We start from the raw sequence: 71,543 nt of genomic DNA, 5'->3' as shown, positions 1-71,543 counted from the left end.
CATCATTTAGTTTCCTGTTTGAAAGTTTCCTGATGGGTGAGAATGGACATCCATTTTCTGGAAGGGTAAGCAGGTCTCCTTGAGACATTGAGGCCTCATGCTGTGACTCCTCCCAAAGCTCACTCTTTGCATATAATCGTTCGTTTTTGTATCCTTCTTTGTGATTTAAGCTTTTATAGCAGTTATGTTGTTTCCCTGGATTCTCTGTGACCATTAAAATGAACTAACAATAGAGAGCTCTGGGAGAATGGTAGGTGTAAGAAATAGAGGACAAGTGGGAGAAGCAGGGTATATTTAACCTCTGCCTTGTAGGAACCAGCATGAGCCTCTTGGTGATTCTCACGGTCAGGGTTGTCATTGCAGTTGGTGTTCCGGAAGTTTTCCCTATCTGCAAGGTCATAAGGAGACTTGCAGATGGGTTTCTTGGAATCTTTACTCTTTGGTTCCCCCTCTTAGAACTCAGTCATTGTGTCGTGAGAAGCCAACACCTCACGGACAGGCTTTTAGTAGGTGCTCTGGTCAATAGACCCAACTGAACGCCGAGGTATGTGAATGCACCATCTTGGATGCTCCAGTCCAATTGAGGCGCTGCTGACCCCAGATTATGGAGGAGACATCAGGAGGAGCAGAGAGCTGCCCAGTCAACTTGTAGATTTGTAAGAAATAATAAATTGTCGTCCCGTTTCACTGAGTTTGGGGTGGTTTCTTACACAGAAATAGGTTATTGAAATGCTTGGTATTTTGTATTTTTTGGTGCTATTGTTTTTTTTATTGTGAATAGGAACTTTTTCTACAATATTTTACAACTGGCATTGCTGAAACATAGAAAAGTTGTTTCCATATTTCTTTACTAACTGGAAAACTCAGTGAGTTATTTAACTATATTTAATCATTTTAACATTATCCTTTTGGTTTTTCTAGTTAATCACTTTTCTGAAACATATACTTCTGTTCCTTCCTTTCCAATATTATGTCTTGTTATATTTTGAATTTCTTGATGGAAACGTGAAATTTCCAAATAATGACAAACGGTAACGACTGTATCCAGAATCTTTGTCTCCTTCATGGCATTTATGGAAAAACCTCCAGTGTTTCACATAAATATTCTTTTTCATATTTAGGAAGTATTTTTCAATGCCTGATTTAGTAAGAGTTTGAATTTTAAAATCAAAAAGGATGTTAAATTTTATGAAACTGTTTTCTAGAATTTATTGAGATGATTTAGAAATCAAAATAGAGAAAGCAGGACATCAAATTGTGCTTGTACTGTTTTGGCTATCCATGGCAGTGTAACCATCCACCCCCAAAACTTAGTGCATGGAAACAGCAGCCTTTTTTTTTTTTCTTTTTTTCTGATTCTGTGGATCAGAAATACAATCAGGGTTCAGCAGGGACAGTTTCTCTGCTCCGCCTGGCATCAGTTGAGTCTACTCATATGGCTGCTGTGTAGGGCTAGAAGGTCCAAGATTGGCTCATTCACATGCTAGAGCCTTGTTGGTACTAGCTATAGGCTGGGGCCCTTGGCTCTACTCCATGTAGATCTCTCTCCATTGATTGTGGTCTCTCTCTTTCTAGGAGGATATCCTGGACTTATTCATCTGTCAGCTGAACATTCTGTCAGTCAAAGCAAGTCACAAGTTCAGCCCAGATTCAATGGAAAGGGACATAGACTCCATCTACGTGGTTTTTTTTTTAATGTGGTAGTTAAAAAATGTGTGCACATTCTTTGATACTCCTCCCATTGAGATAATGGAGTCTCTGTCTCCACCTTTTGAGTCTAGGTAGCTTCAACACATAAATTATTGGCAAAGGGATGCAATGTGATTTCTGATGCTAGATCATAATTAGACCATCCTAATTAGCTCTCGGTCCTGAGGAAGCATTCTGAGAGAAAGTGGTGTTCCAAAAGTGCCAGGTAGAATCTGCATAGCCTTTTATGATTTAGTCTTGGAAGTCACATAGAGTTACTTCTGCTCTGACCAATAGAATGGCTCTCTCTACCTGCTTCTCTCAGAACACACTCTCTTCAGATGTTTCCTGTCAATTTGCACCCTGTCAGAACAGGCTACCGTGCTGTGAGACATCCAGGCTCATGGAGAGGTCACGTGCAAGTCCTTTAGTTGACAAATTGAGCTGAGCCCAGCCTTTGAGTCCTCCCAGGTCAGGCTCCAGATATGTGAGTGAAGAAGTCTCCAGATAATTTCAGCCCACAGCTGTTTGAGTCATCCCAGCCATTTGAGTCTTCCTTACTGAGGCGCCACAAGTCGTGGGCAGAGACAGGCACTGTCCAAATTCTCCACCCACAGAATGTATGAGTATCATTCAGTGGTTGTTTACACCAGTGAGTTTGGGGTGGAATGTTATGCAGCACAGATGACCAGAATAGGGTTTGGTACCTGGATGTGGGTGCTGCGATTAACAAAAACCTAAAACATGTGGCAGTGAGTTGGGGACTGAGTAGCAGGCAGAACATGATGGGCCTTGAGGAGGATGCCAGTCAGAAACTGAGGAAAAGCAAAGCATGTAATTGGAAGCTGGAGGAAAAGGGACCCCTGTTGTATAGTGTTAGGAAATGTACCAAAACTTTCACATCTGTAGTAAAATGGAGAACAGGAAATGTACCTAATAAACTAATGAATCTAAGAAAATTTCCAGACAGAGTGTTGAAGGTGCCGTGAGGCTGAAAAAGCCAGGGAAGAATCAGAAAGGCTTCCACAGCAAAATGCTGATGACCATGCCCTCCCCTGTAAATTTGGCCGTACCGACCACTGAGCTGGGTTGGGACCCAAATACCCAGACTGGCTGAGCCAATTAAAGTCAGTACGATGCCTGCTTGCTCACTGGGCTCAAAAATGGGGCACCCAAACAAAAGAACTTAAATAAGGTATATAAAGTCAAACAAAAACCTGAGGAAGGCCCCTCCACCTTCCTCGAATAAATTTTCATGGTTTTCAGACAATTTACTGATCTAGATCCTGAGGTGCCTGAAAACACTCTTATGGTAAATATGAGTGTGGAGAGCAGGCTAGCTGAAAGCAAATGAGGAAGTAAACAACATGTGAAGAAAGGAGATAAAAAAAAGATGATGTAACCTAGAGGAGAAAAACAACTTTATCAACAGAAGAACCGGGACCAACTAAGTCACAAAAAAAAAAAAAAAAGTCACAAGCAAGGACTGATCGGTATCAACCAAACAGGCTCAAAGAGCTCCAGCTAAGTTGTGAACAAGTATTTATCAACACCAACCAAAAGGGCTCAGAGAATCCCAACGTGTATAAGAGACATTGAGACTCAACTTTGCTCGGAGCATATCAGAGCCACCCTCTTGTGGACAGCGGAGAGATGGTGTGAGACCCCTCACCTGCTAGAGGACTCCCTGTGCAAGAGGTTGATCCACCGAGGTCCCAGTGCCAGGTGAGTTTGGAAGTAAGGGTGGTTGGCCTTTGAGCCATCCCAGTCTCCAACCAGTCTGAAGGGAAGTCGATCCCTCCACGACCCTAGCTTGATGAAAGTCTTGCTGAGGCAGAGGCCTGAAATAGTGCTCCTGAGCCCAATGAGACAATGTGGTCAAGAGTCACAAAGGTGTCTGGACTTTCGACTTCGGAGTTTGTTTGCCAGTAAGCTTGCTTGCTCTCTTTCTCTCTCTTAACCTGTTGGTGGCTGAGGCCTCTGGCGACCGGGATAGCCAAAAACCTGTGTGCTTAATAATTAATAAAGACATTATAGAAAGACACAAATTGTTTGGAGTAGTCAATAGCGACCCCCTCCTCACGACAAGGACATTCATAGGACAAAGTGCCCCCAACACAAAAAAAGAAATTACAGAAAGTAGAAGGCAGGGTGGGAGTGGGAATTTCACAGTTGGTAGAAATACTCTTCAAAGTCTATTCTAACCAAGAACAAGTGCAGGACAGAAAGGAGAACCAGTGTTCCAAACAACAAGTAGCTATGCTTCCAGCAGCCTTCCAGGTGACAGGAGGTCTCTGCTCCTGGATGCTGGGGAAGATACGCCCATGGTCTGGAACCTGGCCTAAGCTAGGAAAGAAACCAATGCATGTGGTGTAAACAAGAAGGGCATTGGAAGAGAATGTCCTAAGAGACAGAGAGCCCTGAAGGAACCTGAAAATGTTATGATACAACAAGGGGAAGAGCTGGACTGAGGACGGGGGGGGGGGGGGGGGGGCCAAAAGCATTCCAGTTTTCCCCAATGAGTCCCCAGTTAAAATAAAGGTCGGGGGAGAAATGGTTGACTTTTATTGGACACAGGAGTTACCCATTCTGTTATTAACCATATGAAGGGACTCTTAACAAAGAAATCAATATGGGCAGTGGGAGGAAAGTTTACCAGGAATTTTATTCAACCCATGGAGTGTTCGGTCGGTGACTCCACATTGGTACGACTCTGGCTAAAGACTTGTAAAACGGAGTTCTGCTTCAATATGTCAATGACTTGCCCATAGCAAGCAAGTCTAAAGAAGAATCAGATTTAAACCCTATCACTACGCTTAACTTTCTGGCCCAGGTTGTGTACAAAGTATTCAGAACTAAGGCCCAGATTTCCAAAGCCAAATGAACCTTCCCGGGTTTCCGGCTCTCTCAGGGAAAAAGAGAATTACTCCCAGAAAGAAAAGAAGCTATTTGTGCAATCTCTCCTCCCTGGTCCCTAAGGCTACTCCAAGGATTCCTAGGAGTGGCAGGTTTTGCAGAGTCTGAATTTCCAGCGTTGGACTAACAGCGAAACCTTTATACAAAGCAAATGAAGAAAAAGATTCAGATGCTTTTATTTGGACTATGAACAACAAAAAGCCTTCCAGACAATTAAAGAAAAGCTCATATCGGGCCCCGGCCCTGGGGCTCCCCATTCTAGCAAAACCCTTTGAACTCTTTGTGCAAGAGAGTCAAGGAATAACCACAGGCATCCTAACCAAAAACTGGGGGACTGGTGACTACATGCGGCCTGGAGACCACAATCAAGTGGAAAGTGTGAAAAAAAAATGAAGCAGAGGCTTAAAAGACTCATAGCAAAGGTAGGCCAAGAAGCAAAATTAACATGGATACAGGCTCTCCCTGTAGCCTTGCTTGGGGCTAGGGCGGCTCTCAGAAGCTGTCTTAAGTTAAGCCCTTTTGAAGCTAGTCCATGGAAAGGCCCCTCCTGAAAATTCATGGGCTGACAAATGGTGACCACTTAATTGTATTAGGTGAAAATACTGTAGAAGAGTATTTGCGTTCTTTGTCTGCTGTCCTTTTTTCTCTCCACAGATACACCTTTGACAGACAAGAACAGTCTCCTGAGGTGACAGTCCACCCATTTCAACCTGGAGATTGAGCCCTGCTGCGTGCCTGGAAAGATGAGCCTCTCCAGCCCAAGTGGAAAGGACCCTTCAAAGTGCTTCTCATCACCCATACTGCAGTCGAACTGAAAGGAGTCAAGCCTTGGATTCACCACACCCGTTGAAAGACTGAGCCAGCTCCAGACCTTGATTCACCAACAACAGCCTTGAAGGACAACTGGAACTATGAGCCCTTACAGGACCTAAAATTTATGTTCAAAAGGCTATTAAGTCTTTTTCATTTTTATCTTTGTTCCTACCCCTAGCCTAAGCCTGGCATGATCCATTGCCCAATTTAGCAGGTGCTCTCTACAACCAAGGGAATACGGCTTATCACCATAGCCCCAAAGAGAAGGTGGGTGTGGATAGTGAGTGCAGGCAGCAGCTGATCAGCCACTATCAAGCAAGACCTGCTCTTCCTGTCCACTGTCAGCAAATCTTTAATTGAGCATGTGGCTCAATTAGCAGTTACTATGCACTGTTTTTTTTTTTTTTTACTGGGATGCCATTCCCAAAGGAAACATGCCCCCTCCTGTCTGCTGTCCTCAAAGACCCCAAGCTCTGTGCGTGTCTCAGTTTCTAACTTACACCTGTCAAATCCAGTTTAGTAGCCTCAGAAGCGTCCTAAATTAACTTAAGCCTTATTAAGTCCTAATTGAATATTAAAATCTCCACCCAGGGTGGGACTTAACTGCCATTCTCTGTACACGCTAAAGAAAAAAAATGCAATTTGTTTTCCTGTGCCTGTGTGCCATGATATCTTATGTAGTCCATGATGTTTGTATGTTCTTCCTTGTGGGGGCCAGTGAAAGGTTCTGCCTCCATGTTCAGGGAGCTAGATTTGAGGTCTACACCTCCTTGCTCCTTCCTGCACGCTTGCAATAAATGCTCTTATTCCCTCTTCACCTCGGGTAACACTATGAAGGGGAAATTAGCCTAGGCATGTGGGTTTAGTGGCTTATTGACATCACAGGCACAGACGGACAAGCCTGGAGGGCAGAAATCACTATAAGCCAGATTTCTGTGGATGCAGAACTTCCTGAGTAAGTGAACAAGGAATAGACAGACTCTGTTAAGCCCCATGTCTACCAGTCACTGGACTGGGTATTGCCACCTTCCCTTTTGCCATAAATTAAAAGGCAAATCCACAGGGGAAAATGGTTCCAGACAGCCTGGCATAGGTTATAATCTTTTTATGAAAGTGTTTGTAAAATTTGATGGGAAAAAAACCCAGTGGAAAAATGTGAAAAACAGAATGTAAACAAAATTCACAAAAGGGACAATGTAAGTAGAGACCAAACATGTTTGAGTAGATGTAAAAAGGTCAAATAAACTGTCATGCTCTATCAAAACCTAATCTGTCAGTCTTCCAGAACCTTTGAATTTTTTATTATTTTTCACTTACTCTTTTACATACCACATACTTTTTGTGCTTCTCCTAAATGAAATAATGATTTATCCATAAAGTTATTATAGATTATACTTTACAACACTGGAACATTACTTACAGTCGTTCTAAATTGGATCTATCACCACATCCAACTCTAAGAGAACAATTATTATAGTTATTCAGAACAGTATTATTATAGTTAATCAGAATAGTCTGACTCCATGGACTTACTGTGTTGGCTACTTAGTCATGGTGTCCCTAGGAGTGAAACAGATCTGAAATCTACTAAATATTTACTTGATCTGTACAAGCAGAAAAATTCTAGGTCAAGTGAATGGCAGTCTAACTCGAATTGCCAGCATAGAGAGTCACGGCACCTCCATCAAATCCCAGACTTGAGCCAGGTGACAACTCACAGCCCTTTGAATGAAGGGGAGGGCTGGTCTCCTTGAGGAAGGACCCCACTACACTGCCAAAAACTTATACTATTAATCTTTCTCCTCACCTTCCCCAAAGGGGTCCTATGGCCTTTTACACGAGTGACTGTTCACTGGGGGAAAGGAAATAATCAGCTTTTTCATAGTTTACTAGATACTGGCTCTGAACTGACATTAATTCCAGGAGACCCAAAACATCACTGCAGCCCACCTGTCAGAGTGAAGGCATATAGAGGTCAGGTTATTAATGGAGTCTTAGCTCAGATTTGGCTCACAGTGGGTACAGGGGGTCCCCAAACTCATCCTGTAGTGATTTACCTAGTTCCAGAATGCGTAAGTGGAATAGATGAGCTCAGCAACAGGCAGAGCCCCTATATTGGATATCTGACAAGAGGAGTAAGGGCTATTATGGTAGGAAAAGCCAAGTGGAAGTCATTACAATTGCCCCTACCTAGGAAAATAGTAAACTAAAAGCAATACCTCTTTCCTGGAGGGATTGCACAGATGCACCACATCTCTATTCAACTCACCTATTTGGCCTGTGCAAAAAACGGATCTTGGAGAATGACAGTGGATTACTGGAAACTTAATCAGGTGGTGACTCCAATTGCAGCTGATGTTCCAGATGTGGTTTCACTACTTGAGCAAATTAATACATCTCCTGGTACCTGGTATGTAGCTATTAATCCAGCTAATGCCTTTTTCTCCTTACCTGTTTCTAAGGACCGCCAGAAGCGGTTTGCCTTCAGCTAAGCAAGACCAGCAATATACCTTCACTGTCCTACCTCAGAGGTATATCAACTCTCCAGTCATATGTCATAATTTAGTCCACATGGACCTTTGTTACCTTTCCTTTCCACAAGACATCACACTAGTCCATTACATTCATGGCATTACGCTGACTGGACCTAGTAAGGAAGAAATGTCAATGAATCAGGCTTACTGGTAAAACATTTGTGTGCTAGAGGGTACAAAATTAATCGGACAGAAATTCAGGTGCTTTCCACCTCAGTGAAACTTCTAGGGGTCCGGTGGCATGAGGCATGTCAAGATACTCCTTTAAAGTAAAGGATAAGTTATTGCATCTGGCCCCTCTCACAACTAAAAAGGAGACACAATGCCTGGTGGGCCTCTTTGGATTATGGAGGCAACATATTCCTCACTTGCATGTGCTACTCTGGCCTATTTATCAAGTGACTGGAAAAGCTGCTAGTTTTGAGTGGGGCCCAGAACAAGAAAAGGCTCTGCAACAGGTTCAGGCTGCCAAGGAAGTTGCTCTACCACTTGGGCCACATGATTTGGTTGATCCAATGGTGCTTGAAGTGTCAGTGACACAGAGAGATGCTGTTTGGCGTCTTTGGCAGGTCCCTACTGGTGAATCATAGAGCAGACCCTTAGAATTTTGGAGCAAAGCCCTCCAATCCTCTACAGATACAGTTGAGGAACAACTTTTGGCTTGTTATTGGGCCTTAGGAGAGACTAAACACTTAAATATGGGCCACCAAGTCACCATGCGGCCTGAGATACCCACAATGACCCTTAGAGTCATAAAGTCAGATTGTGCAACAGCACTCCATCATTAAATAGAAGTGGTATATATGAGGTTGGGCCCGAGCAGGACCTGAAGGCACAAATAAGTTGCATAAGGAAGTGGCCCAAATGCCCATGGTCTCTACTCCTCTCACATTTACCTTCTACCTCCCAGTCTTCACCCATGGCCTCATGGGGAGTTCCATAAGATCAGTTGACTGAAAAAGACAAAATCTGTGCCTGGTTTATGGATGGTTCTGCGTGATATACAGGCATCACCCAAAAATGGACAGCGGCAGCATTACAGCCCCTTTCTGGGATCTCCCTGAAAGACAGCGGTGAAAAGAGATCCTCCAAATGGGCAGAACTTCGAGCAGTGCACCTGGCTGTTCACTTCACTGGGAAGGAGAAATGGCCAGATGTGTGATTGTATACTGACTCATGGGCTGTGGCCAATGGTTTGGCTAGATGGTCAGGGACTTGGAAGAAACACGATTGAAAAACTGGAGGAAAGGAGGTATGGGGAAGAGGTATGTGGATAGACTTCTCTTAATGGGCCAAAGAAGTGAAAGCTCACCAAAGGGTAATCTCAGCAGAGGATTTTAACAATCGAATGGATAGAATGACATGTTCTGTGGAAACCAGTCATCCTCTTTCCCCATCTACCCCCATCATCGCCCAATAGGCTCATGCACAAAGTGGCTATGGTGGCATGGATGGAGATTATACATGAGCTCAACAATATGGACTTCCACTCACCACGGCTGACTTGGCTACAGCCAACACTGAGTGCCCAATCTGCCAGCAGCAGAAGGTAACACTGAGTTCCCAATACGGCATCATTCCTTGAGGTGACCAGCCAGCAAGCTGGTAGCAGGTTGATTACATTAGATTATTTCCATCATGGAAAGGGAGTGCTTTGTTCTTACTGGGATAGACACTTACTCTGGATGTGGATTTGCCTTCCCCGCACGCAATGGTTCTGCTAAACTACCATCCGTGGACTTACAGAATGCCTTATCCACCATCATGATATCCCACACAGCATTGCCTCAGATCAAGGGACTCACTTCAGAGCAAATGAAGTACGGCAATGGGCCCATCCTCATGGAACTCCCCACCATGCATCGGTCAGTTTGTCATATTGTGGTGGCTTGCCTGTTGCTGTGATGCTGGAAGGTATGCCACCAGTATTTCAAATACCAGCATGGTACCCACAGTGGATACGTTTCAGCGGAACTTCCAGACTAGGACAGTGGAACATTGTCTGGTATAGTGCCTGAAGATGAGCCCCTCAGATGGAAGGCACTCAAAATAACAGTGGGGAAGAGCTGTCTCCTCAAAGAAGGTTGATCTTAATGAAGTGGATAGAGTAAAACTTTCAGGACCTTCTGTTGCTGAGGTGGCATGACTCAAAATGAGAAGAAACAGCTGCAAACATCAATTAACAATTGGAACATGGAATGTAGGAAATATGAATCTAGGAAAGTTGGAAGTCGTCAGAAATGAAATAGGCTGCATCAAGATCAATATTCTAGGCATTAGTGAGCTGAAATGGGCTGATAATTGCCATTTTGAATTAGAGAATCATGTGGACTACTATGCCGGGAATGACAAATTGAAGAGGAATGGCATTGCATTCACTGTCAAAAAGAACATTTCAAGATCTATCCTGAAGTACAATGCTGTTGGTGCAAGGGTAGTATCCACACACCTACAAGAAGATCAGTTATTATGACCATTATTCAAATTTATGCACCAACCACTAATGCCAAAGGTGAGGAAATTGAAGATTTTTACCAACTGTTACAGTCTGAAATTGATCAAAAACACAATCAAGACGCATTGATAATTACTAGTGATTGGAATGCAAAAGTTAGAAACAAAGAAGGATCAGTAGTTGGAAAATATCGCCTTGGTGACAGAAATGATGGTGGAGACGGCATGATAGAATTTTGCAAGATCACTGTCTTCTTCATTGAAAACACCTTTTCTCAACAACATAAATGATGACCATACACATGGACCTCGCTGGATGGAATACACAGGAATCAAATCAACTATATCTGTGGAAAAAGACAATGGAAAAGCTCAATATCATCAGTCAGAAAAAGGCCAGGGGCTGGCTGTGGAACAGACCATCAATTTCTCATACAAAAGTTCAAGTTGAAGCTGAAAAAAATTAGAACAAGTCCATGAGAGCCAAAATATGACCTTGAGTATATCTCAACTGAATTTAGAGACAATCTCAAGAATAGATTTGACGCACTGAACACTAATGACCAAAAACAAGACAAGTTATGGAATGACATCATACATGAAGAAAGCAAAAGGTCATTAAAAAGACAGGACAGAAAGAAAAGACCAAAATGGATGTCAAAAGAGACTCTGAAACTTACTCTTGAATGTACAGGAGCTAAAGGGAAAGGAAGAAATGATGAAGTAAACAGCTGAACAGAAGATTTCAAAGGGTGGCTCAAGAAGACAAACTAAAGTATTACAATGAAATGTGCAAAGACCTGGAGTTAGAAAACCAAAAGGGAAGAATACACACTGCATTTATCAAGCTGAAAGAACTGAAGAAAAAATTCAAGCCTCAAGTTACAACACTGAAGGATTCTACAGGGAAAATATTGAACAACACAGTAGGCATCAAAAGAAGATGAAAGAAAAACAGAGTCATTGAACCAAAAAGAACTGGTCGACGTTCAACCACTTCAGGAGATAGCATATGATCAAGAGCCAATAGTACTAAAGGAAAAAGTCCAAGCTGCACTGAAGGATAGAAAATGATACTGGTAAAGAGTGAGCTCCTTGGATCAAGTAGACACATGAGACCATATCTAGAGAAGAGATGAGCGGGCAGAGGGGAACAGAAGCTGGCCGAATGGACCCGAAAACGGTCTGGAAGGAAGGAGTGTGCTGTCTCAATAGAGGGAGAGCAACTAGGAGTACATAGCAAGGTTTATATAAGTTTTTGTATGAAAGACTGACCTGGTTTGTAAACTCTCACTTAAAGCACAATCAAAATTAAAAAAAAAAAAAATTAATAAAAATTTAAAAAAAACAAGGATGGTGAAGCTTCATCTCATGTACTTTGGACGTGTTATCCGTAGAGACCTGTCCCTGGAGAAGGACATCATGCTTGGTGGAGGGTCTGTGAAGAAAGAGGAAGACCTTCAACAAGATAGTTTGACACAGTGGCTGCAACAATGGGCTCAAGCATCACAACAATTGTAAGAGTGGTGCAGGACCAGGCAGTGTTTCATTCTGTTACACATAGTTTGTTGTTGTCACAAATTACATATACATACATTGTTTGACCAGTAACAAAAACTTTAATTATTTTTAAGCATTTGATCCATTTTGAATTGATTTTTGCTTGTGATATAAGGATATCGTGTTTTCCCAGCACCATTTGTGGAAAAGACTGCCGTTTCTCCATTGAACAGTCTTGGCAGCCATGTTGAAAATCAACTGACTATATGGGGCGTTGCATAGGGTCGCTATGAGTCGGAAACGACTCCATAGCACTATATATGTGAGGTTTTCTATTTGGGCTCTTTATTCTATTCCTCTGGTCTATATCCCCATTTTGAAGAAGTTTTTGCTGGATATAGAATTCTTGGTTGACAATTCTTTCCTTTCAGCACTTTAAATATGTCATTCCACTGCTTTCTGGCCTCCATGGTTTCTGAGGAGAAACCGGCACCTAATCTTGAGAATCTCTTGTATGTAATGATTTGCTTCTCTCTTGCTGCTTTCAAGATTCTTTATCTTTGGTTTTTGAGAGTTTGAGTATATGTGGATCTCTTTGGGTTTATCCTACTTGGAATTCGTTGAGCTTCTTCTGTGTAGATTCCTATCTTTTGTCAAATTTGGAAAGTTTTTGGCCATTATTTCTTCAAATATTCTTTTTGCCCCTCTCTCTTCTCTTTCTGGGACTCCCATAATGCATGTTTGCCCACTTGATAGTGTCCCACAAGTCCCTTAGACTCTGTTCACTTTTCATTTTTTGTTCTTCTTATTCCTCAGATCTGAAAATTTTCAATTGTCCTATCTTAAAGTTTGGGAATCCTTGGGTGGTGCAATGGTTAAAGTTCTCAACTGCTAACCCAAAGATTGGGGGCTTGAGTCCACTCTGAGGTGCCTCAGAAGAAAGGTCTGTTGATCTACTTCTGAAATATCAGCCATTAAAAACCATGTGGAGTACAAGTCTACACTGATACACATGAAGTCATCATAATTCAGAATCAACTCAATGGCAACTAGTATCTTCAAATTCACTGATTATTTCTTCTGCCTGCTCAAATCTGCTATTGAACTCTTCCAGTGAATTTTTTGCTTCAGTTATGGTATATTTCAGCTCCAATATTTCTGTTTTGTGTCTTTTTTTTTTAATAGTACAATTTTATTCTTCTAAATGACTATAGAAGTTGACATCTGTTCCTTTGATTTTATGACATACTTATGCTAAATCTATGATTTATCTTACACTGAGTTCTTAAGTCAGGGCCCTGGTGGCACAGTGATTAAGAACTACGGTGTGCTACGGCTGCTAACCAAAAGGTCAGCAATTCAAATCCACCAGCTGCTCCTTGGAAATCCCATGGAGCAGTTCTACCCTGTCCTATAGGGTCCCTATGAGTTGAAATCAACTTGATGGCAGTGAGTTACAGGTTACGGGAGTTCTTAGTCATGAACAACTCCCCATCTTTAAATTTTTTTATTGTGGTAAAACATATATTTCTGCCAATTCAACAATTTTTATCTGTGAAATTCAATGACATTTTATGTTCACCATGTTATGTAACCTTCACCACTATTCTTTTCCAAATTATTCCACTACCATTAACAGAAACTCACTGGCCCCTGAGCAATGATTCTCCCTTTCCCCTTACTTCCCACCCCTGCTGTTGTTGTTAGGTGCCACCAAGTTGGTTCCAACTCATAGCAACCCCATGTAAAACACAACAGGTCACTGCCTGGTCCTGCGCCATCCTCACAATGGCTGCTATGTTTGAGCCCACTGTTGTAGCCACTGTGCCAATCCCTCTCACTGAGAGCCTTTTTCTTTTTCATTGACCCTCTACTTTACCAAGCATGATGTCCTTCTCTGGGAACTGGTCCCTCCTGATAACACGTTCAAAGTATGTGAGACGAAGTCTCACTATCCTTGCTTCTAAGGACCATTCTGGCTGTACTTCTTCCAAGTCAGGTTTGTTCATTCTTCTGGTGGCCTATGTATATTCAATATTCTTCGCCAACACCATAATTCTTCTTGGGTCTTCCTTATTCATTGTCCAGCTTTTGCATGCATATGAGACAACTGAAAATACCATGGCTTGGGTCAGGCACACCTTAGTCCTCAAAGTGACATCTTTGCTTTTTAACATTTTTAAAAAGTCATTTGCAGCATATTTGCCTGATACATCATTTCATTTCTTGATTGCTACTTCCATGGGTGTTGATTGTGAATCCAAGTAAAATGAGCCTTTACATGAACAGATATATGCACACCCATGCTCACTGCAGCACTGTTTACAATAGCAAAAAGATGGGAGCAACCAAGGTGCCCATCAATGGATGAATGAATACACCTCGCTATATACTCCTAGTTGCTCTCCCTCAAATGACAGCACATTCCTTCCCTCCACACTCTCTTTTTGTGTCCATTCGGCCAGCTTCTGACCCCCTCTGCACTCTCAGCCAGATGGGAGCTGCCCACATAGTCTCATGTGTCTACTTGATCCAAGAAGCTCACTCTTCACCAGTATCATTTCTATCCGATAGTCCAGTCCAATCCCTGTCTGAAGAGTTGGCTTTGGGAATGGCTCCTGTCTTGGGCTAACAGAAGGTCTGGGGAACATGAGTCTGGGGTCTTTCTAGTCTCAGTCAGACCTTTAAGTCTGGTCTTTTTACGAGAATTTCAGGTCTGCATCCCACTACTCTACTGCTCCCTCAGGGGTTCTCTGTTGTGTTCCCTGTCAGGGCAGTCGTCTGTTGAAGGTGGGCACCTCTAGTTCTTCTGGTCTCAGGCTGATGTAGTCTCTGGTTTCTGTGGCCCTATCTGCCTCTTGGGCTCATAATTACCTTGTGTCTTTGGTGGTCTTCATTCCCCTTTGCTCCAGGTGGGTTGAGACCCACTGATGCATCTTAGATGGCTGCTTGCTAGTGTTTAAGACCCCAAACGCCACTCTCCAAAGTGGAATGTAGAATGTTTTCTTAATAGATTTTATTATGCCAATCGACTTACATATCCCCTGAAACCATGGTCCCCAAACCCCCATCCTGCTATGCTGGCCTTCAAAGCATTCAGTTTAATCAGGAAACTTCTTTGCTTTTGGTTTAGTCCAGTTGTGCTGACCTCTCCTGTATCGTGTGTTGTCTTTCCCGACACCTAAAATAGTTATCTACTACTTAATTAGTGAAAACCCCTTTCTCTCCCTCCCTCCCCACTCTCATAACCATCAAAGAATATTTTCTTCTCTGTTTAAACTATTTTTTTCTTATAATAATGGTCTCATACAATATTTGTCCTTTTGCAACTAATTTCACTCAGCATAATGCCTTCCAGATTCCTCCATGTTATGAAGTGTTTCACAGATTCATCGTTGTCCTTTATCGATGCATAGTATTCCATTCTGTGAATATACCATAATTTATCCATTCATCCATTGATGGGCACCTTGGTTGCTTCCATCTTTTTGCTATTGTAAACAGTGCTGCAATGAACATGCGTGTGCATATACCTGTTCGTGTAAAGGCTCTTATTTCTCTAGGATGTATTCCAAAGAGTGGGATTGCTGGATAGTATGGTAGTTCTATTTCTAGCTTTTTAAGGAAGCACCAAATAGATTTCCAAAGTGGCTGTAGCATTTTGCATTGCCACCAGCAGTGTATAAGTATTCCGGTCTCTCCACAACCTCTCCAACATTTATTATTTTGTATTTTTTGGATTAATGCCAGCCTTGTTGGAGTAAGATGGAATCTCATTGTAGTTTTGATTTGCATTTCTCTAATGGCTAATGATTGCGAGCATTTCCTCATGTATCTGTTAGCTACCTGAATGTCTTCCTTAGTGAAGTGTCTGTCCGTATCTTTTACCCATTTTTTAATAGGGTTATTTGTCTTTTTGTAGTTGAGTTTTGGCAGTAGCCTGTAGATTTTAGAGATGAGATGCTGATCGGAAATGTCATAGCTAAAAACTTTTTCCCAGTCTGTAAGCGATCTTATTACTCTTTTGGTGAAGTCTTTGGATGAGCATAGGTGTTTGATTTTTAGGAGCTCCCAGTTATCTACTTTTTCTTCTGCATTGTTAGTAATGTTTCGTATACTGTTTATCCAATGTATTAGGCCTCCTAGCATTGTCCCTATTTTTTCTTCCATAATCTTCATCATTTTAGATTTTATATTTAGCTCTTTGATTCATTTTGAGTTTGTTTTTGTGCATGGTGTGAGGTATGGGTCTGGTTTTTTTTTTTTTTTTGCAGATGGATATTCAGTTATGCCAGCACCATTTGTTAAAGAGGCTATCTTTTCCCCATTTAACTGACTTTGGGCCTTTGTCAAATATCAGCTGCTCATATGCGGATGAATTTATGTCTGGATTCTCAATTCTGTTCCATTGGTCTATGTATCTGTTGTACCAGTACCAGGCTGTTTTGACTACTGTGGCAGTATAATAGGTTCTAAACTTAGGTCGAGAGAGGCCTCCCACTTTGTTCTTCTTTTTCAGTATGTATTTTGCATATCTTTACTCTCACTGAAATTGATGATTCTTTCAAGTACTTATCAAGTTATTCTTCCTCTTTTGTGTGCTATTCATGTCCTTCTCATTTAACTACCGCAATCTTAAAATTTTCTTACTTTTGTATGAATTTTTTACATAGGATTATTCACCATTTGCTATCATTTTTGTTGCAAAAATTTCCTCGAGTGTTTTCTTTTTATTTGTTTGGGTTGGCTGCCATCAAACTGTTTTGCAACCAAATGAGTTGGTCTTTACCTTTGTGATATCTTCCAATGGTTTGAGGCTTAGAAAGTCTTCCATCATCTGTAATAGCCAGTTTTTCTGCTTTGCATTTCTCTCGTTTCCTTCAGTTTGTATTTACTTAGCACCTATTGAGTACCAGACCCTGTTCTAGGTGCTGGGAATACAGCTGTGAAGCAGATAAAGTTTACTACCCTCAGGAAACAGAGGATCTCCTCAGAAGCAAGTTCACCCATACTATGGAACCTGCCCGCTTCTCAGGATATCAGAATTTCCTGTACACCATGGCTACAGACGCCGCCTCCTCTTCCCTCCTCTGGAATTTTCCAATGGGTGAACTACTCACCTGATATATGGTGTATTTTGAGATAGTACCTTTAGCTCAGAGATGATTGAGGAGTGTGTTTCCTAACCCCTTGTCCTGGCCAGCCCCGACCCTTATTCCAGGACGTCTTCTCTTCACTCATTCCCACTCTCTCCACCCATTAGCTCCATTTTCCCACATGTGAAGGTGCTATCCTCCAGGCTTTCAGCCTGTAATCTTACCTGTCCTCCTCATCTCAGAGACTAGGCTCTCCTGGGCAGTCTTCCTGTCCTCAGCTCCTTTCACACCTGAGTCCCTGGAGACTGGCTTCTGTCATTCGGAGAAAAGGGCTCCTGAAAAACCACCGAAGTTCTCGTTATTGCAGATCCTGGGTTCTCACCTCCTCTCCATTCTGGATCTGCCCTCACACCTGGCTCTCACCGAGCCTTTGAGATCACCCCCTCCTCTGTCCCCTCTGTGGGTTCCTGATCTCTTGGTGCCCATGGAACACCAAGGTGCCTTGTGCTTCTGCTCTCAGCCGATTCTTATTTTCCTCACACTTCTTCTGGCTCCACATGTCATGCCCAGCTGTGGTGCATGATACGCACCTCCAGCCTGACCCTCCAGAGGGGCCCTCATTTGGATGTCCGCAGGCCCCTCACCTTGCCAACGTGAGCTTCATCTTGCCCACACCAAGCCACTCCTGCTCCAGCCTCCCTGTGGTAGGGTGGCTCCACAGTCCCACACCATCCCTCTTGTGCTCACCTCTCACCCATCACTCACCCATACTATGGAACCTGCCCGCTTCCCAGGTTTCCAGCCAGCACCACTCTGTCTTCACTCCCTGCCACCTGAGGCCACAGCCTCTCTGTTGCTTCTCATCCTCCTTTCTCCAGCTCTCCAGGCCAGCCTCTATGGCCCAGGTTGGTATCTGAAATGCAAATCAAACCTTCTCCCTGCCCTGGCTAAAGGCTGCCCTGAGGATCAAGTCCAGCCTCTAAAAGCTGGGTCTGGTCTCCAACTTTTCCTTCAGACTGAGACAATTCTGGTGACCTTCTAACCACCCGCTTTACTGGATCTCACCTCCATGCTTTTACTCACCTCACCCGCCTTCCAGGAATGCTCCCCAAAAATCATCTTTTACACAGCTCAAAGGTCACCTCCTCCAGAAAGCCTTCCAGAATTTTCTCCCTCTGCAGCCCAACCTGCTCCCACTAGGCACCTCTGCTCTCAAGACCCGTCCCCTCTCCCTGCCCTTGTCTGGACCCTGGGTGGCTCTCTCGGCTCAATAAGGTCGACTCTCCTGGGACATCATTCCTTTCATTTATTTTCTCCTTCTACATTCCTCTTCACTTTTACTTATTACTACAAACCATCCCTCCCCCCACAGCTCTCTCCACCCTTCCCAGCCCCTTTCACAACCGCAGTGTAGGACACCTGAACCCCATCTATCAGGAAGTTCTGTGGTGGCTTTTTCCTCCGGACACAGCGATTACAGATGCGCGTGGGAGGATCGGCTCTTCTTGGACCAGAGGCTGACAAAAATGAGTGCCAAGCAGTCCCTAGTGGACGGCTGGAGCCAGGCCTTAAATTTGGGATCGCATTTACTGCAGAATCTCAGTAAACAAGAAAACAAAGACCTGTTCACGCGTGTTTCTCCTGCCTTAGCTCCCAGGGCCGGGCCTTGCCTTATGGACCTCTTTTCCCCAACACCCAGCAGAGGGCGCGCGACAACGCCCGGTCAGGAAAGGCCTGAACGAATGAATGAGTGAGGGCGGGAAGGTCGGAGTGAGGGGATGCTTGAGTGAGAGAAGAGATTTACAAGGCGTGACCCTCGCCACAGGCATTGGTTCATTTCTTCACTTATTCATTCGTTCAGCCCCGCCAGGTACCAGGAGCTGTGCCAAGGTGTGGGATGCATCGCGGACCCCGGCGATCAAGCGCCCTTTTCCACAGAGGGATCCAGCAGAGCCGCATGCGCGGGAGGGGACGATGCTCGAACAGCTTCTCCAGGGGGAGATCCGGTTCCGCGCCCCTGCGCCCCCGCCCCCCGCGCCTGAGTCGCTTCGCCCCCGGCCTCCGCCCGCGCGCTCCATAGCGCCTGCGCGGGAGGACCACGTGACGCGCGAGGCCCCGCCCCGCCCCGCCTCCCGCGAGTGCGGCCTCGGCTTGCGGCGGCTCCAGGTGAGCTGCTAGGCACGGATCGGGCGGGCCAGCGGGCCGGGAGGCGGGAAGCGCGGGCTGCGGGCGGTCGGGCAAGCGAGCACCGGCCCCAGGCCAGCGACGCCGGCGGCCTGGGAGCGCGGGAGTGGGCGCGGCTCGAGGCGCGGGGGCGGCGGCCTGAGGTGAGCCCGCGGCCTGACGTGGCGGGGGCGCGGCCGGCTGGACCTCCCGGAGCAGTCGGGGCCGGAGTCGCCGCCCGGTGGAGGGATAGGTTCCCGGTTCTCCGCGCCTGCGGGGGCCGGGGCCGGCCTTGTCGCCTGCGGCGTTCCCAAGCTTGGCCTTCCCGGCCGCGACCCTCCGCCCTGCACGGCCGGGCCTGCAACAGGAGGGCGGCTCAGGTCTGCCGCCACCGCATGACCTTGGCGAGCCTCAGTTTCCTCAGCCGCGCGCCCAGGCCGCCATCAGGGGCGTCGCCGGGGACAGAGTGCGTTCCGGGCGCGGGGGTCCCGAAACTGCAGTCGTGGACCCCAGCCGCGCCAGCTCGCCCCCTTTCATGAGAGAAGTTGGGGGTCGCGCTGTGTGTGTAAAACCTCCGGGTTCCGAAATCCTGGGCGGACCGAACAGACCTGGGCCGGAGCAGCGGGGACTGGCTGCAGGGTCGGCGCTTCTACCTGTTCCAACTATGCTCTCCGCGGAATTCCTTCCAGAACTCTCCCCAGCTCAGGGAAATAAGACCCACTCCCTCCTCCCCTCTTCTAGAGCTGCCCCCTTTCTCTTTGTTTTGGCCCTTGCTTCATGCTACCAAAAGTCCTGGTTTTGGGGGGGCACTACGGAGGACTTGGTGTCTACTCAGTAAATGGTTGCTGAGTTGGAAATTCTTAAATGCTTTTGACTCGGTCGTCCATTAATTCATCAAAATTCGTTTTACGTTCTCCAGTTCGTACCTGCTTGGGACATAAAATTTACTTCCTGTACACCCTAAAGCTTTGAGCAGCTCAGAATGGAGGGGCCTTGCTTGTGATGTTTGGAATCTGGGAGATTATGGGGCTGGATTAACCTAGGGAAGGGCTTCAAGACAGAGTTGTTGTTGAGTGCCTTTGAGTGGATTTCAACTCATGGCGAACCCATGTGACGGAGAAGAACTGCCCCATCGGGTTTTTTAGGCTGTGGTCTTTGCTGAAGCAGATACACCGGTCTACTTCAAAGCATTTGGGTGGGTTTCAATCGCTTACCTTTCGAGCGCTTAACCATTGTGTCACCAGTGCTCCTTCAGGATAGAGTACCACCACCACCCATTGTAGTTGAGTGGATTCTGACAGAGTAGAACTGCCCCATAGGGTTTCCAAGGCCGTAAATCTTTGTGGAAGCACACTGCCACATCTTTCTCCTGAAGAGCAGCTGGTGGGTTCGAACTGCCAACATTTCAGTTAGTAGCCAAGCACTTAACCCCAGCACCACGAGGGCTCCTCAGGATAGAGTAACCCCCTGTAAAATGAATCGGGAGACCAGGGTGCCACTCAGTAAGTGAGCTCCTAAGAGCATTCTTTATTCCAGGATACCAGGCAACACAGAGGACTCACAAAGCTGTGCTCCATTCGCCTTATTATTTTTAAATACTGTCTTTTACAGAAAGGTAGTTACACTCTGAAATGCTGGGGTTTTTGTTTCTTTTTCATCTGTTAGATCAACAGTGATTAAAAAGAAACACTATTGGTGAGCTAGACAGTAGGGAATCAGGTTCTTATACTTTGCTGGTGGGAGAATAAATAGGTCCAACCTCTTAGAGGGTAGGTTGGCAGTATCCATTAAAATTCAAGATCACCGTTTTTCCATAATGACCCAGGAGTTCTGTATCTAGGAAATTTACTTGGATAACTGCTGCATGTATGATACTGCACTTGTAGTATCCAACAGTTGGAGGAAACCCAGATGTACCTTTTGTACTTTTTGAATTTGAATCGTGAATGTAATCATATTCAAAAATACGTTTCAAGAATTTCATTATGAAATATTTCAAACTGACAGAAAAGTATAGAGATTAACCTACCACCTCACGCTATCACATCCTAATTTTTTTTTTCTTTTTAATGGTGGTGAAAATACAAACCAAGACATTGGCCAGTGCATCACCCTCCACATTCACAATTCAGTGACATTGATTACATTCCTCATATTGTGCCAATATCACTCTCCTTTTCCCAAATACTTCACCACCATTACCGAGAATTCAGTGCCCCCCCAAACAAAAACTTCCTCCTCGCCCCTCCCACGAATAACTTCTGGTTTCTGTACATTACTTCGTATAAGTGAGATCATACAGTGTTTGTCCTTTCGTAACTGAATTATTGCACTCTGTAGTGGTAGTTGCCTCTGGGACAGGATGTGGCTGGGACATGTGTTGAAGGGAAACTTAAGTTTCATAGTGTACTTTTCTGTACCGCATTATTAGCATAATGTTCTCAAGATGTATCCATGTTGTAACACGCATCAGAACATCATTTCTTTTTAGGGCTGCATAATATTCCATTGTATGTACATTCTATATTTTGTTTATCCGTTCATCCGTTGATGAACATTTTGGTTGATACTACATTTTGGCTGTTGGGAAACATGCTGCAGTGGACATTGGTGTACAGATTTCTGTTTATGTTCCTGCCTTTACTTCTTCAGGGTATATACCTAGAACGAGGATTGCTGGGTAATATGCTAGTTCTAGGTTCAACTTTCTGAGGAACTGCCAAACTGTTTTCCACAATGGCTGCATCAGCATACCTTCCTACCAGTAATGGACGAAGGTTCCATTTTCTCCACAACCTTTCCAACACCTGTTTTCTGTTTTTCTTTTTATTATTGCCATTTTAATGAGGGTGAAATGATATCTCATTGCAGTTTGATTTGCATCTCCCTTGACTGCTAACCAGAAGGTTAGCAGTTGGAACCCACCAGCTGCTCCACGAGAGAAAGTTGTGGGAGCCTGCTTCCATAAAGATTTATAGCCTTGGAAACCCTATGGGGCAGTTCTACTCTGCCATATAGCTATGAGTCGGGATTGACTACACAGCAGTCAGTGAGTAATGGCTAATGAAGGAGGCCTGGGGTGCAGTGGTTAAGTGCTTGGCTGCTATTTAGAAGGTGAGAGATTCGAACCTACCAGCCACTGCACAGAATGAAGATGTGGTAGTCTGCTTCTGTAAAGGTTACAGCCTTGGAAACCCTATGGAGCAGTTCTGCTCTGTCCTATAGGGTCGCTCTTAAGTTGGAATTGACTCCGATGGCAACAGGTTTTTTTGTTTTATTTTGATTTTTAATGGCTAATGCTATTGAACATCTTGTTTATGCTTGCTGGCCCTTTGAATATTCTCACTGGTAAACTGTCTATTCAAATCCTTTGCCCGTTTTTTGATTGGGTTGTTTGTGTTTCTGTTGTTAAGTAGCGCAAGTTTTATATACATTTTGGATTTTAGGCCCTTATCTGATATATGGGTCCCAAAAATTTTCTGCCGCTCCACTTTGTTGATAAGATCCTTTGATGTACAAAAAGTACTTAATTTTTATGAGGTCCCACTTACGTATTTTGTTTTTTGTTGATCAAACTTTTGTTGTCATATCTGATAATTTTTAATTAAATACTAGATCTCACAGCCTTGCCCCTCCATTTTCTTCTAAGAATTTTATGATTTTAGTTTTCACATTAAGGTCATTGATCCATTTAGAACTGATTTTTGTGAATGGTGCGAGGCATGTGGAAATCCATTTTTTTTCTTTTTTTTTAAGAAATAAAACATTACTTTCTCCTTCCTGGAGGTAATCATGTTTCTAAATTTGTCATTTATCATTCCTATAAATGTCTTTATATATTTTATACCATGATGCCTCTCTATAAACAATATATAGTATTGTTTTGCGTGTTTTCAAACTTTCTGTAAACGAAATTGTACTAATTCTGCAATTTGCCATTTACTGTCTGCATGGCTTTGAGATTTTTCCATGGTTGATGGCTTTAGCCTGAGCTCTGGTTTGCTCGTTTTAATTGTTGTGTAGTGTTGACACCAATTCCCCGAGGATGGACTTTTGGGGGCAAGGTTGTAATCGGTGGTCTTGAATTTGAGTATGTTGCACTCTGTGCTGTGCCCCTTCAGAGCAGGGAATGGCTTCATTTTTCTTCACACTCCCCTCGGCACCTAGCTTAGTTCCTTAAATTGTACTTGATAAGTATGCTTTGCCTGCCCAAGGAAGTGGTCTGCCTGCTTTACTGACCTTGTTCTTGGAGTCGGTTTGTGGAGTCAACCCCATCCATCCCTTCCCAAGCGGGCAAAAGGGCTGCTGTGCTCACAGTGGATGGGGATCCGGCCTAGGGGGCTGTTACAGCAGTCTGTCCTCAGGCAGGAAAAAGAGGTCCTCTCAACTCCTTGGTAATGATAAGGCATCCAAGGCTAAGCACCTGGTATCATGTGATGCCACTGGTCACGGGGCTGAGAGATGTGTGTGAGATACAGCTCTAGCCATCAAGGGACCAGATGCTGGTGGTAGTAAGGCTGCTTGGAATGGAGAAACATGATAGAGGGAGAAGTGATTGGGCTGGACCATGACCAGTATGGGGCTATAAGAGACAGAAAAAGAGGCCGAAGGTGTTGAGAGGATGACCACGATGACCAAACCTGTTGCTGTCGAGCCAATTGCAACTTGTGGCGGCCACATGTGTTACTAAGTAGAACCGCTCCGTAGGGTTTCTTGGCTGTAATTTCTGTGGAAGCATATTGCCAGGCTTTTCTTCCATGGTGCTGCTGGGTGGGTTCAAACCACCAACCTTTAAGTTAGTAGCCCCATGCAAACAATTTGTCCTGCCCAGGTACCTGAGAGGATGACAGGCGTCTGTTGGGGTTTAAGGACTAGTGACAATAGGGGGACAAGTGAATAAGGCTTGAAGGAGAATTGAGCCAGATCAGAGAGCCCCAAGTGTGAGAAGTGGGGAGACAGTGCCTGAAAAGTCAGATGGCACGATCAGAGGGGCACTTTAGGACCCAATATAGCCTAGGCTGACGGACCAGGGAAGGATGAGGTAGGGAACTCAGCTGGTGTCTGAACGAGGGTGGTGGTCACTGAGTGGAATAAGGGGATGGCTGTCCCAGACAGGGAAGAGGAGAAGGAATCAGAACTGGACGATCTGATCGGATACAAGGGTTAGAAAGGAAAAGGGATCATTGAGGCCTTGAGGATTCCAACATGGAAGACGGTGGTTATACCAGTAACAAAAATAGGACAGTCAGGAGGACTGCCGTCTGGATCAGGTGTTGAGCTGGAGGTGCCATTGGGAATGCAGGGTGTGGAGCAGGGTGTGTTGGGTGAAGGGAGGAGGCCAGAGAGAGAGTTGCCTTAGGAGAGTTACACGGCAAGAGAGAATCCCGAGTGAAGGAGGTGGTCAGCAGTGATATGCCTCAGCTCCGGCCTGCTCAGGGACCTTGGTGAGAAAGCCCAAGGCAGTCCAGGGTGAGGAGGAAGGAACGGGTGGATGGGCACAGGTTCCAAGTCCAGGAGGAGAGGCAAAAGAGTGTGCCAGACTGGAGGGGGCAGGTACAGAGGACAGGTGGGGAAAATCAAGCATGTTTGGTGGGATGCAGTGGTGGCGCAGCGTTGAAGAGCTCAGCTGCTAACGAAAAGGTCAGCATTTCGAATCCGCTAGCCGCTCCTTGGAAGCCCTATGGGGCGGTTCTGCTCTGTCCAGTAAGTAAGGTTGCTGTGAGTCGGAATCAACTCAATGGAAACTTTTTTTTGTGTGTGTGGGATGGAGAGGGGGCCCAGGGTGGAATTAAAGAGTGTCCAGGGGAGGTAGGAGGGGGGCCCCTGAGAGTGGAGGGAGGCCTCTTCTTTCTGGCATGGTTTACATTAGAATCTTTTTTTTTTTCTTCTTTTAAAGACATAGTAGAAAATTAGCAAAGAAACAAGTTTTGAGGTTGGGGGAGGGAGGTAACATAGGTAGAGAAGTGGATGTTCACCGCCTTGTAGGAGACCGCCCCTCGGTTCCCCATCTTCAGACTGGCTGTTCTACCAGTGCCTCACAGTGCACAGGCCTACGGTCCACACACCCGCAGTCCACATGCCCACAGTTCTCATGCCCACAGTCCACACACCCGCAGTTCTCATTCCTGCAGTCCGCACGCCCGTAGTCCACACACCTGCAGTTCTCATTCCCGCAGTCCCCACACCTGCAGTTTTCGTGCCCACAGTCCATACACCCTCAGTTCTCGTGCCTGCAGTCCACACACCCGCAGTTCTCATGCCCGCAGTCCACACACCTGCCGTTCTCATTCCTGCAGTCCATACACCCACAGTCCACACACCCACAGTCCACACACCTGCAGCTCTCAGTCCCACAGTCCGCATGCCCGTAGTCCACACACCTGCAGTTCTCATTCCCGCAGTCCCCACACCCGCAGTTTTCATGCCCGCAGTCCACACACCCGCAGTTCTCATGCCCACAGTTCACACGCCCGCGGTCCACACACCCGCAGGTTTCATGCCCGTAGTCCACACACCCGCAGTTTCATGCCCGTACTCCACACACCTGCAGTTCTCATTCCCGCAGTCCCCACACCCGTAGTTTTCATGCCCACAGTCCACACACCCGCAGTTCTCATGCCCACAGTCCACACACCCGCGGTCCACACACCCGCAGTTTTCATGCCTGCGGTCCACACACCTGCAGTTTTCATGCCTGTTGTCCACACACCTGCACTTTTCATGCCTGTAGTCCACACATCCGCAGTTTCGTTGCCCGTAGTCCACACACCCGCAGACTGCAGTCGCTCCTTGGCTGGAATCCGAGGCAAAGTATGCTTGCAATAGATCCGTTTACTGATTAGGTTTTTGAGGCTCCTATTCAAATCATTCTTTATATTCTTTGAACATACTGATTTAATTATTAGGAGATAACAATTTATGAAGGCAGAGATTCAGTGGTAGAATTCTCTCCTTTCATACAAAAGACCTGGGCTCCATTCCTGGCCAAAGGACCTCATTCGCAGGCACCACCCGTCTGTCAGTGGAGGCTTGCGTGACGCTATGATGCTGAACAGGTTTCAGCGGAGCTGCTAGGCTAAAACAGACTAGGAAGAAAGGCCTGGCAATCAGCCAGTGAAAACCCTATGGATCACAATGGTTTGATCTGCAACTGATTATGGGGTTGGCACAGGACCAGGCAGTGTTTTGTTTTGTTGCACTGTGTCTCCATCAGTCGGGGCTGACTTGACAGCAGCTAACAGCAACCTAGAATTTAAAACACAATACAGTTGATCTCAACTGCACCAGGTCTAGTCAGAGTTACTGGGTTTGCCTCTCAGAATCTTGGTAAAGGAAGGCAGGTCTTGGCCGCCAGCCCCACCCCACTCTTCCATGCAGTGTTAGAAGCCTTTCCTGAGTCTCCGGACCTCTACTCAGGCCTTGTCATTTTATGTATCCATTCTGGGTGAGAACTCCCAATTTTGTTTATTCTTAGTGGGAGGGAGGACGAGCTCTTGAGAACCTGGTGCATGCTGGTGTTGATGTTCGTCTTACTAGTTTTACAGAACCCCAGCAGGATGGGGGCTTTTACCTCCCTCTTTACAGCTGAGGAACCAAAGGGCATGTGGTAAGTCTAGAGGGGCTGGCACTCTGACCCACATCTATCTCTCAACTTCTTCTATCTTACAGTAATCCTGAGGAAGATAAAATGGGAGAAAGAATCTGGGAAATAAAGGGACACAGGTCATCAGGAAGTCTAAGTTTTGACCAGAAGTGGGAGTGGAGAGGGCATTAGGTTACTTGAGACCATGAGGAATGCACAGGTGAGCTGGAGGTGCTCCCTCCAGGAGCGAGGTGAGCCGCAGGTCCGTGCATGGAATGATGCTTGCCTCCCCGCTCATCCCTGTGCCCTCTGTTTTGCCAGCTGACAGCCGCGGTGGTGAGGTCTTGTGTGGCTGCCAGGATGGCGGAGGACCAGGAGTTCACCCAGCTCTGCAAGTTGCCTCCACAGCCCTCACACCCGCACTGCGTCAGCAACACCTACCGGAGTGCGCAGCACTCCCAGGCCCTGCTGCGTGGGCTGCTGGCCCTCCGAGACAGCGGGATCCTCTTCGACGTCGTCCTGGTGGTGGAGGGGAAACACATTGAGGCCCACCGCATCCTGCTGGCTGCGTCCTGCGATTACTTCAGGTGAGTTGTACCTACACTCTTGTTATTCTTTTTGTTTTAAAATTTTTATTTTATTGTGGTAAAATGTGTGTAACATACAATTTGCTGTTTTAACATGCACAGCCTGTTTTTATAAGTAAGATAACACAGCCCCACTGGGTAGATGTACTCGCTCACAGGGACTGGGCCTCCCTGAGTCACTTGTCCTGCCTCCCACTCACCCCAGAGCTCCTCCCACTGCTTGTTGTGATGACTCAGTGAGCAAGCCACAGAGACAGAAGGGGTCGGAGGGTTGCTTGTTTCTCTTCAGCTGTCCTGTCTTTCGGGCATGTTCTCCCATTTTTTTTTCTAGATGATGGCTTTACTTGTAATACTGCATTTTATAAAATGAATTATCTGCTGTAAGTACAATATCTTGGTATAAAACAGATTTCTTTATACTTTATTCTGTCTTCCAGCCCCCTCACCCTCAAACATTTTATTTTGAAAAAATTCAGACCCGTGGAAAAGTTGAGAAAATAATTGAGCGTACACCTGTATACGATTGTTAACATTTTGTCATGTTTGCTTTCTCTGTTTATATACATATCCATTTCTTTTAAAGACAACTGACACTTTATCCCTAAGTCTTTCAGCGTGTCCCTCTCCGCGTCCATGTTCTTGTAATGCTGCTGGCAGGTCCACACGAGCCCTGGTCACTTCTCAGGGCCTCTGGTATCCTGTGGTACGGAAACCTGAGGCATGGGTGGTTATCACTATAGACACACTGTCCACACAGCTGTGCAAGTTTTAGAGCCCCGGTGTGTCATCATTACCCCTGTTCCCTGGCCGTCTACCCTCTGGATCCTGCTGTCTCTCCCTCAGGTCTTATTTAGACACTGACTCTCCCAGTGGGGCCCCTGTCCCCCAGGCTTCTCTTGGGCTCCTGCATGTCCCCATCCCAGCATCTGGCACACTGGGAGGAACTGGTGGCTTTTCTGTCTTACGTACTGGGTTGGAGTTCTCATGTAGATACTAAAAAAATGCCTATGGCTTAAATGAATACGTTTATGTTTACAAAAAGCAAGTCAGTGCGCCGTTATCACTGTTGTCTGCACTGCTTGGCACCCCAAAAGGGTGAGTGCCACCGTCGAATTTTACACAGGTGGGAATGTGACTCAGAGAGGGAGAGCCACCCAAGGCCACTGGCAGTGGGAGCGACTCGTGACTTCAGGGCCCGAGGTGTTTCCCTTCCACATCCAATTCTGTTGAATCTTTTTGTCTTCAAGGCTAGGTTATGGTTCTCTTTTTTTTTTTTTTTTTTTAGTAGCTATTGGGAATAGCACTGCAGTGAATGTTGGTTTACATGTGTCTGTTTGCATTGCTGCTTTCAAGTCTCGTGGATATATACGTAAGAGTGGAACTGCTGAGTTATATGGTAGTTCTATGTTCAGCTTTTTAAGGAACCACTAAAGTCTTTTCCACAGCAGGTGTACCATTTTGCATTCCCACCAGCAGTGGGGTGAGGGTTTCAGTTTCTCACGTCCTCACCAACATATGTTATTTTCCTTTTTTTTTTTTTTTGATCTTAGCTATCCTGGTTGAGGTGAAGTGGTATCTCATTGTGGTTTTGATTTGTATCTCCCTAAGGTGCAAACAAGCAGCCCAGGCAGCACAAATGATTGAACACTCAACTGCTAACTAAAAGGTTGGCAACTCAAACCCACGCAGGAGCTCTGTGGAAGAAAGATTTGGTGATCTGTTTTCGTAAAGATTGCAGCCAGGAATACCCTACGGGGGGCAGTTCTGTTCTTCACATGGGTTTGCTATGAGTTGGCATTAACTAGATGGCACCTAACAACAACAAAAAGTACAAACGGTTACTGTGCTCAGAAGCACAGTTCTACTGTGACACACATGGGGTTGCCATGAGTCTGAATCAACTTAACGGCAGCTGATTTTCATGGCTAATGATGTGTTGAGCATCTTTTCAGTATGCTTGTTGGCCACTTGTATATCTTCTTCGGTGAAGTGTCTGTTCACATCCTTTGCGTATTTTTTGATTGGGTTGTTTGTGTTTTTGTTTTTAAGTTATAGGAGTTCATCTTTGTATATTCTAGATGTTAAACCCTTATCCAATATATGCTTCCAAAAAAGTTTCTCCCAGTCTGGAGGTAGTTTCTTCACTTATTTTAATAACTATTAAGCAAAATATTTCCCTATAATTTAAGTGCTTCTTGTCTCCAGTGATGGCTTGTTGCAGATATGTCCAGGGGCTGTGGCAGTGGCATCTCTGCAGTTCAGTCGAGGTCTTTAATCTTGAAGGTACTGTTTTAGTTACCTAGTGCTGCTATAACAGAAATACCCCAAGTGGATGGCTTCAACAAGCAGAAGTGTATTGTCTCACAGTCTAGTAGGCTAGAAGTCCAAATTGAGGGCGCCAGCTCCAAGGGAAGGCTTTCTTTCTCTGTTGGCTCTGGAGGAAGATCCATGTCATCAGCCTTCCCCCTGGACTCGGAACTACTCAGCACAGGAACCCTAGGTTGAAAGGACGCGCTCACTCCTGGCTCTCTGCTTGCTTCTCTCTTTTATATCTCAAAAGAAATTGATTTAAGACAAGCCAATCTTGTGGATTGAGTCCTACCTCATTAACATAACGGTAGCTGATCGTGCCTTGTTAACATCATAGAGGTATGATTCATGGTGCATAGGAAGATCACATCAGATGACAAAATAGCGGACACATATAATGCTGGGAATCATGGCCTAGCCAAGCTGACACATTTTTTTTGGAAAACAGTTAAATCCATAACCGGTACCAAGTGGTACAGTGTGTAGTAGAATGCTGGGAGCCACCTGCCAAGGGAGACTCAGGGTGGGAGTGTTCCTGGGCCTAGCACTGGGCCCGTCCAGCAAAGTCTGAGGCCTGTCTGGGGCAGGCTGGCAGGGGTTTTGGAGGCCAGCAGGACTCCCTTGGCTCGCCTTCTCCCCTTTAACCTCTCTGCTGACTTTAGGCCAGAGCTCATTCCCCCACGCAGGCCATGACTGAGGGGGCAGTCATGGGCGCCTCCTTTCCTCAGTAATTTAAATCTTCTGTGGCTTTCCATGTCCTTCAGGAACGTTTTCCTACCTCTTTTCCACAGCCCCCTCACGTGGGCCTCTCATGGGAGGTGTTCCCCTTTCAGACATGGCCACTGCCTGGCTCACTCCCCTGGTCACCACACTGCTTTCTCTTCCATTGAGAAGGGGGGCAGGGAGTGTGACATTATCGGGAGAACCCAGATTCATCTCAAATATATAAGAAATAAATGATTCCCAAGCTTCAGCATGTTCATTTTTTATTATTTATTCTTGTTATTTGATTCAGTTTAAAATGATGGACCATTTTTTCCCAGTAAGACTGGTGAAAATGTGAGAGGTTTGTAATAACCTGATGCGGGCAAGAGCAAAGAGAATGCATTTCAAACAGTCTTTTTGGTGGGTGGGTTGGCGGTACCAAAATGTAAAAGGTCCGTGGTTAGGTCCTGTGGAATGATGCACCAGGCACTGGGAGGCCTGGGTGCAGGGATGGCCTTTGCTTCACAGTCTGTACCTAGCAACAGGGGAGGGCGTGGCCCTTCCATTCTGAGGGGTTAGTGCAGCGGTTTAAAAAAACTAGGTAGGCCCGTGCACACTAGTAGAGAGATGGACACCATGCATTACAGAGTGAAAAAGGACAATGTGTAACGTGGTCCTACTTGAAAGGTCTGGAAGGACTCAGACTGAACTCCAAGCGAAGGGGGAACGAAACTAAAGACTGTCACTTCTCCTTGCAGGATTATTTGAGTCGCTTTATAAAGAATAGGAATTACTTCGCAAATTTAAGAAAAGTTTTAAATTGCATGTGGTGCTCTTTGCAGCTGGTGGGGCTGTCCCAGCATATGTGACACAGGTTGAGAAGTGCTGCCCCAGGCTTTGGGTGCACTGGTCCTGGTGCCAGGGTCTCCAGGAGTTGCCTTTCTCAGTCTGGTCTTCTGCTATTTGCCACTGTGTCTTCTTTATGGCAGTCCCACAGCCAAATCTACTATTGTACAAACAAGCTCTCAGCTTTCTTGCCTCTGTGCTTTTGCTGTTCTTCTCTCAGCCTGTGCTGCCCTTCTCTACCTTGCCTACCATGCAGAATTGTATCTTCCTTCAAGGCCCATCTGTAGTCCTCCTGCTCTGAGGACCCTTCCCGTATTGTTCCTCACCTTCCCAGACAGAAGGAGCTCTTCACTTGTCCATGTAGAAAGCTGCTAACTCCTAGTGAGCAGGAAGTGGTGTCGTCTTCACCTGGGTAACCCCCTGCGTAGGAAGTTTCCTTTGCTCTTCGTGTACACTCAGTGTGTGGTCAAGGAATTGAATGGTCAGATACTATCTTAGATCTTAATCTTTTGACTTTTGTTGGTAACTTTCCACACGCTTCTTTTGGCTTCTGCGACCCTACCCCCGCCCCCCCCCCCCCCGCAAAAAAAACAGTGGCCGTGAAGTTGACTCCACGTCTGCCCCTGTGTGTGTCAGAGTCGAGCTGTGCTCCACAGGGTTTTCAATGGCTGATTTTTTGGACATAGATCACCAAGCCTTTCTTCCGAGGCACCTCTGGGTGAATTCAAACCACCAACCTTTCAGTTAGTAGTCAAGCGTGTTAGCTGTTTGCACCACCAAGAAACTCCTATAGTCTCCAACTTTTCCTTGCATATTTTCTGTGGCTGGTTCCTCCTGGTTGGAAGTATTAAGTGTCAGAGGAATCTAAGCCTCTATCCTATATGTAAATAACCCCCCTGAGTCATCTCATCTCTTCCTGAATTGTTGTTTTTTTCTTCTCTTTTTTTCATTGTGGTGAAAACATACAAACCAAAACATCCCCCAACACAACTTCCACATTTACAACTCAGTGACATCGATTACATTTTTCATGTTGTACCTCCATCATCACTATCCTCATCCAACATTCCACCACCATTAACATAAACTCCAGAACCAAAAACCAAACCCATTGTCATGAGCCAATTCCGACTCATAGTAACCCTATAGAACAGAGTAGAGGTGCCCCATAGGGTTTCCAAGGAGCAGCTGATAGATTCAAACTGCTGACCTCGGTTAGCAGCCAAATGCTTAACCACTGTGCCACCACAGCTCCAGTATAAACACAGTGCCCCCAAACAAAAATTCCCCCTGCCTCCCTTCCTCCCAGTCCTGGTTATCATTAAGAATCTTTGGTTTCTGTATATTTGCCTGTTTTATATAAGTGAGATTATACAGTATTTGTCCTTTTGCGACTGACTTATTTCGCTCAGCATAATGTTTTCAGAGTTCATCCATGTTATGGCATGCAGCAGAACTTCATTTCTCTTTATGGCTACATAATATTTCGTTGTATGATGAGCAACAGAAAACAAAAATAAATGGGACCTCATAAAAGTTAAATATGTTCATCAAAAGACTTTATTAAGAGTAAAAAGACAACCTACAATAAGGGTCTAATATCCAAAATACACAGAAAACTTCTACAGCTTACCAACAAAAAGACAGATAACCCAGTCAAAAACTGGGCAAAGGACATGAACAGACATTTTACCAAAGAGGATATTCACATGGCCAACAGACACATGAAAAGATGCTCAGTGTCATTAACCATCAGAGGAATGCAAATCAAAACCATAATAGGATACCATTTCATTCCCAGTAGAATGACCAAGATAAAAAAAAAAAAAGGAAAATAACAGGTGTTGGAGGGGACGTAGAGAAATTGGAACCCTCATCCATTGCTGGTAGGAGTGCAAAATGGTACAGCCATTATGGAAAACAATCTGGCAGTTCCTCAAAAAACGAGAGGCAGAGCTGCCATGTGACCCAGCAGTTCCACTCCTACGTATATACCCTAGGGGTCTAATAGAAGTGACACGAACAGACATTTGCACGCCTGTGTTCGTTGCAGCACTCTTCACAATAGCAAAAAGTTGGAAACAACCCAAGTACCTGTCATTGGGTAAATGGATAAATAAACGGTACATGTATACGATGGAATACTACTGAGCCATAAAGAAAACTGAGTTCCTGAAACATCCTAGAACGTGGATGAACCTGGAGGACATTATGTTGAGCAAAATAAGTCAATCACAAAATATATATCTATATTGTGTGTTCTCATTTTTATGAAATAACATGAACAAGTAAATATACAGAAAGTAATGTTCATTACTGGTTACAGGAGGGGTTTCACTCTCTAGTAGAAGACACTTGTTACTTTTGATGATGGGAAAGGTAACACCAAATGGGATGAAGTGTACACAGCTTGACGATGGGTAAACTATGTCACTAAAAAGTACACAAGAAAAAAGGACCTATTGGTAATTGCTGTGGCATATATAATTTTCAAACAACCAAAAAATATATGTGTGTATATGTATGAATGTAGCTATATATATGTATAAACCCGTTGGTGTGAGTCAGTTCCGACTCATAGCAACCTTATAAGACAGAGTAGAACTGCCTCATAGGGTTTCTAAGGAGTGGCTGGTGGATTCGAACAATCGACCTTTAGGTTAACAACTGAGCTCTTAACTACTGCACCACCAGGATTCCATACATGTATAGGTATATACATATGTGTGTGTTAATGTATGTGTGTACATATGTATATGCATCTGTGAGACTGTGTCTTAGTCATGTAGTGTTGCTGTAACAGAAATACCACAAGTGGATGGTTTTAACAAAGAGAAATTTATTTCTTCACAGCGAAGTAAGCTAAAAGACCAAAATCAGGGCATCAGCTCCAGGGGAGGGCAGGCTTTCTTTCTCTGCTGGCTCTGGAGGAAGGTCCTTGTCCTCAATCTTCCCCTGGTCAAGGAGCTTCTCAGACGCAGCGACCCTGGGTCCAAAGGACGTGTTCTGCTCCTGGTGCTGCTTTCTTGGTGGTATGAGATCTCCCTGTCTCTCTACTCGCATCTTTCTTTTATATCTCAAGACATTGCCTGAAGACACAATCCAATCTTGCTTATCTTGTATATTGAGTCCTGCCTCACTAACAAAATTGCTGCCCATCCTCCCTCGTTAATGTCATAGAAGCAGAATTTACAACATACAAGAAAATCACACAGAGAACCCCTGAGGGAGCAGGAGAGCAATGGGATGCAGACCTCAGATTTTCCTAAAAAGACTAGACTTAATGGTCTGACTGAGACTAGAAGGACCTGGAGGTCATGGTCCCCAGACCTTCTGTTAGCCCAAGACAGGAACCATTCCTAAAGCCATCTCTTTAGACAGGGATTGGACTGGACTATGGGATAGAAAATGATACTGGTGAGGAATGAGCTTCTTGGATCAAGTAGACACATGAGACTATGTCGGCAGCTTCTGTCTGGATGGGAGATTAGAGGACAGAGGGGGTCGTAAGATGGCTGAATGGACACGAAAATAGAGAGTGGAGGGAATGAGTGTGCTGTCTCATTACGGGGAGAGCAACTAGGAGTTTATAGCAAGGTGTACGTAAATGTTTGTATGAGAGATTGTCTTGATTTATAAAATTTCACTTAAAACACAATAAAAATTAAAGAAAATCACACAAAACTGAGAATCGTGGCCCAGCCAAATTCATACACACATTTTGCGGGGGACATAATTCAATTCATGACAGACTGTATGCACATGTATTCATATGTATAATAAAGCACAGAGAGGGCACACCTATGGATACTTCTTAGACATAACCAAACACCTCTCGGGATTGGATTTCTGAGTTTGAAGGATTAGGACCATAGTCTCATGGGACATCTCAGTCAATTGGCATAATATAGTTCGTAAAGTTATATTCTATATCCTGATTTGGTGAGTAGTGTCTGAGGTTTTAAAAGCTTGCGAGCAGCCGTCTGGGATACAACTATTGGTCTCTACTCATCCAGAGCAAAAAAGAAAGCAGGAAACCAAAGACTGAAAGAAGAAACTATTCTTCAGGACAGATAGTCCGCAGGAGCCATGGCCTCATCTACCCTGAGACCAACAGAACTAGATGGTGCGCAGCTAACACTACCGATGGTTCTAATCAGGGCCACAATAGATGGACCCCGATAGAATGGGAGAAAAATGTTGAAACAAAACCTCAGTTTCCTTTAAAAAAAAAAAAAAAAAACCAGACCTACTGGACTGGTTGAGACTGGGGGACTTCCCTGAGGCTGTTCCCCTGAGATAGCCTTCAAACCTTGAAACCGAAGCTAACCCCTGCTCTGAGAAGCTCCTAGGCCAGGGGAAGATTGATAACAAGGACTTTCCTCCAGAACCAACAGAGAGAGAGAAAGCCTTCCCCTGGAGCTGTCACCCTGTATTCAAACACCTGGCCTCCTGGACTGCGAGGGAATAAATTCCTGTTTGTTAAAGCTATCCACTTGTGGTATTTCTGTTATAGCAGCACTAGGTAACTCAGATAGGTATATAACATTAATATCAAAAGTGGACAGACAGCCCCCACACGGACAACTACAGTGTGAACATCCTCAGTGCAACTTTGGCGCATAGGGTTCTGCCGTCTGTAATCCAACATTCAGAGTCATATACCCTGCCCCAGTTGGGGTTTATTCCTGAAACAAAAGATTAGTCCCATGTTGGAAATCTTTTTTCTGAAGCACAGCTTCAATGGATCAAAAAAAGACGTAGCATATGGTATTCTATGTGCATGGTAAATAAAATTAAAAAAAAAAAAAAAAAAAAAAACCAGTTACCGTTGTCAGTTCCATCTCATCGTGACCCCATGTGTGTCAGGTAGCACTGTGCTCCATAGGATTTTTCAGTGGCTGGTCTTTCAGAAGTAGATTTCCAGGGTGCCTCTTGGTGAACATGGACCTTCAACCTTTCAGTTAGCAGCCTAGCACATTAACAGTTTGCACCACCCAGGGACTCCGCTTGGTAAATTTGTTGTTAGCTGCGATCGAGTCAGCCCTGACTCATGGCAGTGGGATCCGTAGGGTTTTCACTGGCTGATTCTCAGAAGTAGATTGCCAGGCTGTTCTTCCTAGTCTAGTCAGAAAGTGCCATTGAAACTTGTTCAGCATCATAGCAACATGCAAGCCTCCATAAACAGATGGATGGTGACTGCACACGAGGTGTGTTGGCCAGGAATTCAACCTGGGCCTCCTGCATGGAAGGTGAGAATTCTCCCACTGAACCAATAGACATATGATAAAAATTCATCCTGTTTCTCTAGTTTAAAATTTTTTCTTAAATAAATAAAAAGATACGCCCAATGAAGTGCCTTTCTGCCCCACTTCCCCTCCTGCCCCCTATGGTAACAAATTTTAAAGCATTCTTATTCATCCATACAGTGTTTCCTTTTGCAAATACTAGTCCACAATCCCTGATTCTGACACCCCAAAAGCTCTGAAACTGTAACTTTGGCACAGATTCATTAAACCACAAAACCCACACTGAACTGATAATGAGCCTATTTATATTTTTTAATCCTACTTCGTGTGAGTCTTTATACATTTTGCTTTGGAAATATTAAGCTGTTTGAATAAGGAGTACTGACCCAGACCCCACGGGGGTGTAATACAAGACTTGTGTACAGTAGTCCTCAAGTTGAAACCTGAATTCTGAAACACATCTAGCCTGGAGATCAAGCAAGAAAACCAGACCTGTTGCCATGGACTCTATTCTGACTCTTGGCGACCCTGTGTATTAGTGAGTAGACCTGAGTTCCATAAGGTTTTCCTGGTTGTGGTGCAAACAGTTAAGCACTCGACCACTAGTGGAAAGGCTGGCTTGTTGAACACACGCAGAGCACCTCAGAAGACAGGTCTGCAGTCTACTTCCAGAAGGTTACAGCCTTGAAAGCCCTTTGGAGCAGTTCTGCTCCGCACACCTAGGGTCCCCATGAATTGGAATCGACTCGATGGCAACTAATAACAATCTTTGTGGGAGCAGATTGCCAAGCCTTTCTTCCACAGCACCACTGGGTGGGTTTGAACTGCCAACCTCTAGGTTAGTAGCCAAGAATAAATTACTTTAAGGTCCTTAGGTGGCAAAATGGTTTACGCTCAACTATTAACCTAAAGATAGGCAGTTCACACCCACCCAGCAGTGCCACAGAAGAAAGGCCTGGCAATCTGCTTTCATAAAAATTTCAGCCAAGAAAATCCTACAGAGCAGTTCTGCTCCGTACCACATGGGGTTGCCATGACTTCATTCAATGGCAACTGTGGGGCGAGAGGGGCGCAAGCAGACACATGGAAATGCTCTCCTCTCCCACTAAGGCCAGGATCAGAGGCAGAAGCTGGTGCCAGGTGACCTCCAGACACACTGGAGCTATCTCAATCCTTGCAGTAAACCTAGGGGTCACTCAGCACCAGCAGGCAGAGGCCACCCACATCCTCTGTGTGCCGCAGAGCAGCCCCTTCACGTGCTCAGTCGGTCTAGTCCCCTGCTGCCAGGTACTTGGTGAAAACCCCCCCCCCTTTTTTTTTTTAGGCTTTTTATTTTATCATAGTTTCAGAGTCACAAAAAAGTAGCAAGAATAAAATAAAACTTAACCACCATTTTTGGTTAAAAACAACTGCAACAATTAAAAAAAGAATGTGTATTTTTCTTTCAGGCCTTTTTCCTCAATTTTTACTTTAAAAAAGTCAGCCCTACTCAAATTTGAAAGATAAGTATAGTGAATACCTGTGTCCTTTATCTGCATTCATCAGTTATTAACACTTTGCCATAGCCATTTAAAAGTAAGTTGAGGATATTATGACACTCTATGTCTAAATACTTCAGTGCACCTCTCTAAGAATAAGGACATTCTCCGACAAACCTACAGTGTTGTTGTTGTTAGGTGCCGTGGAGTCGGTTTCAATTCATAGCAACCCCGCATGACAGGGTAGAACTGCCCCATCAGGTTTGCTTGGCTGTAACCTTTATTGGAGCAGACCTCCAGGTCTTTCTTCCACAGAGCTGCTGGGTGGGTTCAAGTCATCAGCCTTCAGTTAGCAACCAAGTGTTTAATTGTTAGTGCCACCAGGGCTCCCTCATAGCTACAATACCATTATAAATCTAAGAAAATATAGATCATTCTGTAATTCCATCTAATAATGAATCCATATTCACATTGTCCCCAAAATGTTTCTTATATCTCCCCCAGCCCCTCTTCCTGATCCAGTCAAGGCCCATACATTTCACAGATCTTTTCGTAAAGTGATAAAATATACATACCTGTGTTATCCCGAGTGCCTACACCTGTTCCAGGGGCACTGCTCACAGCATTCCTTCCCAAGCTATCTGCCATCCCACTGTGGCCAGTGTGGCACAGGAGGTGTCAGGAAGAGGAATCAGCCCAGAGAAGTGGTCAGCACGTAACAGCACAGTCCTGGAAGGTGCAGACAAGCTGGGCCAACCTCAGCACAGAGTGAGTCAGGGGTACTAGGGGATTGTGCACCAAGGGGCTGCTGTGGAGTGAGCAGAGCAAGATCCATCATCATCATAAACACAAATAGCAGTCAACTAGGTGGTGGAAGAAAAGACCATATTTGCAACAGCAACAAAGTGTAAAATGTCTAGGAATTAACATACATGTGTCATGTGTCTAGGAAGATGACTTGCAAGACCTTCAAAGAGACCCAGAGGATGGGTCTGGGTCCCATTGTGTCCATGGGTGCAGAGATCCACATACAAAGATGTCAGTTCTCTAGATCAATCTAGTTTAACCTGTTCCCAATAACAATACTATCTTAATCAACAAGTACTGCTATAACAGGAATACCACAAGTGATGGCTTTAACAAAGAGAAATTTATTCTCTCACAAGTCTAGGAGGCTAGAAGTCCAAATTCAGGGTGCTATCTCCAGGGGAAGGCTTTCTGTCTCTCTCGGCTCTGGAGGAAGGTCCTTGTCATCAGTCTTCCCTTGGTCTAGGAGCTTCTTGCAGGAACTTCAGATCCAAAGGACACGCTTTGCTCCCGGCACTGCCTGGTGGTATGAGGGCCCTGTGTCTCTCTGCTTGCTTCTTTCTTTTATATCTCAAAAGAGATCGACTTAAGACACAGCCTTGTAGATTGGGTCCTGCCTCATCAGCATAACTGCCCCTGATCCCACCTCATTAACATCATGGAGGTAGGATTTACAACACGTAGGAAAATCACATTAGATGACAAAGTAGTGGACAGTCACACAATATTGGGAATCATGGCCTAGCCAAGCCAACGCACATTTTGGGGGGACACAGTTCAATCCGTAACAAATAGCAACAAGATTTATTGGGGGAATCAGACGAGCCGATTCTAAAGTTCAAATAAAAAAGCAAACCATGTCCAGGAAATTGTTGAAAAAAAAAGCAGACAAAGGAGACTAGACCTAAACTAGTTACTGTTGAGTTGGTTCCCACTCGTGGCGACCTCTTGTGTGTCAGAATAGACTGTGCTTCACAGGGCTTTCAATGACTGATTGTTCAAAAGTAGATCACCAGTCCTTTTGTTCAAGGTACCTCTAGGTGGGCTCGAACCTCCAGCCTTTCAGTTAGCAGCCAAGCATATTGACTGTTAGCACCACTGTGGGGCTGTGATCCATTAATACACGTGACAAAGCTGCAGTAACTGAAACTATGTTCCTCACCTGTGAAAAGACAGATTATTGGAAAAGGATAGGAAATTTAGAAACCGTTCCAAACACATCGGGAACTTTATGTGTGATCAAGATGACATCATAAATCAGGACAGAGAGCCGACGGAACAGCCATTTAAAACATAATGTTGGACCTTTGCTTCACACCTTATACCAAAGTAAATTCCAGGCAGATCAAAAATTTTAAACAGTTTTTATTGCTTAATAAAAAGAGGAAATCGGGGGAAATTTTTTCTAATATAATCACGGAAAGAGAAAGCCTTTCTAAGTTTGACACAAAACTCAGACAAGAAAAGAAAATGATAACTTTGACTATATTAAAAGAAACAAGAGGCACACTTCTGTAATCAAAAGACTCTTTAAGTAGAAAAAAGTTCAGTTCATCCAGAAAAGAGGACAAATTCCTCAAATTGATAACACAGAGAGACTGATAGAAAATGGGCAAAGAATCTGGGCCATTCAGAAAAGTAAAGAAAACTGGCTCTTAAATATATGACGAGATTCTCTGTCCCATTCATAATAAGGTTTCACTTCTTCTTGGTGGCAGAGTTAGAGCTGGCATCTTCCTCAGTAGCAGAAGACAAGCTAAACGTGGCCCTGTCCTCATGACGTCCACTGTTGCCTTCCTGGGCGCACGTGGCAAGAGGAGATAGGGCCATTCCTAGTATGGCTACCCAGACCTTGCCAGGCAAAGAGTGCACAGGTATTGAGTCCGCATCGGTACCTGGTCAGCCCACTCTGGCTGTCTGTGGCCTGGGCTCACATCCAGATGGCTGTAACTCTGGTGCCTTGTCTCTTCACTCTACAGAGGAATGTTTGCTGGGGGACTGAAGGAGATGGAGCAGGAGGAGGTGCTGATCCACGGCGTGTCTTACAATGCCATGTGCCAGATCCTGCATTTCATATACACGTCAGAGCTTGAGCTCAGCCTGAGCAACGTTCAGGAGACGCTGGTGGCCGCCTGCCAGCTTCAGGTGAGCTGCACCTTGTGCAAACAGGACAGACCCACCCCCAGGCGGGGCTTCTCTGAGATGCCCGCCGGGCAGTGGCATTGGTGTGCGGGTAGGTCAGGAGGGCCAGAGAGGAGGGCACAGATGCTGAGCCATAAAGGAGACCGACTGCATTAAGGAGGAATGGGGAGGAGGAGGAAGCTCTCGGGCTCGGTGGGAGGGGTGCCTCAGCCAGCCCTGGGGCTGAAACAGAGCTTCCCCAGAGGCCCCAGCACAGGCTCCTCGTCTGCCATTGCCTGCTACTGTTTTGCTGTTTTCCCTTCCCTCTGTGCCTGGGTCCCCCTGCCGCTGAAAAGATCCCATGCAGAAAGCGGTGGCCAACCCTACAGCCCCTCAGGTGGCGCCCTGTGCGCTCTGCCCTGGCAGTGCAGAGCTGTCTTTAGCATTGCCTGGTGGGCCCCCTCTGCCCCTCGTGCTCAATCTCTGATCTCTCTCAGTTTTTCCTTTAGAGCTTTTAACTATTTGTTTCCCTACAGAATTCAGAAAGTTTTCAGAGGGTTTGGTGGTGTGACTCACATTTTGAAAGTTTCTATTGAATTTTGGCGGTGTTGATGCAGTTATACGGGGTCTGCAGATGCCCTTGCTCTAAGAGCTGTCAGACGGCCTGACTGAGGCTGAGAGACACCTCTCTGGATGTTTCTTAACGTGCGTTCATTATGCTGACCTTTTTTCAGGTCAGAGTGCATTTGGGCAGTTAGCAGTTTCAAGTCACAGGAAAACCAACCTCTCAGAGGCTCCTGAAGGCTGGCTCCACGTGGCAGGGCTGCAGCAGCTAGCCCTGCTCTTCCCTCCTCAGGTTGGCGGGGGGAGTCCTGGGTACATGTTCTGGGCTCTGGCTCAGCTCTCCATGCTTGCTTGATGGGTAGGTGGAAGTAAGCCAACATAGCCTTCACAGCAGAAGACTTTCTTGCTTTCTTTGTTCAGATACTCCTCTGTACCTAAAACCAAACCCAAACCAGTTGCTGTCCAGTCAGCTCTGACTCATGGCAACCCCATGTGTGTCAGAATAGAACTGTGTTCCACAGGGTTTTCAGTGGCTGATTTTTCAGAAGAAAGTTGCCAGACCTTTCTTTTGATGCACCTCTGGGTGGGTTTGAACCTCAGTCTTTCAGTTAGTAGTCAAGCACTTAACCATCTGAGCCACCCAGGGCTTTCTGTCTCTACTGCTCTGCCATTGTTGCTTTGGGAACTCTCAGCTGGCTCTCTGACCTTGCAGCACTTAACTCCTTCCCCTATTCAGCTGCGTCCGGAACAGCTGCCCCAGGGCTCCCCATCAGTCTGTTGAGAACAGGCTATCCGTCTTCTCCTCCTCCCCAACCACCCCACTGCCACTCCCTGCCACCTTCCCTGTTCTGTGCAGAGTATGACCCTTCTACCAGGGCTCTGGGCCCAAAACCTGTGTCTCCTTGAACCCCTCCAACCTTCTTCATTCCCTGTATCCAAGTGGTGACAGCTCACCTTTAAATATGCCTGCGTCTAATTCTTCACCTCTGCCCAGGCCTCCATCTCCTCAGTTCTGCCTCCCACGTGGTCTCTTTGCCTTCTGTTTCTCTTCCCCTGCATCGACCATGCAGGCTGATACCAAATTACCTCCCCAAAGACCATCTTCCGTCTCTAACCCTTTGTTCACCTGCAGTCTCTCCCCAGTGCTCACAGCAGAGAGTTGCCCAGTGCTCCTGGAGGCCCAGTGCCTCAGAGGCTGGGGCAGCGCAGGACAGGGAGCTCCACTTCCCTTTGAGCAGCTCTGCTTTATTTTTATTTTGTTTTTAATATATTTGAGCTCCTAAGCAATTTTTTTTTTTTTTTTTACTGTAGATGAAGGTTTACAGAGCATATTAGTTTCTCACTAAACAATACACATACTGTTTTGTGACATTGGTTGCCAACCCCACGACATGTCAATATATTCCCCTCCTTGACCTTGGGTTCCTCATTACCAGCTTTCCTTTCCCTTCCTGCCTTCCCTTCCTTGCCCTTGGGCTGGTGTGCCCATTCAGTCTCCCTAGGCGGTATTTTAAGGAGCACTGGCGGTGTAATGGTTAAGCAGCCCGCTACTAACCAAAAGGTCAGCAATTCAAAGCCACCAGCCACTCTGAGAGAGAAAAGACCTGGTGAATCTGCTCCCATAAAGATTACAGCCTAGGAAACCTGTCAGACAGTTCTACTCTGTCATGTAGGGCTGCGTTGGAATCAACTTGATGGCACACAACAGCAGGCTGTATTTTAAAGAAAATTTTACTTGGTATAAGAGTTTTGAGTCCATAAACCTTGTCAGATGATACTTGTTCATGTAGTCAGGAGTGTTTGTGGCTTGCTCCTGCCACTACATGTTGTGCCCTTTGCTAGCCCAGGATTGAGTTCAGACTCTTTACAGCGTCCTCGGAGACCAGGTCTGAATCCCATCGAGACCACCCCCGTCAGGTCACCCTAAGCACATGAGTCTCCTTCTGTGAGCCTCTCAGCCACTCATGGGCAAGAGGCTCAGGCACAGGGTAGGTCTGGGTACGTTCTCTGTAAGCTTTCCCTTGGCAGGGGCCTGCTGCTCTAAAAAGAAGGATGAGAAGGAGAGAGACAGCCCTGTCCTCACTGGGATTCTTGCATGTTCTCAGGCTCACTTGGAGGTACTTTCTCTTACATTCCAACCACTACCTGGTCTCCAGTCTCCTGGCCATGACAAATCAGAAGCAGTATTTCAGAAAAAATTGGCAAAAGCAAAAGCGTCTGCTGAGGGAGAAAACAGATAATAAAGAAAGAAGCTTCATACCTAACGAAGCACTCTGGGGCCATTTGGTGGCGGGCAGATACTTGCCTCACAATTCACAGGTTTCCATTCAGCTCTTAACGTACCACCTGGCAAGCAGGAAATGTCTTTTGAATTAAAAAAAAAAAAAAAAGATTTTTAAACAGTAATTATTAAGCTTCAGATAGCAGCAAATTACTCTGTGCAGTGATTAAGTTGTTGATGATGTTGTATAAGTGAGGTTATTCCCATTTCACGAGAAATTCTAAGATTCTATTTTCCTAAAGAATTTATAAGCACCTGGTTTGTTATACTGGGCGGTTTTCCCTGGAACCCTTTATTTTATCTCATTTTATCCTGCTGTGTTTTGGTTCTGTAATCACAACCAGCTACCGTCGAGTGGACTCTGACTCCTGGTGCCCCCACATGTGTCAGAGTAGAACTGCTCCATAGGGTTTTCAGTGACTGGTTTTTCGGAAGTAGATTGCCAGGTCCTTCTTCTGAGGTGACTCTGGGTAGACTGGAACTTCCAACCTTTCTGTTAGCAGCCGAGCACGTTAACTGTTTGCACCACACAGGGACTGTACTCATAGGGTGCCTTTTTAGGGTGTGGTTTAACTGTCCTTGGGGCCCTGTGGCCTAATTTCTCCCTACCCCTGACACACACACCCTCTTCCCAGATGACCAATACTTTGGCAGGGCTAGAAAAGGGAGGGTACAGAACCCCTGGGGTCCCCTGTACTAATTATAATCTGGGCACTGACCTATGCGGGCCCTCAGACACATTACCAGCTTTCAGGAACTGGAGTCAGATCCCAGGATGGGGCCCGGGCAGAGTGCCGGTGAACACCCAGCAGGAGGGCTGGCCCACTGCCTGCCACTTGGGCTGAACCTCAAGTTGTAGAAGGGCTGGCAGAAGAAGAGATGGGTGTGTGTGCCTTTGGTTCCTGAGTGCTTGGGGAGGCAGACTTTTGTAGAGTGCCCTGGGGGGTCCCAGGTCCATTCCAAATCAGGGTTTCCTGATATGGCGATCCTGATGTGCTAGGACCTGCTTCTCTGGAGTGCCTGTACTTTTTGGCTAAAAAGCTGGTGACATGTACGTTACAGGTCTACTATGTGCCAGCTATTTCCTGTGTGTTATTGCACTCTTAATTTATTCCTCTCCACTTAACTGCCTCCATTTTATAGTTGAGGAAACTGAAGCTTAGGGAGGTTAAGAACATGCCACAGAGCCAGGATTTTAGCCCCATCGGGCTGACAGTAAGCCACTTTTATCTCGTGCGTCCGAGGAAGACAGCGGTAACAGGCCTCTGAGTCGGGAAAGATTGGATACGACTGAGGAGAGCTTTGGCTTTGCTTTCCATTTGCCAGGCCAGCCACAGTGGACAGCAGTACGAGCTGTGTTTCTGCCGTTATCCTCTGTCTCCCATCCCCAGACACAGTTTACCAGCCTGGACTTTAACAGGCGGCATCCTTTCTCCCCGCAGATCCCAGAAGTCATCCATTTCTGCTGTGATTTCCTCATGTCCTGGGTGGATGAGGAGAATATCCTTGATGTCTACCGGCTGGCAGAGCTATTTGACTTGAGCCGCCTGACCGAGCAGCTGGACACCTACATCCTCAAAAACTTTGTGGCCTTCTCAAGGACTGACAAGTACCGCCAGCTCCCCCTGGAAAAGGTCTACTCCCTCCTCAGCAGCAACCGCCTGGAGGTCTCCTGTGAGACCGAGGTCTACGAGGGTGCCCTGCTTTACCACTACACCCCAGAGCAGGTGCTGGCCGACCAGATCTCGCTGCACGAGCCGCCTAAACTCCTCGAGACCGTGCGGTTTCCGCTGATGGAACCTGAGGTCCTGCAGCGGCTCCACGACAAGCTGGACCCAAGCCCTCTGCGAGACACAGTGGCCAGTGCCCTCATGTACCACCGGAACGAGAGCCTGCAGCCCAGCCTGCAGGGCCCACAGACAGAGCTGCGGTCGGACATCCAGTGTGTCGTGGGCTTCGGGGGCATTCACTCCACGCCGTCCACTGTCCTCAGTGACCAGGCCAAATACCTGAACCCCCTGCTGGGAGAGTGGAAGCATTTCACTGCCTCCTTGGCACCCCGGATGTCCAACCAGGGCATCGCGGTTCTGAACAACTTTGTGTACTTGATCGGAGGGGACAACAACGTCCAGGGATTCCGTGCCGAGTCCCGGTGCTGGAGGTAGGAGAGGCACTTGTCTGTACCTTTGTCTGCGGGAATGATGAACTGAGAGGGCAGGGGTTAGTGGTGCTCAGTTAGCAAGTGGGTTCCACAGAGCAAGTCACCGCAGCCCAAGGCAGCATAAGCAGGAAGTTGTGATTCCCCCATTGGCCACTTAAACCAATGTTGCAGCTTGTCAGGGGCACAGCTGTTCTCTAAGCCCAGGTTAATTAAAAAGATGGAGATGGCATGAGAAAAGAACAAGGAGAACCTGGAGTGCTTTTCTTTCCTCTTGTCCCTTCTCCTTCCCAGAAACCCACGCGCCCTTGATTGTGCGTGCTCCATCTTGTCGGAGAGGGCTGGGTTGTGGTAAGCAGGGTGCACTCAGACTGGCAGGAGCCAGAGGCATGGGGAACCCTTGGGCAGGAGAGACAGTCGAGCCTTGGAAAGGGGGACCCAGGAGCTGGAGAGCAGCTGGAACAGGCTGCTGCCTCTTCCCCAGTGCTCTCTTGCCAGCTGTGACCGGTCTTGTCTTGGCTCGCCTTTGCCTGTCTGGTTCGATCTTCTCTTAACCACAGTGCCTGGCAAAGGACAGCTTCCCGCCACTGCTCCTGGGTGAGCAGTGCTTGGCACAGAGATATAGGAAAGGCCATTGAGCATCATGGGCTTTCCTGCAGGTTTCCCCCACCCTGTAGTCAGCTGCATACCACGTGCAAGGTCCCTGGAGGGGACAGTTTCCGAGAGGGTTGCAGACCGATGGGGTCCAGGGGAAGCATCCAGCTCTGTTAAGTCTATGAGGTGGCGATCCCACAGTCTGGCTCTTTGGGCTGAGCAAGGGAAGTAGCCCAGGTGCCCACATCCTTAGCTGCCATTAAATTCCCAGGGCCTCCTCCTCTGTACTTTGGAATTTTATCCATGTGAGAAGGCTCCCCACTCAGCAAGCTGGAAGACAGTTATGCAGCGATGGCCAGCTGCCTTCTGGCAGCTGTGAACTAGGTGCCTACCGAGTTCCTATTCATGTGTCCACTTTCAAGGGTGGGGTAGGGGTCTGGCCTGGCCACACCACTTGGAATCAAGTGTGACTGTGGCTGAGGAGGAGCAGACAGCCTATCCTGGGCCACGTCTGTTTCCTGGCTCCAGGGAGCAGTCACTTTTGTTAAACTGATGAGATGCAAACAAAGCTTGGCGCAGTACATTTGGTTAAACACGAGGAAGGGAGTATTCAGAAAATGACTACCTTCATTTTCTCCCTCACCAGATGCTGTCCCCAGCGGAGTGGCCAAGTGATTTCAGGCTTCTCTTTGGCCAAGCCTTGAAACTGCTTTTTTAGGTGCTCAGTGTTCCTGTCGTCGGGCAAGGCCAGCGCTCTCTGTGGAGAGCAGCCCACAGGACTGTCAGCCAGAGGTCTCCCTGAGTGCTCTGGTCCCTGGCTTTCAGCTCAGGGTAGAGACAGTGTATTAAATTTAAAAAGGACCCCAGAAAATATTTGTACTAGCTCTGGATTTTACTTCTCAGTTTGCCGTAAGATGAACCGAAACCTGGATTATACAGACTAAAACTGTTCAAATCTTTGTATATGATAGCAAACCAAACCAAACCTACTGCCATCGAGTCGATTTTGACTCATAGCGACCCTATAGGACATAGTAGAACTGCCCCATTGAGTTTCCAAGGAGCGCCTGGCGGATCTGAACTGCCGACCTTTTAGTTAGCAGCACGCCTCCAGGGTTTCCTTGTATATGATAGGAAAGCTTATTTTTGTTAGCAAAAAACATTACTCGAGGATTTATTCCGGCACAGTGGAAAATTAATCCAATAAAGAAGAAGATGTGGGGTACAGGACACAGTGGGGAGATTAGAGATAAGTGAAACTCTGGTTATGTGTGAATCGTGATGTATAGTGTATATCTGTGTGTGAGTGGCTGCAATGGTTATGCGCTCGGCTGCAAACCAAAAGGCTGGTGGTTTACGCCTGCCAGCAGCTCTGCAGGAGAAAAGACCTGACAGTCTGCTCTCATAAAGATTACAGCCTAAGAAACCTGTTTTAGTCGTCTAGTGCTGCTATAATAGAAATACCACAAATGAATGGCTTTAACAAAGAGAAATTTATATTCTTACAGTTTTTTTTTTAGTAGGCTAGAAGTCCAAATTCAGGGCATCAGCCCCAGGGGGAGGCTTTCTCTCTCTTTTGGCTCAGGAGGAAGGCCCTTCTTGTCAATCTTCCCCTGGACTAGGAGCTTTTCCGTGCAGGGACCCCAGTCCAAAGGATGCACTCTGCTCCCGACATTGCTTTCTTGGCGCTCTGAGGCCCCCCACTGTCTACTTACTTCCCTTTCCTTTTGTCTCTTTTAAGATAAAGGGTAGAGCAGGCCACTTTACATTGGATCAGGGCTGTGACCTTAGTAAGGGTGTTAGAATCCCACCCTAATCGTCTTTAACATAAAATTACAATCACAAAATGGAGGACAACCACACAATACTGGGAATCATGGCCCAGCCAAATTGATATGCACGTTTTTTGGGGGGACATAATTCAATCCGTGACAAAACATGGGGCAGTTCTACTCTGTCACATGGGGCCGATGAGTAGGAATGGACTCAGTGGCACACAACAACATATGTAGTTACGTGTGTGTGTCCTTAAATCTGAAAGATGTCCAAATGAACTCAGCCTAGGAACTGGAGAGCAGGAGGTCAGAAGGAGGCAAGGGGAACCTTTGGAGGTTCTTGTCTCACTCCAGTTGAAGGTGCTGGTGCTTACTTGGTGGGGAGAGAAGATACATACACACACAAACCTCAGTGTGCAGGAGGGGCAGTGGAAGGAGACAGCCCAGACAGTTGACAGGGCTTCGGCGCGTGCTGTGTCCTGTCCCAGCCAGACTGGCACCTGGCTTGCTCCTCCCCGGCACTCAGGTCTCAAACACCACCTTCCAGAGTCCTTTCCTGGCACCCTAAGAGAGCCCTGCCCTCCCAGCCCCCTGGTAAGTCTCTCTCTCCCTGCCTTCCTTTTTTTTTCCCATATGATACTTGCGATTATACTGAATACCTGCTTGTTTCCTCAGTTTATTTAGCCCATTTCCGTATCTCAGTGGAAGGCAAGGTTAGACTTGTGTCCCAAGTTCACCTGTGGATTTCCAGCACTGAGACCAAGTCTGACGCCGTGAACAGCCAGTGATTTGCAGAGGGGCTGGATTAGTTCCTACTGGTTTCCCACTCATTGGTGTAGTAGTACATTCAGCAGACTACGTGGTCCACCCTGAACTGGATGCTCAGGGTCTGAGGGCCTGAGGTCCAGGAATGCAGAAGGAAATCCCAGTCCTTTGTGAGTGTCCCACAAGTTAATACTGTCTGGTTACGACCCCTCACGATAGCTCTTCCAGGCAGGCAGTACACCTTATTGGGCAGATGCAGAGACTCAGTGAATACTGAGAAATTAAAGTGACACCTAGGACCACCCAGCTAAAAAGGGCCAAAGCCAGGATTCACAGCTGTTGGTGTGACCTGGGACCATGTTCTCTCTCTCCTGTTGACCCTGTTCCTGGGGCATCTTGTCATCTGTAATCACTTGGCTTTGGAGCACAGGGTGAAACTGGTCTCTTCTCTAGCCAGCATATGACTTAGGCAGAGAAAACTACCCATTCTTTTCCGAGCCCACTGAAGTTAGACTTGTTTTCCTTGGAGTTGGTCTTCTTGTTGTTGTTGCTAGATACCATCGTGTCAGTTCCAACTGACAGCGACACTGTGTACCACAGAACGAAACACTGCCCGGTCCGGTGCCATCCTTACAATCGTTGTTATGCTTGAGCCCATTGTTGTAGTCCCTGTGTCAGTGCATCTCATTGAGGGTCTTCCTCTTTTCCGCTGACCCTGTACTCTGCCAAGCATGAAGTCCTTCTCCAGGGACTGATCCCTCCTGACAGACAACATGTCCAAAGTATGTAAGACTCAGTCTTGCCATCCTTGCTTCTAAGGAGCATTCTGATTGTACTTCCTCCAAGACAGATTTGTTCGTTCTTCTGGCAGTCCGTGGTATATTCAATATTCTTCGCCAACACCACAATGCGAAGGCGTCAGTTCTTCTTCGGTCTTCCTTATTCATTGTCCAGCTTTCACATGCATATGATGCAGTTGAAAGTACCATGGCTTGGGTCGGGCGCACCTTAGTCTTCAAGGTGGCATCTTCGCTTTTCAACACTTTAAAGAGGTCCATTCCAGCAGATTTGCCCAATGCGGTACATCTTTTGATTTCTTGACTGCCGCTTCCATGGATCCAAGTAAAATGAAATCCTTAACAACTTCAGTCTTTTCTCCGTTTATCATCATGTCGCTTATTGGTCCAGTTGTGAGGATTTTTGTTTTCTTTATGTTGAGGTGCAATCCATACTGAAGGCTGTGGTCTTTGATCGTCATCAGTAAGTGCTTCAAGTCCTCTTCACTTTCAGCAAGCAAGGTTGTGTCGTCTGTATAACGCAGGTTGTTAATGAGTCTTCCTCCAAACCTGATGCCCTGTTCTTCTTTGTATAGTCCAGCTTCTTGTTGGTCTTACTCTGGAGAAATAAAAAACACTTATTTGAAGGAGAGTGATATATCTCTCCATGGTGAGCTGTTGAGCAAGGAGGTTCCAGAGGCTGGAGTTTACCACATGCAGGTGCCTGGGTGGTTCCCAGGGGAAAAGCTTGGGCTTTGGGCTCAGGAGGCCCAGGGCCCTCATGGCTGTGTGACCATACTTTTCCATACAGCTCACCTGCCTGTGTGCCACTTGTTTTAGACCTGAGGGGTAGAGAGAGTAATGTGGCAGTGAGAGGCCCAGGAACTGCAGAGGGGGTGGGGCCAGCTGGGGCTGTGAGGTCGTGCTAGATGGCAGGACTGGACTTGAGTGTAAAGAGCCTCAGGTCCAGGCTGGAGCATGTGGACAGGGTGTATAAGCAGGGCATCTCATGTGGACTTTACCCTTGAGGTGGGATGGGCTGGGCCAGAGAAAGAAGACTGAGGAGGCGGGGGACCAGGCTATGAGGCTCTGGCTGTGAGTACTTCGGTAACTGATGGGGCAGCAGGACTAAGGCCACAGCAAGAGGACGTCTCCTAGGGGTACAGTCTGCAGGTCTTCCCCTGCTGGTTGTAAGGAGATGCAGGAGTTTCTAGTTTGGAGGTGGGGGGTGAGTAGGTGGCACCATTGAGAGGAGTTGGTGGATTGCAGGGAGAGCAGGGTTCCATTTAGGACAGGTGAGCAGCCAGGTGGAGAGGCTCTGGCAGGTGTTGGAAAAGTAGGTCAGATGTCAAGGAGAAAGTGCTGGGTGATGGCGGATAGCCTGGAGTGGGTGAGACACTGGATAGGAATCCAGAGCCCTCTGAAGGCAGAAGAACAGGCTGCTGAGAAGCCGGGAGGAGCAGCCTGAGGGGGCGGCAGGAAGGGCAGGGCAGAAGTACTCGCTCCAGGGAAGAGCAGGCGGGGGTGAACCCCCTCTGCTTAGTGGAGTCAGCAGCAAATGGGGGGAGGGGAAGGAATCCCAGGGACTAGACTTGTTCTGGAGGTTAGTGGTGAGGAAGAGAAGGCAAGGCCGTGGCTTGGGGAGAGCTGCATCTCCATAGGAGGCTCACAGATGTCAGGGCTGTGGGCCGTGGCAGCAGAGCTGGCGTGATGTCAGGATTTAGGAGGCCAGGCTGCTTAGCAGTGCAGACCAGCTCCCAGGCAGCCCGCAGCACTTCTTCTGGCCCAGGCCACATTCCTCCAGCCTCGAGGGCCTGCTGCAGCCAGCCCTGAGGCTCCTGGAATCTGACAGACCCGTGCCCCTATGGTACCCACAATCCAGCTCAGCAGGTAGCCCTCCCACAGGAGAAGAGGGGCCCTGAGAAGTGAGGGAATGCTCCAGCTGGAGCGGCTGGGAGCACCTGGAGTGTGGGCCAAGCGTGAGGGGTGCCTCAACGGGGATGAGCAGTTTGAGGGAACACAGAGGAGGAAGTGAGGCTGGCAGGTGACTGCTTGTGCAGACTCAGCTGAGGCAGGAACACAGTGCATACTGAGCGCTAAGGAGGCCTTGGCACTGACGGGCACCCTGCACAGGGCATGTCCTGATCAGACAATCCCCTGGGCATGCGACAGAATGTTGGGGGAAAGTGGAGGCCAGGAGGCCATTGAGAGGGAGGCTACTGCACTGGTCCAGTCTAGAGGCCATAATTTGGGGGCCTTTTTGAAGGAGGGCAGGGCCCTAGGGACCATGAGTTGACATAGATGAGACTGAAGTGGCTGCAGGAACAGCCATTGGGCAGCCTGGGGTAGACAGTTGGGAGCCGCACCTGTGCTCAGATATATAGGAGGCCTCTGGCATGGCCATGTGTTGTGCATGCATTGGTGAGTGGGGGCAGCCAGGGCGGGATTCAGGCTGGGTTGTGGTGAGGGGAAAAAAGGCCAGAGCAGGAGGGGTAAGGTCTGTGGGTGGCTTTCTTACCTGGTCAATGACGTGCAATTCTCGTGTCCCCACAAAAGGTATGACCCACGGCACAACCGCTGGTTCCAGATCCAGTCCCTGCAGCAGGAGCATGCAGACCTGTGTGTGTGTGTTGTGGGCAAGTACATCTACGCCGTGGCGGGCCGTGACTACCACAATGACCTGAATGCTGTGGAGCGCTATGATCCCGCCACCAACTCCTGGGCCTACGTGGCCCCGCTCAAGAGGGAGGTAAGGAAGCCCCTCCAAAAGAGACCTGTTTCCAACCACTTTCCTTCCCTGGGAAGTGGAGAGGGTGAGGTCCAGGCATCAAGGCCAGTGCCAGTCACAGGCTAGGGAACAGGCCCAGTGAGCAGAGTCTGTGTCCCCTCAAAGACCTTGCACTGAGCATTGCTGGGGAAACCACTGAGGCTCAGCTGTCTTGGAAGAGGAGTCATCAAGCTGTCCTGTCCCTGTTCCTCAGAATCTCACCCCCTTCTCGAGGCTCACATGTGAGACCTTGATCCCAAAAAACTGCTTTAACCTTGTAGTTCAAAGGTGGACAGAAACCTTTCCCTTGTCTGTCCTTCACAACTGAGACTAGCTGAGGTGTTTCAAAGGATGTTAAACAGGAGGGATGTTGACAGAAATGAGACTTTGCTGCTTAGATCACAGACCTGCCCATGCTATGTCCTCAGACTTCTCTACCAGAGGCTCCCCTGAGGGGTAGGGCTACAGCCCAAGGGCCTTCCAGAAGCCAGAAATGTTTTTGAAGCTTTGTTGTTGTTGTTGTTTTTAATTATGGGCGTCTGGGCCTCTTACATAATACCTTGGTTTATTCCAATATGAAGATGTTTAATACTATGTTCATTGTGCAAAAGTGGTGTTCTGGGGAGGTGGCTTTGGAGTACTCAGACCTTGGCCCAAGAACTAGACATGGGATTCCAAGGGAAGGAAGAGGCCTTGCTGGCCCTACACTTCCAGATTCCAACCTCTGAGGGCAGAGTCTGCGCCCACTGGTACGAGCACTACCATTTGAGGAGTACCTGCTGCTACAGGCCGGGTATTTTCTTCGGGAGTCCCTGAGCACCCCAGAGGCAGAGGATGGTTCCAGACAAGAGTGCAGGCTCTGTCCCTGGCTCTCCCCACACTAGCTGTGGGACTTGGGCAAGATTTTTGGCCTTTCTGAATTATTCCATGGCTTCATCTCTTTATTTCTGACCTCCCCTGACCCCCCCAGTTGCTTAGACTTAGACCTCGGGGCTGGGGGCTCTCCCCGTGGGGCCTCGCTTCTGTCCACCTGAGTATGGCCTCACTCACGAAGCATAGCCGCACTGCCATAACCTCTGGTACCGCAACCTCCAAGCCAGTGATACCCATCGTTGCTCGCAGGCAAGGAAGACTGGACTTGCTCTTTGTGCCTCAGCTTCTTTTGGGGAAGGAAGCTTCTCTGGAGGGACAATCCCTATCCCCATCCCAGAGCGAAAGGAGCAGATTTTGCATAGGAAAGATCAGGGGACCCTTGAGATATGGTAGATGAGAACAGACTTCCCAAGTGCCATTCCAGAGTTGTGGAAGGGTACGAAAGAGCGTTTTGGGGCGGGACGGAGATGGGTGGGGGCAGCAACATGTCCCTCAGTGAATCTTTATCATGTGTTGCCTGGGGAAGCTGCAGTTCTCTAGCTTGGCCACAGAGGGGCAGCCTTGGTCTTCAACTGGCTACACCCAAGCTTCCAGCTTCCCCTCCTTTCCTTCCTTCATGCATTCATTCAGCAGCTATTTATCAAGCAATTACCATGTGCCAAGTCCTGGGGATCTAATGGTGACAGCAACTGACAAAGATCCCCCACACCCCATGGTGTTTACAGCCTAGCAGGAGAAACAACTCAACCAGGAAACAAATCAGTAATTACTAGTTTTGGTAAGTGTAACGAAGGAAGTAAAGAGGAACTGAACTAAAGAATTCCCAGAAGGGAGTTCAGTCAGGACTAATCTAGTGAATGAGTTGAGGGAATGCCCATCTGAGGAGATGTCACTTAAGCCAGGGCCTAAAGGAAGACAGGCAGCCATTTGGAGGAGGGAGGGCCTTGCAGGCCAGGAGCAAGGAGAGCAGTTCTGGGCTATTAAATAGTCCAGACAGAAAGTGGTGGCTGCTCTGCTGGGGTGGGGGCTGTGGCTGTTGGTAGTGGTGGGTTGCCAGGCTGTGGGGATGGAGGGAAGTGAGTGGATTCAGATGTATTTTGGAGGCGGGTTGCCCCAGACATGAACACCTGGGGGCATGGCAAGGCCAGTCGCTGAGAGGACAAACACATTTGGGAGTGAAAAGGAAAGGTTCCATCTAGAGTATGATAAATGTGAGGTGCCCTAGGGACATCCACATGAAATGCCAGGTTGACATTAGAGAAGCTCAGGGGAGTGAGAAATGGGGAGGCGTCATCAGGACATGACGGTGTTCTGGCAATGGGAATGGATGTGATGGGTTCAGAGGAACAGGGACAATGAAAGATTATTGGAGGAGAAGCCAGGGAGGTAGGTGGGAAACCTTCCAGAGAGCAGAGGTTTCCTCCTAGGAACAGAGGGGAGCCTCCAGGTCCTGGAGGCGGTAGGCGTGCAGCCAGCATAAAAAGTCTTTACAGTGTCTGCAGGAACTGTAGACATGGCAGGGCCACATTGCCAGCTCAGAACCCCTGCTCTGGCAGAGCGAATGGCCAAGGGAAAGACTGTCATGTAGCCTCACCCATTTGTTGCATTCCCCCACTTGTGTTTTGAGGGACTGCTATAATGTGCAGTCCCACCAGCATGCTCTAGACAAGTATACTGGTCACTGCAGCTGCAACAGGCTGTGAACTTGCTGACCCAGCAGCAGGCATCATCCTCTGGTCACATGTGCGTGGCCCAAAGCTTAGTGTTGTCTTCCTGTGCTTCAGAGGAGAGCAAGGAATCTCTGCACAGAGTCCCTTCTCTTCTCATTTAAAAACCCAGAGAACTTCTGTTTCTTGGAAGATGGAGTGTATGTCCTTTTCCCTGTTCCTCCACTAAATACAGCTAAAAATCCTTAACATTACATGTAAAATAAATATTAGAAGACCCTGAAAGGTTAAGAGAAGGCAGATCAGCTAGGGACCTTGGGACCCAAGGAATGACAAGGTGAAGTCTACCCTGGGTTTTCTTTTTGCCTCAAATATCTCAGGCTTGAAACTAATGAAGCCGGCAACTCAGAAATGCTAGTGGATGCAGACAAAAAAAGCCCCAACAAAAGACTATTCTCTTTAGCCAGAGGATCAGGAAAGAGACAGCCTAGTAAGACAGAAAACTTTTAGATAATAAGCACTCTGCTTTACCTAACACCACCCACACCAGCAAAAGCTGAGTGGGGAACCTAGACTTCCACCGTTCCCAGGCCCCCACCAGTAGGTTGGTGTCAGAGAAGGCTGAGTAGGGAACTGGGACTTTCATCCCTGCTGAGTAGTAACGAGACCTTCCCCTGCCCTGCTCAGAGTCAGGAAACCATGTGGAGAGCCCAGACTTCACCTCCAGCCAGCCATAATGAAGAACCCCTCCCCTTCCTCACTGAGGAGGCCTGCTGGAAAGTCAGGATTTACAACACCATCCAGAAGGAAAGAGGCCACCTCCTCCCATGTGGTGGCTGTGCATGTCACATGGGGAGCAGTAACTAGGCACTCCTGCCCATTCCAGCCAGGGAGGTATCAGTGGAAGCCTAGTAGGAAACTGAAACTCCCATCCCTGCCCACCAGTAAAGGAGCATTAAGAAGGCTGAATGGGGGACCTGGACTTTTACCCCCACCTGGCAGTGACATAGCAGCACCCACTTACCCTTGCCTCAAGTAATATGAGAAAAAGCCAACTAAAATGGAAGGGTCAAGCTCTTAGAGTCTCATAATACCCCAAATGTCCTGACTTCAGTTGAAAATCACTTGTCATGCCAAGAGCCAGGAAGATCTCAAATTGAATGAAAGAAGGAAAAAAAAAATAATTGCCAACACAAAGGTGATAGAGATGTTAGAATTATCTTTCAAAGATTTTAAAGTAGCCATCATAAAAATGCCTCAGGAAGCAATTATGAGCATGCTTGAAACAATCAAAAAACCAGGAGGTGAAGAAATAGAAATTTTTACCAAAAGATACATATAAAAGCAATAAAAAAGAACCAAATGAACTGCCTCCTTTGCCATAAGACCAGAAGAACTGGATGGTGCCTGGCTACCATTACTGAACTTTTTGATCAAAAGATTCTACGGAAGGATCCTAATCAGAAGGGGAAAGTGCAGAAGAGAATTTCAGATTCTCGTGGAATCCAGACTTGCTGAAGCCACTGAGGTAATGGCTTAAACTCTTGCCCTGAAGTAATCTTCACACCTTAAACCAAAAATACCCCCTGAAGTCTTCTTTAAACCAAACAACAGTTTAGCTTAACTAGTAAAAAATTTCAACCTTGAGCATTGTACTCTTTTAAGAACTATCTATAAGGGATCAAACTGACAACTGCAACTCAAAAGTTTAGGAAATTTAGGGGGCAATGAGTTTATATTAAGAGAGGAGGAACAATTCAGAAAGGGAAGGTGAGAATGGTTACACAACTTGAAGAATATAGTCAGTGTCACTGAATTGTGCATGTAGAAATCATTGAATTGATGTGTGTTCTGTGTAAATTCTCAACAGCAAAAAAAAAAAAAAAAAAGAACCAAATGGAAATTTGAGAATTGAATAATTAAAAAAAAAAAAAACCATTGCCATTGAGTTGATTCCAATTCATAGCGACCCTACTGGACAGAGTAGGGCTGCCCCACAGGATTTCCAAGGAGCGGCTGGTGGATTTGAACTGCCAACCTTTGGTTAGCAGCCATAGCGCCTAATCACTGCACCACCAGGGCTAAAAATAACAACTGAAATTAAAAACTCAGTGGGTGGGCTTCACCGCAGAATAGAAGGGACAGAGGAAAGAACCAGTGAACTGGAAGATAGGACAGTAGAAATTACCCAACCTGAACAACAGAGAGAAAATAGACTGGGAAAAAAAAAAAAAGGTGAACAGAGCCTCAGGGACCTGTGAGATGGCAACAGAAGATTTAATATTTATGTCGTAGGATTCAGGAAAGAGAAAAAGAGGGCAGGGCCAAAAAAAAGTACTTGAAGAAATAATGGCAGAAACCTTAACAAATTTAGCAAAAGATGTATAAACCTAGAGATTTAAAAGAAGTTGTGTGAGCCCCAAACAATATAAATCTAAAGAAATCCATGCGGAGACACATCATAATTAAACTTCAGAAAACTAAAAACAGAAAAATTTTGAAAGCAGTCAGAAAAAAACAAAACCTTACCTTTCAGGGAAAAACAATTTAAAGGACAGTGGATTTTTCATCCAAATCATGGGGGCCAGAAGGAAGTGGCGCAACATTTTTCAAGTACTGGAAAGACTTGAACTGTCAGCTCAGCAAAAATAATCCTCTGGGAAAGAAGCAGAAATCAAGATATTTTCAGATAAAAGAAAACTAAGAGAATTTGGTGCCAGAAAACTTACCCTGATAGAACAGCTGAAGGAAATCCTCCAAATAGAAAGGATGTGATAAAAGAATGAACTATGGAATATCAAGAAGGAACATGAGCAAGAATATGAGTAGACACAATAGGCTTTCCTTCTCCACTTGAGTTTTCTATGTTTGACAGTTGAAGCAAAAATTATAACTCTCTGATGTGGTTTTAAATTTTCTAGAGGGAATGTTTAAGACAATTATATGATAAATGGGGAGAGTAGAGGAACATAAGGGAGGAAAAGCTTCTACACTTCACTTGAAATTACCAGCAGACTGTTAATACCTAGAGCAACCACTAAAAAGCTACGTAAAGAAATAAAAAAACACTATACATAAATCAAAACAGAATTAAAAAAAAAAAAGTTAAAGTAATTCACATGATGGCAGTAGAAAGAAACATTAAAAACAGAACAAAGAAAAAATAAAAAGTATAACTGATGAACTTAAGCTCAAATGAGATTATGAACAGGAAAGGTTTATTGAAGAGCAACTGTTTGTGAACAGGGGAGTCTGCTTGAGATGAGCTCATCTGATTACAAATTTTGTTGGTTTTATATATTTAAAAAAAAAAATCAACCCATTACTGTCGTTAATTTTGACTCGTGGTGACCTTACATGTTACAGAGAAGTAGAATTGCTCCGTAGGGTTTTTTTGGGCTGTATTATGGAAGTCGATAGCCAAGTCTTTCTTCTGTGGCACCACTGGGTGGGTTCAAACTGCTAACCTTTAGGTTTGTAGTTCAGCACAAGCCATTTGTGCCACCTAGGCACCTTGTTGGTTTATATAAAAAACCCATTGCCATCAAGTTGATTCCGACTCATAGCGACCCTATAAGACAAAGTAGAACTGCCCCATAGAGTTTCCAGGGAGCACCCGGTGGATTTGAACTGCTGACCTTTTGGTTAACAGCCATAGCACTTACCTGCTATGCCACCAGGGTTTCTGTTAGTTTATATACTCAGTACAATTTAGGGTCTTTCCATGCAAACAGGGATCTTCCAAGGGGGAAATTACAGTAATTGGGTAACATTTGCTTAGTTGGCAAAAGGTGGGCTGTCTAAAAGCAGGGCTTTGGTTCATTACAGTTGTGGATCAGCAGTCTGTAGGTTAGTTTAAGCTTACTTAATCCCTTGTGGTTAGATTTGGTTATTTCAGTAAGTGCTTAGCTGACCTCTTCTGAAACGTCTTTGTTGAGCTGACCTTTTCCTAAAGCTGTCCTTACTAGAAGTTTTCGATTTCTCTGAAGGGTTCCAGTTATGTTTCTGGGTTAAAATTCCAAGAGTCTGACTACTCCTTCTATGTCAGTCCTTGTAAATATAAATAAGGTAAAGTGTAATTTATAATTGGGGACTCCTAAAATTGGGGTTTGAGTAAGGGCATATTTGAAGGTAGTAAAGGCTTTTTTATGTTTCTCTGTCCATGGAAGGGGTTCTGGGGCTCAGTTTTTTATTTATGTAGAGATGAAGCCAACTGAGAAAAATTTGGAGCCCATCGACGGCAGTACCTTGTAAGGCCTAAAAATCCACATAATTGTCTTTTAGTTTTGGGTCGCATAAAGGTCTGGATAGTCTTTTGTGTGTCAAGGGACAGAGATATACCTTTTGAGGATGAATCATGTCCCAGATAGAAGACTGTCTTTTGGGTCAATTACAGTTTATCCATTGATACCTTACGGCCCTTTTCAGCCAATTTATCAAATAAGAAATGGGAATCAACTTTGGAATTTTCTTCAGAGGTTTAACAAAGCAGAAGGTCATCTTACATATTGAATTTGTGAATTTCTTTGAGAATTTTAATTTTTGTAAATCTTGTTGAAGTGCTTGTGAAAAATAAGATGCTGCCTTGATAAATCCTTGAGGCATAACTGTTCAAGTACATTGTTGATTCTGCCAGGTAAAGGCAAAGAGATACTGGCTTTTTGGATGTACAGGGATGCTAAAGAAGGCTCAGCAAAGGTCAACTGTCATAAACCACTCTGAGTTTTCTAGAAGTTGCAATAATAAGGTATTGGGATTGGGCACACTGAAAAGTTAGGAATAAGAATTGTATTTATGGCTCTCAGGGCAGAGTCTCTGGGTGGTGCAAATGGTTAAGCAGTTAACTACTAACCAAAAGATTGGAGACTCAAACCCACCCAGAGGCACCTGGAAGACCTGCATGGCAATCTGCCTCCAAAAGGTCACAGCCTTGAAAACCCTGTGGAGCAATTCTCCTCTGCACACATAGGGTCGTCATGAGTTGGAATCTACTTAACAGCAGCTAAGAACAACAACAACAAAGGTCTTATACAAACAGATAACCTGCCCATGAGGTTTGTGGACAGGTAAATTGGGTGTGTTACAGGGACTAGTGTAAGGGATGATTAGACTTTTTTGTATTACTGCCTAAGCAGTGGGTTTGAGTCCAGTCAACACTTCAGGTTTTAAGAGATATTGAGATAACCTGGGAAAAGGTTTTGCTGGGTCAATTTGAATTTTCATAGGGTCTACACCTTTTATTCAAACCATATCTGATGTTGATAGGCTTTCAGGAACTTGAGATAGTAAATGAGTTTTGATTTACTAGGTCTAGTCAGTCTTGATGTTGAAGGTAATCAACCTGAGTTTGGGGTAAACTTAAGGGTACAGGATCATCTTTGATCTTTAAAACAGTGTTTTCCGAAGTAAATTTTATTTCACAATTTCATTTTGTTAGGAGATCTCTTCACAGCAAATAGGCAGGGGAAGAATCAACAGATTTAAAAAGCGTGTTTCTCAGAGGTCCTGTAGAGGTTGCCATAGGTTCAAAGAGGGGAACCTTTTGGATCTAATTGGGAATTCCCACCACAGATATAGTTTTGTCACTCCAAGGAAGATGTTGATGTAGGGTAGCAGGGTTTATAGAAGACATAGTTGCTCCAGAATCCACAAGAAAAGAGTAGGGATCCCCATTTAATAATATTTTTTGTTCCTCCCTATAGATTTAAGGAGAGTAAAGGGGGCCCCAAAAAAACCCCAGTGCCGTCGGTAAAGGGGGCAGTTTACATGAATTTCCTTGGAGCGCGACACAGTGGAGGACCTTGTAGCTTTGATTTTAAGGGTGGGGGATTTTTTTTTTTTCCAATGCCCTTTTTGTTTATAGTATTGGCAGGTCTTTGACTATGTGTGGGAATCTGTGAGGTGGCTGTCTGTAACTTGGCCGCAAGCAGTTGTTGTAATTGTTGAATTCTAAGTGCCATTAATTTGGAATTTGTATTTGATTTTTTTTCTGTTTTAGGGTTCTTTCAAAATACTTGGCTAAATGTTAGAGCTCATGCATGGGAGTAATTTCCCATTCTATTTTCTGCCTTTTCATCAAGTGTCCAATTTTATTTTTTAATCCATTTACAAAATGTGAGGATAAAGTAAACTTGGCATCATCTAAGTTCTTGACTCCTGAGTATTGTTTAAAAGTTTTTTCTAGTTTATTTTTGTAATCGCTTGCTGATTCATCTTTTGTTTATATGGTTGAATAACTGTCCAGTCAATTTTTATTGATAAGGTATCAGGAATAGTTCCATGTAAGGCTTCGTCTATTTTTCTGGCTCTTTTTATACCATTTCTGGAGGCATGAATGGAAGGATCTTTAAGATCTTCGTCAAGGTCGCTCCAGCTACTTTTTCTATTCATTTCTGGGCATCTGCAGGCCCCTCTAGCACATGAATAAGTTGGTAAAGGTCTGGGAGTCAAGGGTTGTATGTTCCTAGAAGAATTCTAAAATCTTATGTAAACTTGACTTGGTCTTGTTTAGGATCAGGAAAATCTTTTTCTATGGCACAGAGTTTGGCTGTGCTCCAAAGTTCAAATTCAGCTGTCGCCAGAACTTCGGGCTCATGGGAGGGTCTGATTTTCAAAGAAAACTGACCTTCCAGAAGATCTGAGAGAAAAGGAAGGGGGTAAAAAGGGTCAGAAGCATGTATAGGGTTTGTTTTTTGAGGGATAAGAGAGTATAGATGATAAGGGGTGTGGACAGACTAGCAGCTGTTCCTCCCAAAGTTAGAGAATTAACTTTATCTTCTATATGCTTTACAGAATCTTTTAGAGAGGCCGTTTGGAATCAGTCTGTCTTTTAGGAGCTTCATTATACCAGTCAAAATAAGCACCCCATTCTTTTTATGGAGTGTGGAATCCCCTTTTTTAGTGCACCTTTTAAATGAACCAGTTTACTCATGTTAAAAGTCTCCAAAGTGGCCTTGGTGTAGTCAGCCCATCTGCTTAAAAACTCACAACACACAGCTCTGTAGTGAGAAGACATGTAACGGGGAACAGGGGTCTTAGGAGGGGGAGGAAAGGAGGTTTAGAACAGGAAGAGCCTGTATTAGAATTCCTAAGATGACTATGTCTAAACTGGGGTCCCCATCAAAATGGCTGTCTGAAGGCACAGGTATTCAGGTACCTCATCCCAAATAGAACAAAAGGGTGACTTACCAAGATGACACCAAGGCTTCAAGTCCAAGTCACTCAGTAAACCAGACCAATCAATAAACCCAGGATCTCAAAATGCAGCGAGCAGAGCTCAGATCCGAGAGAGATTTACCCATCAGACTCCAAAGGTTGGCAAGGGATCAGGGGATGCAAGGGGTCCTGTGGGTACTGACGCCTGGTCACTCACCAACCACAGGGTCAGTCAGGGGCCTTCTCCAGATCCCACTTCTGACAGTATCAATAATTACATTAAATGTAAAGGGTCTGTATACACCAATTACAAAATAGAGATTGGCAGAATGGATTTAAAATATAACCCAACTATATGCTGTGTATAAAAAAACTCACTTGAAATATAAAATGATACAGGCAGGTTGAAAGTAAATGGATGGAAAATGATATATCATAAAAGCATTAATTAAAGAAAAGCAGGAGTAGCAATATTAATATCACATAAATGAGACTTCAGAGCAAAGAGAATTACCACAGACAGAGAGGGACATTTTGTAATGATAAAAGGGTCAGTCCATCAAGAAGACATAGCAATCCTAAATGTGTATGTACCAAACAACAGAGCTGAAAAATACATGAAACAAAAGCTGATAGAACTGAAGAGAAGTAGACGAATCTATAGTTATATTGGAGACTTCAACTTCCCTCTCTCAACAGCTAGACATAAAAACCAGCAAGGATGTAGAAGACCTTAACAACACCATCATCTAACTGGATCTAATCAACATTTATAGAACACTACACAACAACAGAAGACTACACATTGTTTCCAAGTACCCATGGGACATATGCCAAGACAGACCCTGCCCTGGGCCATAAAATAAACTGCAACAAATTTTTTAAAATAATTGAAATCATACCAGTGTGTTCTCTTACCATAACATAATCAAACTGGAAGTAACAGAAAGATAACAGGAAAATCTCCAAACACTTGGAAACTAAACAACACACACCTAAATAATCCATGAATCAAAGGAAGCCTTAAAAAAAAAAATTGAACTGAATAAAAATGAAAATACAGTGTCAAAATTTGTGGGGCACAGCTAAAGCAATGCCAAGAGGGAAATTGGTGGCACTAAATGGCTTACATTAGAAAGGAAGAAAAGCCTAAAGTCAATAATCTAAGCTCCCACCTTAAGAACCTAGAGGAAGAACAAAATTCATCTGTAAACACACAAATAATTCCCCTTAGAAAATGTACAAAAGATGTGAGGAGATATTTCACTGAAAAGAACATTACAGATATCAGATGAGCACGTGAGACGGTGTTCAGCATCGTTAGCCATTAGGGAAATGCAAATTAAAACCATAATGAGATATCACCACACACCTATCAGAATGTCTAAAATAAAAAATTGTGACAACACCACATATCAGCAAGGATGCAGGGAAACTGGATCACTCCCACATTGCCAGGGGATATAAAATGGCACAGCTACGCTAGAAAAGAGTTTGGCAGTTTCTCTTTAAAAAAAAAGTAAACGTCCAACATACAACCCCGCAATTGCTCTCCTGGGCATTTATCCCAGAGAAATGAAAACTTCTCTGTACATGAATATTTATAGCAGCTTTATTGGGAATAGCCAGAAACTGGAAACAAATCTGATCTCCTTCAAGGAATGAATAGTTAAGCTGGGGTAGGCACACACCATGGAATACTACATAGCCATAAGAAGGAACGAACTATTGATACACGCGACAACCTGGGCGAACTTGGATTGGCTTAAAAGGCCGGTCTTCAGAGGCTGCCCACTGTATGATTGCATTTATATATAACACTCTTGAAAAGACAAAATTACAGAAGCAGAATAGATGAGCGGTTGCCAGGGGGGAGGGTGCCAGGGAAGAGGATATGGCTATAAAAGGGTAGATGTGAGTTGTTCGTGGTGGTGGAATGTTTTGTGTCTTGACTGCATCAGTGTGTCCTGGTTGTGATATTTTACCGTAGTCATGCAAGATGTCATCATTGGGGAAAACTGGATGAAGGGCATGGGATGTCGCTGGATTATTTTTTACAACTACATGTAAACCTACAATTATCTCAAAAGCTTAATTTAAAAAAAACTCCCCAGTGAAATGGCACGTAAAGTGTTTTATATAATTTAACAACCAAAAAAAAAAACTTCCCCAGACTTCCACCATTTATGGGAGAAGACCCGAACTCTGAGTGTGCATCCTGTCCACTGCTCTGTCCCCTGCCCTCTGCCCTGCCCACCCCTCCAGCCTCCCCCTGTGTTCCCCAAACAGCCTGAGTGTCAGTGACACTGAGGGGGCAGACTGTGGAGTGCGGAGGTGGCCCGCCAGCATGGAGGTAGAAATAAGTGAAACGCTGAGGACCAAAATCAGAAGTACTGGGTGATATATTTTCTTTGTCCACGCACGTCCATCACTAAAGTGGGTTCACCCTGTGTATTTGATTTTGCATCTCTTTTTTCCTTGCGTATCATGAGTTTCGTATCGCTAAACGTTATTTACAGACAGATTTTGAGAGTAGGGTCAGCAGGCCTAGAGGATTGGTTGACGGCTGGAAGTTGGGGAGGTGGTGGTGACTGAGGGTGGGTTTGTGGTTCCCAGAAAGGCAGTGCCTTCTTCCGTGGCTGGCTCTGGGAAGCGTGATGTTTGAGTTCCCAACACAGATGGGATTTTTTAGGAGCAGAGGAAGGACAAGATTCGATTTCCCCCCTTGTAAGAGCTCAGAGTCTATCTCCGGTTCTGTAGATGTGTCCCCTATTGGACAGAGGTCTGGAGTCAATGAGTACAAAAATCCGGGGAGCATTCTGTGAGAACATGAAGATGAGGCTGGGCCTCTGGGCCAGGAAGCTGGTAAAGTTCGAAGCAGAAGGCGGGTGTGGGTCTGTGACCAGCCTCGGGGGAGGCTTACAGGGCCTTGGCACCACTGTCTGGGTCCCCTCCTCATTGCCCCTTGTACCCTGCCTGCTCTCTCCATGGCACTGCATAGGTGTACGCCCATGCAGGCGCAGCGCTGGAGGAAAAGATGTACATTACCTGTGGCCGCAGAGGGGAGGATTACCTGAGGGAAACTCACTGCTATGACCCAGACAGCGATACATGGCACAGCCTGGCAGATGGGCCGGTGCGGCGGGCCTGGCATGGCATGGCCACCCTCCTCAACAAGCTGTACGTCATCGGGGGCAGCAACAACGACGCCGGCTACAGGAGGGACGTGCACCAGGTGAGCCAGCATGGCCTCAGGGCCAGCAGCCAGGGGAAGAGGGAGGTCATTTTCTCTCTCCCACAACCTCGCTGCTTCCTTCTTTGTTTTCTTTCGGGCTAGAGATGGATGTTTCCAGCACAGCATTCCTCCAAAACCCAGGCCTAAACCCATTGCCATCAAGTCCTCCCACCCCTTCTAGTTGTTACTGATGGAAAAGTTAATAACTGTTTGTTTAGCAACGTGAGCCTTTTTTTTTTTTCTTAATTAAAAATTAATTATAAAGTTAATATAGCCACATTGCAGAAACGTTAAAACTTTAAACTTTAAAAACAGAGAAGGCTGAGGAAAATCACCCAGAATCTGGCCACTGTGACACTGGTTCTCAGCCTTTCTCCCTGCATGTGGTTTCTGCCCAGTCGTGGTCAGAGAGCATCCGCCGCTTTCTCCCTGACGCTGGTCCCAGCCGCCTCCCACCTGCTGGCCATGCAGGCTTCTCTCATACTGATGCCCCATTCATGGGATTATAAACTATGCGGACTAAACTACAAGTGATGTTTCGTTTATAGAGCTTTTCAGGTATTTTGGGTTATTGCCTTAGGCTAAAGCATTGGTTTTCAAAGTGTGGTCCCCAAACCAGTAGCATCAGTGTCGCCTGGGAACATATTAGAAATGCAGGTTCTTAGGCCCCGCCCCAGACCTGCTGAATTGGAGGCTCATGACATGGGCTAGCAATCAGGGTTTCATAGCCCCCACGGGTGAGAACCGCCAGGCCAGCGTGTGAGTTTGCTCCTGCCATCGTAACAAGCCCTCACAAATTTAGTGGCTTAAAATAATGCACCATTACAGTTCTACTCTGTCCTGTAGGGTCGCTGTGAATCTGGATCGACTCAATGGCAGCGGGTATGATATTACCCTTACAGCTCTGGGCGTCGTACACCTGATATGTGGCTCACGGGCTGAGACGCGGTGTCAGCAGGGCCGTGCTTGTTCTGGAGGCTCTCGGGGCCTCTGTCTCCTTGCTTTTTCGGGTCATTGGCAGAGTTCAGTTCCTTGCAATTATAGTACTAGATCCCGTCTCTTTGCTGGATGAGGCTGGAGGCCATTCCCTGGCTTGTGGTCTGCTACTGCTTCAAACCAAGCAGCGGTGGGTTGGATTATTGAATCCTTCGCACCTTGCATCCCTCCTGCTTTCTCCTCTGCCTCTTGCTTCTGCTTTCAGAGCTCATGTGCTTAGATGGCCCACTCAGGTAGCCCAGAATAAACTCTCCACCTCCGCCATGCCCTTTTGCCACTGAAGTAGCATGTTCCCAGGTTCCAGGGATTCAGGCTTGGATATCTTTGAGGGCATTACTCTGCCTACCACAGCTAGAGAGCGAAAAGTGATGAACGCAGCGAAAAGACTGTGGCTCTCAGTGCATGTTGCCAAATTGCATTCCTGAAGGGTCAGACTAGTGTCGATAGTGGGGTTTTACCACACCTTCACCAGTGTTGGGTTCTGTGATTTTTTTTTCCCCCCAAGAGTTGTTAATTAATAGTTGAACATTTGTCAGTGCCTGTCGTCTTATGTTCCTTGCCTTGCCAGTAGATTTGAATATTTTTCTGTGCATTTGTGTGAGCAGGGATAATGTCTTCTAGCACCTTTCAGTGTGTGGAGGAGAATCAGCACCCTCAGACGTACTGGCTGAGAGATGCCTAGCACATCGTGGGAGCCCAGAGGCAGGCAGAGGGATTGGGGTTGCTTGGAGTAAGCGTTGTACCCACGTAGGGGCAAGGGGAGCAACGCTGTTGAGGTGAGGGGCCTGGGCAGCAGACAGGACCAAGCAGCAGCCTGGCCCACAGACAGGATGTTCACACCAGCCACACACTGTCCTTCAGGGGTGCTGGGTCTGCCCACAGTCTGCCACACCCCTCATCCTAGGGGTGATCCTGGGGCCCGTTGGAGAATCCCGGTGTCTGCTCTGGTCGCATCCCACCCAGCCCTGCCCAACAGGCTACCCTGTCCCAGGGGCTGGCTGTCACCTTGGCCTTGCCTTGCAGGTGGCCTGCTTCAGCTGCACATCTGGGCAGTGGTCATCGGTCTGCCCGCTCCCAGCCGGGCATGGCGAGCCTGGCATGGCCGTGCTGGACAACAAGATCTACGTGCTGGGCGGCCGCTCGCACAACCGTGGCAGCCGCACAGGCTACGTGCACATCTATGATGTGGAGAAGGACTGTTGGGAGGAGGGGCCGCAGCTGGACAACTCCATCTCGGGGCTGGCCGCCTGTGTGCTCACCCTGCCCCGCTCCCTGCTCCTTGAGCCACCCCGCGGGACCCCTGACTGGAACCCTGACCGTAGCCAGGCCGACCCAGACTTCGCCTCTGAAGTGATGAGTGTGTCTGACTGGGAGGAGTTTGACAACTCCAGCGAGGACTAGGCCCTGGTGCCAGGTTCAGAGGGGAGGGTGGTGGGAGCTCCGGGGTGGGGGCAGAGGCCCCGGAGGCACCTGGACCAGTGCACTTTACTCCAGGGTGCAGGAGGCCTTCCCCCAGCACCTGGTGGCTTGCCTGCCCAGCCACCCTTTCTTCAAGCCAGCGCCTTGCCAGCCTTCCACAGGCATGGAGGAGTTGTGCAGTGTTGTTGCTGTGGACTGTCACAATGAGAAATGTTCACGAGAGGCATGGTCCTCTGAAGGAGTTTACTACGCCTGTCCCCCTCAGTGTGGACAGGGCCCGCCATCACCAGCTGTCTTGGCCTGGCCCCACTCACTCCCTGGTTCCGGTCCTTGCTAGGGTGAGAAAGCCACCCTTCCCCAAAGGGATCTGGCCACTGGCAGCCCTGGGTGGGGAGGCTGGGCACATTGAGCCCCTTTCTGTGGGTAGAGGGTAGGGGAAGCGTGGGGACCGAAGGACGGCAGGAGCAGCTCCTCCGCCCAGCAGCCCACACAGCAGCCCCCAAAAGGCCTCGAGGGAGAGGAGACAGATAAAGTTGTCTGGGACTGGTTCTGGCAGAAAAAAGATCCCCTACAGCTGGGTTTTTCTGATCCCATGTTGTTATTAAATGAAATAAAGCATCTTGCAAAAGGTGTTAATTGTTTTCCTGTGGCCATAGCCTCACTTCCTTTCAGCGCTGTGGCGTGCCTGAGCGGGTTTCCGGGTCAGAGCTGCTGTGGTCCTACAGACTGGTGTGGCAGCGGCAGATGTGCCAAGTCACACTGGGAGGGGAGAGCATCATAAACTCCCAGGGCCTGGGCAGTCACCTGCGGACCAGCTACCTGCCCTGTCTGGTGGCAGCCAGGGGGCACCAGCCCTATTTGGGCACTTTGTCCTGTGGTGAGCTCCTCCCATCCAGGGCACCCTGCTGAGTCCAGTCCACCTCCAGTTAGAAGTCTCTGGGCATGTCAGCAGAGACCCAGCCAGAGGGTCAGGACACGAAGCCTTAGAGGAGTTAGAGTCACACAGGGCAGGATGAGACAGTCCTGAACAGGAGGCCGTCCCACAGGGGTTCTCTTGCCGTCCCATGGCCGGCTCCCCTGGCTGGGTCTGGGGGAGGAGGGTAGACCTGCATTGTCTACAGGTTCCAGTGTGTCTTAGGCACATTGCCCCCAGGGCTACACTGGGGCAGCAGACACAACCCTCCCCATCCACCTTCACCAGTGCTTCCTGGCTCTTGGAGGCATCACGTAGAGCCTGTGCCCCTACACTGGTCAGCTGGGGTGCCTGCATCAGCCTGGGTGATGCGGAGCTTCTGGGCCACACAAAGCCACCCGCCCGCGCCCCCCCCCCCAACATATCCCCAATTGCTTGCCCACAGCTTCCCCACCTGCAGATCCCTACCCAGCAGGCTTTCCCATGGGCACCAGCTAGCTCTTGATCCAGCACTGTGGGGCGCCGCCCTTCAGACAGGGCGTGATTCCCTGAGGCCTGCGCTCCCCCGGTGGACTGAGCAGCACGTGGGAACCGCCACATAGCCTCCTGTGCTGGTGGATGGTAGGAGAGACAAGGGGGCAGTGTATGTGCCCGTTGATGGGATTAGGGGAGGGAGAGGCTGAAAAGGGAAAGGGGCAGGTAGTCACCCAGCCCGGGCTTTCCCGTTGGTGCCCTGAGGAAAAGTGCCCCATTCCCTAGCTAGCCCCCATGTGACATTATGCACATACATCACTTCTAGCAGGACAGGATGGTCACATTGTCTAGTATCATCTCCCCTTCTCAAGGGTTGGGTGCAGTAACATGAGTCCAGTAAGGACCCTTCTCGTGGGTCATGGGCCCACCACTTCGTGTGACTGCCTCAAAGGTCAGGGGCAGTAGTACCCGCAGAAGACGATTCTAGAAGAGCGGGTCACCAGAGGTACCTGGCCATAGTGCACCAGTGCGCCGGAGCTTGCTGGTGCTCTCCCTGACCAGAGCCACGAAGGGTGCAGCTGTAAGTTTGCCAGGAGAAGGGGCTCCTGAGGTCCTGTGTAGCGTGGGGTCGGGTAGAGAGCCCTGGAAGAGGGGTCCGGAGAGGGGCAGCAGCCTGGCCCTGTCACTGGCAAGCCTGGAAGCAGCCATACACCCGCCACCTCCTCCTGCCCTGAACTTCAGCACCCAGCTGTCCAGCTGGATCAGGTGCTCAGCCCCTGCCTTCATCCCCATGGAATCCCCTTTGCCTACCAAGGTCGGCCTCCTCTGTGAAGCCTCCTAGCCAGAACCAGCCAGTCCATCTGCAGGACTGAGCAAGCTGGCCTGCTCAGGGGCCAGTGGTGTCTGGGTGCCTGTGGGACCAAAGCTCCCTCCTCCTGGTATTCCCACCTGGCACAGGCCTGGTCCAGGGCTGTCCTGCATTCCACAAGTACTTCCCAGCTCTAAGTGGGGTGCAGGGAGCCCGTCCTCAACACCCCCACATACCATCAGCTGAGAAGCGTGATGGACGATGCAAGGGGGCCATGGGTTGAGTGAAATTAGGCTGGGGACAGTCCTGAGGGCAGTGGGCGACAGCCAGATGTGAGATTAGAAAGATCACTGCAGAGTGGCACACAGATGGAGGATGGGTAGGGATTTGGGACCTTTAGGAAGTCCTGATGGCAGGCCCGGGGTGGGGCATTGTCCAGGGCTGGGTCAGGTGACAGGTCCAGGTGGTGCCTTTCACAGAGGTGGAGTCGGGGGTGTGGGGGGGACCAGGTCTGGGAAAGAAGATGATGCAGTTTAAGATGCCTGATAACTCAGGCCAGCTGGGTCGAGTGTCTCCTTCAGCCCTGGATCAGCACCTCTTAAGTGGGGAACAGGGCCCCCTTGAGCTGCCAGAGCCACTGGGATGGACAGTGGCAGTGGCATGGACCTCCCGCCAGCCAGAGTAGATGCCCCACCAGCACTGGGAGGGCACTGCCAAAGTTGGATCTGTGTCCAGCTGAGCTGACCCAGCCGTGGCTATTTGCCAGTCCCCTACATTCATGACTTCCAGCCAACCCCACGGATGCCCAGCCTTGCCTCTCCTGCACCAGGGTGGGGCGTAGCACCCTAGCCTCCAAAGGCCCCACCCTGCTCCCCCATCTACCCCTCTGCTGGCCTGAAGATGCCCACGACCTTCAGCCTTCACCAGGGCTTTTGTCTCCAGCCCCCTCCTCCACCCCACCCTCCACAGGTGAGGGGCCCTCCATATGACTCCTCCTCAAGGAGCCTTAGGCGCAGGCTGCCTGCTACCCAAGAGAAGGTGGGTGCTCTTCCCTGCCGGGGCCCCCAGCCCCTTCCACTCTCTTGGGATCCGTAGTCCATGTTGTCCTCAGAAGACAGATCCCATCCTGGCTGGGACCTGGCTGTCGCCCTTTTGTTCCAACCACAAGGATGTTTGCGTTTCCTGCTGACCCCTCCCCCACCTGCCCTTGGGGCCCTGGATTGGGTCAGCCCACTGGGGGTCAGGCAAGGCCGGGCACCCCTCTGCTCACCAGACCCATAGTTCCTGTCTCCGCTCGGGCTTCCAGGCCCTGTCCGGTTCAGTCTTGCCCCTTCTCACCTATCCTGTGGTCACTGCTCTGCTCTGTCTCCCACCCCGCCTGATGCAGGAGCCGGGCACCTCCAGTACCTTCTCAAGCAGAACCCACCTCCTAGGCTCCGGCCCCTTCTCCCCTTGTCAGGACATCGAGGTCTT

At 46.9% G+C, this 71,543-nt stretch overlaps 1 protein-coding gene across 1 annotated transcript; it reads left to right on the top strand.

The window, feature by feature from the left end:
- The first annotated feature begins 19,124 nt into the window (after nucleotides 1-19,124).
- Nucleotides 19,125-68,506, top strand: LOC100671214 (kelch-like protein 22). Its single transcript, XM_064272390.1, has 7 exons — nucleotides 19,125-19,168; nucleotides 27,069-27,334; nucleotides 40,709-40,874; nucleotides 45,138-45,856; nucleotides 52,320-52,512; nucleotides 65,227-65,460; nucleotides 67,480-68,506. The coding sequence occupies exons 2-7, from the start codon at nucleotides 27,108-27,110 to the stop codon at nucleotides 67,855-67,857; spliced, it is 1,917 nt and encodes a 638-aa protein (XP_064128460.1). The 5' UTR covers nucleotides 19,125-19,168; nucleotides 27,069-27,107; the 3' UTR covers nucleotides 67,858-68,506.
- Nucleotides 68,507-71,543: the final 3,037 nt, after the last annotated feature.

This window comes from Loxodonta africana, chromosome 19, assembly GCF_030014295.1.
Source record: "Loxodonta africana isolate mLoxAfr1 chromosome 19, mLoxAfr1.hap2, whole genome shotgun sequence".
In the NCBI taxonomy this organism is placed as follows: domain Eukaryota; kingdom Metazoa; phylum Chordata; class Mammalia; order Proboscidea; family Elephantidae; genus Loxodonta; species Loxodonta africana.
Note: the sequence above shows the minus strand (reverse complement) of the source record. Positions and strands in the feature narration are given on the sequence as shown.

Excerpts from the sequence above, each read along its gene's own strand:
- LOC100671214 (XM_064272390.1), top strand. The coding sequence starts at position 27,108 with ATGGCGGAGGACCAGGAGTTCACCCAGCTCTGCAAGTTGCCTCCACAG. Across the intron at positions 52,513-65,226 it reads TGGCCCCGCTCAAGAGGGAG|GTGTACGCCCATGCAGGCGC; the intron begins GTAAGGAAGCCC and ends GGCACTGCATAG. Across the intron at positions 65,461-67,479 it reads ACAGGAGGGACGTGCACCAG|GTGGCCTGCTTCAGCTGCAC; the intron begins GTGAGCCAGCAT and ends CTTGCCTTGCAG.